The 50,877-nt window shown below is 53.2% G+C and overlaps 3 protein-coding genes across 3 annotated transcripts; 2 read left to right on the top strand and 1 right to left on the bottom strand.

Annotated features, from left to right (window-relative positions):
* Positions 1-972: 972 nt before the first annotated feature.
* Positions 973-26,563, top strand: PRPF6 (pre-mRNA processing factor 6). Its single transcript, XM_063349950.1, has 21 exons — positions 973-1,152; positions 2,056-2,224; positions 3,025-3,143; positions 3,799-3,877; positions 4,824-5,000; positions 5,853-6,008; positions 6,712-6,806; positions 7,533-7,689; positions 7,899-8,061; positions 10,978-11,096; positions 11,770-11,988; positions 13,618-13,740; positions 14,573-14,694; positions 15,838-15,976; positions 16,986-17,105; positions 18,319-18,495; positions 19,325-19,458; positions 19,928-20,019; positions 22,109-22,223; positions 24,299-24,425; positions 25,224-26,563. Exons 1-21 carry the CDS (start codon positions 1,082-1,084, stop codon positions 25,374-25,376), a joined length of 2,826 nt encoding a protein of 941 aa, XP_063206020.1. The 5' UTR covers positions 973-1,081; the 3' UTR covers positions 25,377-26,563.
* Positions 26,564-28,258: 1,695 nt separating this feature from the next.
* On the top strand, positions 28,259-35,210 carry C12H20orf204 (chromosome 12 C20orf204 homolog). The gene is made up of 5 exons (XM_063350314.1): positions 28,259-28,264; positions 32,133-32,267; positions 32,510-32,572; positions 32,675-32,827; positions 33,750-35,210. Exons 1-5 carry the CDS (start codon positions 28,259-28,261, stop codon positions 33,903-33,905), a joined length of 513 nt encoding a protein of 170 aa, XP_063206384.1. The 3' UTR covers positions 33,906-35,210.
* Positions 35,211-40,134: 4,924 nt separating this feature from the next.
* LOC134522550 (ammonium transporter Rh type A-like) lies at positions 40,135-49,107 on the bottom strand. Its single transcript, XM_063350313.1, has 6 exons — positions 48,904-49,107; positions 48,525-48,767; positions 46,928-47,082; positions 45,364-45,443; positions 40,442-41,615; positions 40,135-40,366 (listed from the first exon to the last, which is right to left on the bottom strand). Exons 1-6 carry the CDS (start codon positions 49,105-49,107, stop codon positions 40,135-40,137), a joined length of 2,088 nt encoding a protein of 695 aa, XP_063206383.1.
* Between the last annotated feature and the right edge of the window lie 1,770 nt (positions 49,108-50,877).

The raw sequence follows: 50,877 nt of genomic DNA, 5'->3' as shown, positions 1-50,877 counted from the left end.
CCTCTGGCTGTACACGAACGGCGCACCATCTGCTCCGTGAATTACAAATGCGAAAGGAGAAGGATCGCGTTTGTAATTAATCAGCAAAAAGATCCCAGTTGTTCAATGCCCGTGCAGGCGTTTCGCCGGTGGCGTTTCAACCGGGTGGTGGCTCCTGGCACACGCGTGTGTGCGGGGTTGCAGGGGTGCAGATGGGGTGGTGGTTCCTTGCACACGCATGTGTGGGAGGTCGCAGGGGTGCAAATGGGGGGGTGGTTCCTTGCACACGCGCATGTGCAGGGTTGCAGGGATGCAAATCTCCCTGCAGGGATGCAGGGATGCAGCTACCCCCGCACACACGTGTGTGTGGGGGGTTGCAGGGGTGCAGATGGGGGGGTGGTTCCTTGCATACACGTGTGCAAGGGGCTGCAGGGGTGCAGGTGGGGGGGTGGTTCCTTGCATGCACGTGTGCAAGGGGCTGCAGGGGTGCAGATGGGATGGTGGTTCCTTGCACACCCGTGTGGGGGGGGGGTTGCAGGGGTGCAGGTGGGGGGTGGTTCCTTGCATACACGTGTGCAAGGGGCTGCAGGGGTGCAGATGGGGTGGTGGCTCCTTGCAGGTGTGTGTGCAGCCGTCACAGGGTCGCAGATGGGGGCTTGTTCCTTGCACACGCGTCTGTGGAGGGGGTCGCAGGGGCGCAGATGGGGAGCGGTTCCTCGCACACGCGAGTGCGGGGGCAGCTGTGGCGGCTGGACGCAGCCGGCTGGGGGAGAGGCGGGTTTCACACCTGGGGGGAGAGACTGACGTTCGTGTGCCGGGCAGCTGCCGCGTATGCGCGCACCCGCGTACAGATGCGCGTACAGATGCGCACACGCGTGCGCACGGGCAGGGCCCGCCAATTCCGCGCATGCGCGCACTCCCGCCTCCCTCCCCACGGGGCCGCCGCGGCGCCAGGGGGCGCTCTGCTCCCCCTCGGGACCGGAAGTGCCGCGCTGCTCTCCTGGGTAGCTCCGCCCAGTGGCGCTGCCAGCTCTCGCCGCCGTCTCCACCGCTCGCCAGGTCCCGGTCCCGGTCCCGGGTCGTCGCCGCTCTTACCGGCATCATGAACAAGAAGAAGAAGCCGTTCCTGGGCATGCCCGCGCCCCTGGGCTACGTGCCGGGGCTGGGCCGCGGGTGAGGCGCCGCCCTCTCTCCCTCGGTCCCCCGCGGGCCCGGCCGAGGCCTTCCCGGGCCCGGCCCCCTCTCGCCGCCCGCCAGGTCCCCCCTCGACACCCGGCCGCCCTCCTTGCCGGGCCCCAAGGCGCCCCCGGGCCCCGTTTCGTGCCTTGCTGGGTGCCTGTGCCCCTTCCATCCCCCTCCCATTGGGGCAGGCCGCGGGCCCCTTGCGGCCTATTCGGCTTTTCAAGTGTTATTGCTACGAGTTGGTTGGCGTCTGTTCTTTAGATGGGCGATTTTGTATTTAAATGCGGGCCTGGTACTGGGGATAAGGTCCTGGGCGCTTTAGATGCTGCTGGCTGGGAGGGGATGGTAACTCTGTGTGCGGGGACCCTGTTAAACGTCACCAGATCTGGGTGCGTTTGTGCTGGGAACAGCTAGAGGTGGGTTTTGGTGGCCCTTTGCTGCACGTGAGTGATGATTGTCTTCCATTGATTTGTTGGTGCCTTTACATTGGGGCGATTCTATTGACTTTGCCCTGGGAAATGCTGACCGGTTGCGTGTGGGGTTTCTGATGAGTCCAAGTCACCCAGATCCCCTCCCTGTAGTGCCCTATAACCTTTTTTTGGCTTTTTTAATGGGCCCCACTGAGACACAGTTTAGAAGGGAGAGCATCACTCAGTACAAGATGGATGGTAGAGCAGCAAGCCGGGTGATGGCGGTGTCTTTGTAGATAAAGTTCTCCCTATAAAAGGGCGGTTTTCCCCCCGGGCTTTATCAATGATAGGGATGGGGACTGGTTGATGCCATTCTTGTAAAAGAGTGATATTGTCATCTGTAAGTAATAATTTGGACAGAGCGCCTGTGTAACAAACCGGGGTTGCAGCGTGCTAAATAGCTGCTACTGGTTTATCAACACAGAGCCACAGGTTTCACCACCCGCTCGGATATTGGCCCTGCGCGTGATGCCAATGACCCCGTGGATGATCGTCATGCTCCGCCAGGGAAGAGAACTGTTGGGGATCAAATGAAAAAGAATCAGACGGCTGATGATGATGACGAAGATTTGAACGACACCAATTATGATGAGGTGATGAGATTTTCATCGTCCTGGAGATGTTTTTCCCCCAAGTGGGAGAGTAATCCTTTAGCTCCGTGCTCTCTTGCTGTGAAACCCCGTATTAGCTGAGGTTTCAAGGCCAGAATTTCCTGTAGTTTGGTAGCAGCACTTCCTTTTTTTCTTCTTTTTTTTTTTTTTAAATTGAGACACCATTATACATAATGGCGCAGTGCTTGCAGTTTTTTGTTGTGGTGTTGGTCCACGTATTGTGGTTTAATTATCTATTCAGAGCCCTGAGAGACTTAGGAAGAGATCCATAAATAAAAGATTAGTTTAAGTACTTTGGGGGATGTATTTTTTCATTCTGCACAAATGAAATCTAAGCTCTTGTGCTTTGACATATATTTGTCTTTATGTGGCCTGTGTAGTCTCTTGTGTTTAAATCCCACTTTCGTTAGTTAAATGTTGTTATTCTTTTTGTTTGCTTTCAGTAGTTTAAAAAAATAAAAGCGGTTAGTGGAAGAAAATGGCCTTTCTATACTGGGATCTCATTTATTGCTTAATAGAAGCAATTTTGAAAGAGAAGCAATCTTGAAGCAGTTTTGCTGTTGAAACAGTGTGGGAGAATAAACACTTGGGGTGGTAGAAGAAAGCTGCTTTTATTTAGGGATGTGTTAGTCTGATGCAATGTTGTTAGAAATAGCCTGCTCATGCATTTTCGTTGCTCTGGGTGACTGTTGGCTATAGCAGGAATATAACAGGAGCTTTAAACTGAGGATACTGCTTTTCTTTTCTTTTTCCCCTCTTTTTCTCTCTCTCCTAATTCTTAGTTCAATGGGTATGCTGGGAGCCTCTTCTCAAGTGGTCCCTATGAAAAAGACGATGAGGAAGCAGATGCTATTTATGCAGCTTTGGATAAGAGGATGGATGAACGCAGAAAAGAAAGAAGGTAGGATAAATTACAATGCTGGTGTGGACTGTTTTCCAGGTAGTTTGTATTTTAGAGTTTTTCTCCACCTCTTCCATTTTCCAGTTTAGATTTTGTCTATGTCTACTGGGTACGTTTTCAGATGCGTGTACAGCTTTTATTTATCTTACTGTCATACCTTTGACCCTGTGGCTCCCAGGTCTTAAGGATGATGGGTATTTTGCACAGCTTGCTCTGTGAGTTGATGTGGTTGAATTGCTTCACTGTAGTTAATTAACACTCACTGTAGTTCATTAAGATGACGTGGGGAGATGCCGAGTGACTGGTTTTGACACATCGCATACTGCACAGCACACAGGAAATTGTTAGAAAAGTCATGTAATGCAGGTGTCTCTAAACTGGTGTTATTTAACTTGTTAAAGTCACTACCTGGTCTACAAGTAAGAGGAAGTTAAAGAATGAAGTTCACTTGGTTGGAGATGTCTATTTTTACATTATAACATTGTCTTATTTGATAAGACATTTCTCTCACAATGTTGATAATATACGCTTGGAAAAAATGCCTTTCTTTAATGCCTTACCTCTGATCAAACACATTTTCCTACAATATCAACACTTTGTTTAAAGACTTGCTGAGTGTTACTTTGAGTATAACCTCACTACTCCTTTTCCTAAGGGAACAACGAGAAAAAGAGGAAATAGAAAAATACCGTATGGAGCGACCCAAAATTCAGCAGCAGTTCTCGGATTTGAAAGTAAGGAAAAAATGTCTGAAACGTGGCTTTTATCTTTATCATATGTGAGAGGTGGATTTGTGTTCTGCATTTCTTTGCCCAGATTTTATGTGTTAGCAGAAAAGTATGTCCTTATCCTCCAGATGAGAATTACTTTCTGTTGGAAAAGTAAGTAAATGAATACGAAGCTGGCAGCTAGTGGTGCAGAACCTCCTCTTGGTTTGAAGCTCTGTCAAGTACCGCAGTGTAATTTTCAGTCAGTTGCAGTTGCGCAGTTACAGACAGTATAACTGGTAGTCCTGTAAATCAGAGTGGTGATGGAATCTGCAGTAAGTGATAAAGTAACGCTGTCTCTACTGACAGCGGTGTTCAGAGTTGCACTCAGTTGATGGAAGTGGGTGTTTATAAGCTAATTTGTAGGGATATGGGAAAACACAGCGATTCTGCCTGTTGAGCCCTTTTCTTGTGGGTACAGAAGGTAGTGAAATTTATGCAAATTTTCATATTAGGCTTTTGTTTTGTGCTTTATTTGTGGCTTCGTGTCAGTTCTTGAGAAGGTGCTCCGCTTCTGTCTTTGAGGGACTGATAACTTGTTGGCATTGAAATAGTAGTTGAGCAGGATCTCCTGACTCTAAATCTTATTTAAATAAAATGTATTGTTTAAGCCATTGTCTAATGATTAGTAATAAACTACTCAATGCTGCAGGCGCTGAGATTAATCTGAATATTTGTGGCACTGAATTTAATAAAAAAAATTGATTTGGGATCTTAGTCTGGACTAAAACCAAATTCTAATTAAATGCATCTAATTCTTCTGTGCATTGGATTAGGAAAAAATCTGACCTTTGACCTTTAAGTGTTTAATTAGTCTTGAATTTTTTCAAGAAAAAAATCTATTAAGGAATTAGAACAGTTTAAAAGAAGAAATTTCTACAGCAAATAATGATGACAACTCCTGTTTGAATAGCGGAAGCTAGCAGAGGTCACAGAAGAAGAGTGGCTGAGTATTCCAGAAGTTGGTGATGCCAGGAACAAGCGTCAGAGGAATCCTCGTTACGAGAAGCTGACTCCTGTACCCGACAGCTTCTTTGCAAAGCATTTACAGTCAGGGGAGAATCACACTTCTGTGGACCCACGCCAAACGGTGAGTACGAAAGCAAACCTGATGAAGGTGTGATCCGTACTTTGTTAGTACGGATAACCCTCATTACAGATGAGGGTTAAACTGTGCATTCACTAGTGGCATTTGGAAAAAAGATACTTGACCAAAAAAGCCTGCCGTATTTTTTGAGTCTGTCAAAGGAATTGCTGGATGTGAAATTCCTGTGCTTCCTGGAGTCTTTCAGTGCATACCCATTGCCAGACAAAACTCAAGTACAGACAGGGAAAGATTGGTTCTCATGTTGAAAATGGAAGAAAGTGTTTCTTTGCCTTTTCTCTGGCTGTGGAATGGTGAGAATGAGTTTTGGTGAGCATAACCAACATCTGTTTCTGTTACAACAACATTTTGCAAAAATGGAACAGAAAATAACATTCAGTTTCACCTAATGGTTTGCTCAACCCTGGAGCAATTGTGTTAAAACTTATTTGCCTTACAGTCAACTGAAAATTAAGTAATTTAGGTTGTTGCTACGTGGCTGCAGGCTACTGTGGTCACGCAGTTACAGGAGAAGCTGACTGGCTATGAACCTGGCACCAGATGTCCGTGGGACTTCTTTGTGGATATTCTTGTTTAGATGCTTATGCTTGAATTTTTCACTTTCTTGTTACTTATTTCACTGGCTTGACTAAACTTGAGTAATTACCTACAGATTTGCAAAACCTGCATGAGAAACATTCTGTGATTCAGGGAAGCCACTGTTTCACAACTACCTGTGGGTTTTTGGCATCTCTGTCCTGTAGCCACTGGAGAGGAGCAGATCAGCCAACAGTCTGAATTATCTTTGAAATATCAGAAGAGATTTTAGGATTGTATTTCTCTTGCTCTTGTTTTTAGCAATTTGGTGGGTTGAATACTCCGTATCCAGGGGGCTTGAATACTCCATACCCAGGAGGAATGACACCAGGCTTAATGACACCTGGGACAGGCGAATTGGATATGAGGAAGATCGGCCAAGCCAGGAACACCTTGATGGATATGAGGCTAAGCCAGGTAAGGATGTTGGAAGGCGGGATCTGTCACAGGTATACGCGGGGTTGGTGTTGTGCCACTGTTTAAGACCTGGTTTTAGAAAAGTCTTTAATTCTCTTGGGTGTTAGAAGAAACAGCTCAGCTATGAAATAATTGTGTACTACTCCCTGAATCTCATGCCCTCTCCACTAATAGAATTTCCTGAGAAGTAACAGTTTGTCCCTGGAAGTCTTGGCCATTATGGGAGAACAGACTGCCCTGTTGTACCTGAGGTGGCCTTCAGGCAAACAGCACTGGTGATTTTACCGAGGGAAGTGTATCTTCTGTCCTGTGCAGGGGTGCAGGACAAATTGCTGAAAAATACTACTCTTAAATTGTTGTTGACTTCTGTACTTTTTCATTGATTTTCCTATCTAAACTGGTTTAAACTGGAAAGATGGGCTTTAGCTAGCAGGGCTGAAAGACCCTCTGGTGACTGAAAGCCGAGCTGCTTGTTTTCTGCATTTTCAGCGGTACTAAGTTGTTAACGTTAAGGCTGTGTATTTTAGAAGAGGAAAAAAGCTAATATGCAAGGCTTTGCATTTTCCTCCTTCCTTGATTTTGGTACCAGATGAATGTCTCGGATTCTTGCACAGCTGCAGTGTCTTTTCCAGTCTGTAATGTGTGCAGGTGGACTGTGGGGCTATGAATGCTCATTTCAACAGCGCTGACTTGACTTTCCCAGGTGTCGGACTCTGTGAGTGGCCAGACTGTAGTGGACCCGAAAGGATATCTGACAGACTTGAATTCGATGATTCCCACGCATGGAGGAGATATCAAGTAAGTTTAAGAAGGATTAACTGATTTATCCTCTTAGTAATGGCTGTGATCCTGCATATAAATGGAAATCTGTCTGAGCGGGTGGCTTTCAGCTGGCATTTAATTTGTAAAAGATGCTAGGTGAGTTTTTGAGGATGAATTCTTTTAACACGAGATCTGGTATAGCCTTCCAGCTGATGTACTTAGCATCTGACCTGGATGCATCAATTGTGGGGATTGTTTCTGTCCTGTCCCTGAGCTAACACGCCAGAGTGACGGCAGTGTGTGGCTGCCTGCCAGCCAGGAAACAACCTGGTTAATTGTAGCTGTGTACTGCTAATTTAGGCTTGATTGACAACCTCTGAAAACCTCTTTAGCCTGAAGGTTGACACTTGTTTTATAAAGAATTGCCGTTTAAGTCAAAGCAACATATGCAAATGTCAATGCTAATACTTTACTTAAATCAACACTTGTGCTTATAAGCTTCCAACTGCAAGTGCCCAGCTTTAATTCCTAAAAATCTTACTTACACACTTAACCAGTGTTCACTGTGATCTTGCTGCGTTAGTGTGTATTTGCGAGCTTGTTTTGATAATATGTAATTTGTGTCGCCAGTATGGAAACATTTGAGGCTACAGTTACTGTGAATCTGAGTGTGGCTGTGAAGAACTGACTGTACTTCTGGTTCAGGAGAATTGTTTGCTTATGTGCTGAAAATTTTCCTGCCTGTCTTTCCTCCTCCTTTAGTGATATCAAGAAAGCCCGTTTGCTCCTGAAATCTGTACGAGAGACCAATCCTCATCATCCGCCAGCCTGGATAGCATCAGCCCGACTGGAGGAGGTCACTGGCAAACTCCAAGTGGCTCGAAACCTCATCATGAAAGGAACGGAGATGTGCCCCAAGGTCAGAATTACTTTGCTTCCCTGCTGATCCTTGCAGGCCAGTAGGAAAAGGTTGTGGTTATGAGCACCATCATCTCTCTATTAAGCTTGTATCAGGCTATTTCTGATACAGCTTCACTGTCTTCAGTGTTAAAAAACATATTTAGCTAGAACTTCTAATTTTAAATTCTTGTTTCGATGTAAAGGAAGATTGTTTCTTTTTCATGACAGAGTGAAGATGTTTGGTTAGAAGCTGCTCGGCTTCAGCCTGGGGATACAGCCAAAGCTGTGGTGGCCCAAGCTGTCCGCCACCTTCCGCAGTCTGTCCGAATTTATATAAGAGCAGCAGAGCTGGAGACAGACATCCGTGCAAAGAAACGCGTCCTTAGGAAAGGTGAGAGCTTCTGCAAGGTCAGGAAACAAAGTCTGAGTCTCCCTCTGTATTGCATTGTAAGTTGTTTAAGATGTTTCCAGAAGCTTAAAGGCTTTTTTTGCATCTTTGGTGGAGATATGGTTATTAATAATGTGTGCCTTAACGATGGAACTCGCTGCTCTTGAGGCAAAGAGTAGAGTTGTTGAAGTATTTGTAAAATATCCTTCAGTGGAAAGCTGCTGTTACTGAGTGATTGCAAAATGACATTTCAGTAATGAAAACCAATTCCAACTTCATCAAAGTGAGATAGGTAGATGAAAGCAATTAAAAAATGATGCTCTAAGGAGAAAGGGTGCTGTAACTGTCACCTTGTGATACATCTTGGAAAACATACTGGACTTTGTGTTTGAGTTCCAACTTGTCTGTAACCTGGTAGAGGCCACAGTGATTCTTGGTGGAGGAGCGTTAGAGGCCTTGGGGTTCTCATATCGTTGAGCCTGGTGGGCCTTGGGGTTTGCTTTACTGTAGCCAGTTCTGTGGTTTTGGCAAACAGCTTTTCTCTGTGGTGCTTAACTGAAACCTTACGTCTTCTGTCGTATTGCACTTGGAGGTTTTCCTCTTCTGTGGAATTACTGTCTTTTCCAAACTGATCTCTTTAACAGCAGTTTGTTGTGTTGTCCTGAACCCAGGTCTTCTTCGCAGGTTCATAGTATTAATTGTTTGATGACTTCAGTTACTGTGCTTGTATCAGTAGAGATTAGATCCTTCATGACTATTGAATTGTATTAGTTATATCTCCTGACTTTCGTCTAACAGGGAAAAGGGTCTGGATTTAATACCCTTACTAAATCGTTGTGAAGCAGCCTGCAGTATTGAGTGGCTTGGCTTCAAAGGAAGTAAATTGCCTCCTACCTCTTACTATTGCATGTAAAATTGCACATTTCTGGTGAAACGATCTCTTGCTACATATGGACGAAAGGCACTTAAAGATTCCTGGCAGTTTGAAGTTGTAAGAGTTCAGATATTAACTATTCAGTAGCTTTTTTGATTTTCATTGGCTAAGCAGTGCGGCATGCTGTGAAGTGTCACTCCTGTGACACTGTGTGTCCTTCTCAAGAACTGTAATAGATGCTGAACAGAAAAACACTTTTACATGAGCAGAAATAGCTTTCTGAGTCCAGCTCAGGTAGGAGAGCATCTTGTGCGAAAGCAATGACTTAGGCATTAAGTGCTGAGTTTTGCTTTAAGCATTGTATTTGTGAAGAGAAAAACATCTTGCTTCAGTTTTTGGAACCACCTACTTAATCTCTAATACAAAGCTGTTAATGATAAATTGTGTTCCAGTCCACTCTCTTTCCAATTTCTTCCTGTTAAGAGCTTCACAGTGCTTCTCTGCTACCTAGGGAACATCAGCAATGTGATGCTTGGAGCTGCTTGTATATACAACCTTAAGTTATGTGACAGTTTAACCTATTATTTCTCCTCAAATAAAAAAGACTGACTGCCAGGTAACATCACTGCAGCGTGAGCTTTCGTAATGTATTTCTCTCGTCTGTTGGCTGTGGACATTCCTACCACCCAGCAGAACCTCTGCAGTTTTTAAAGCCTCTCTCTGACTGGAGAGCGCCAGCAAGCCGGGTGCTTAAAATGCATCTTGAGGTGTAAAAATCAAATGCTGTATCTATGAAAACACGTTCTGTCCTGCTGAGTGATGCTTTCGGCTCTTGCAGGCTGATATTATTCACTTAAATTCTTTAGAAAAATCTCCTGCTGCTGCAGACTCGAGGAGAAACGGCTAATGCCCGAATCCTCAGTGTACGCTACTTTTAAGTGCTCTGTGTATTTCTGTAGGGCTGGGATGCGTTCTGCAGCTGCGGCTCAGCACTGTGCCTCTGCCCTTGCAGGAATGCTAAGGGAACAGCCTTGCCTAGAAGCCTAGCTAGTTTCAAAGTAGATTTAGGTGCCTCTTCCCACCCGTTTCTATGGTCCTGCAATTACGCTTGCTTTATCAAAGATGAATGTGCTCAGTACTGTAACATGTTTGTGTTCAATCACCATAGAAGCAATGAAACTGCTGCTGCAATGCAGCTAATACGAGTAATCTGTGGTGTAAGTTGTAGTGACAAAAGGCTAAAAAAACCCCCCACTTTAGTTTCTCAATGTCCCTTTAAGATACAAGGTTGTGAGAGACAGACTGAGAAAAGGTTTTTTAGATTTTCATGTTTCAGGCAGCACATGTAGGACAGTCTGCAGAGAATGCAGTTTCTACCAGCAGTAGGTGACTCTTGGGCAAGGTTAAGGAAGCCTCAAAGACTCTTAATTAGATGGAGCCCATATTGGATTGCTGAAAGAACACTGTGGGTTTAGTGGCTTAGGGCGTTAGTGTCAGCGATACCTTTAAGCTTTTAGGAATCCTCCTGGTTTATTTTTGCATAGTGGGCCAATAACTTTTTGGGAAGCTAAACTGGGATCCATTAAACTGTCAGGAGATGGCTTCAGGACAACTAAATTGTGAAGGGACAGTTTCACCATCTAAGGAACAAGGTTGTGTTATTAGTGTTGAAGATGCTCCTTTTTTTATGAAGGGAGGCCCAGTGTGATTAGGTGACTCAAGTTTGAGGATCCTACGTATGCTCATTTGCTGAGACCGGAGGCTTTGTTCAGGTAGCTGTTTTACTGAAGAGGATGCAATTACAGCTTGTACAGGGAAAAAGCCCTTGGCTTTCCAAAACCTGTTTCCAATTAAAATTATTAAGTAAGTTTTTTTTATCTTCTGATTTTCAGTTCTCATTAATATAAGTACAGTTCCCTTCCTTCTCTCTTTCAGGAAATTTCACCTGTAATAGGACACAGCCTTTAATATATCATCTTTAAAAAATACAGTTCTCTTTGGCAAACTACTTTGTCGTCATTGACATCATTGTTTTGCCTCTCTAGCCCTTGAGCATGTTCCCAATTCAGTGCGTTTGTGGAAAGCAGCCGTGGAGTTAGAAGAACCTGAGGATGCCAGGATCATGCTGAGTCGGGCTGTGGAGTGCTGTCCGACTAGCGTTGAAGTAAGTTTTTAAAAAGTAAAATAAAGGAACCCCCCCCACACCACTTTAGGTTGGCAGTAGAGCTTTGAAAACAAAAGGCGGGGTGAGTGCAGTGTGAGTTCTCTGCCACATGCTTTTTGCCACAATGAGAAGGGTGTGATGAGTAGTGGACTGTGCTTTTTTTTTTTTTTTTCCTCCAGAGTTAATTGTCTGGTGGTCATTATATGCCTCATTTTCCTGTGTAATTGTTAGGTTAGTTATGCCAGTGTACTGCTGGGCCTGCTGTAGCCAATTAACTGTGTTAACGTTCATGTTTTGTGCCTCGACAATTGTGAAAACAAGCATACGTATGGCCCGGGGAATCTAAAACAAAGTTGCTTGTTTCTGAAATGCTGAATCAGAGTGTTATATTCAGCTGTTTAAGAGGTGATGTGAACAGAAGACATGAGTGCAGCAGCCCAGCAAACAGAGATGATATCTTAAAATGATTAGGACTGAGCTTTAAGGACGGTAGTAGACTCTGTTTCTACTATTTCTTCATCAGCATTCTGCAGCCTGCTCATACAACTTGAGGACAATTGCCAATCAGTAGCAAGCAGCATAAAGCTGCTTATCTCTTTGGGCCGACACCGCCATACGGCGGCGTTGTCATCTCCTTGTTCTAATCTAAAATACATCTTTTGTTGCCCCGCAGCTGTGGCTTGCGCTGGCAAGGCTGGAGACATATGAGAATGCTCGTAAAGTCCTTAACAAAGCCCGTGAGAATATTCCGACGGATCGTCACATCTGGATTACTGCTGCCAAACTGGAGGAAGCCAATGGAAACACCCAGATGGTGGAGAAAATCATTGACAGAGCCATCACATCTCTTAGGGCTAACGGTGTGGAAATCAACAGAGAGCAATGGATACAGGTATTTGCTTGATCTTGGTTAGAGCCCCAGGTGAACTCTTCTGTTTTGACGCGAGATACTGTAGGATAGAGTGATTTTGCACAAGGCCTATCAGTGGAGATCCCCATGAAAAATACAAGGGGTGAGACTAAAAAGCTGAGGAGAGCCAAGGCCGCAATTAGGTGATACTCTGGGGTAGCACTGCCTGTGTTGAGCTGAGGAATGTCTGATTTACTTCTGTCTTGGAAGATAACCAGCTTCAAGTTGAAGCAGCTGCTGCCTTAAGTAAGACAGAGGCTTTATGCCTCCAGTGAAGGATTTATGTATTTTTGCATATGTCTCTTTTGGCTTACAAGGTATCTCTTTGCCAAAGAAGTCTCTGTCAGATAGTGGTGTAAGAAGTCAATACAAATATTGCATATGCAGCAGGCAGGAAATCCTCTCTTCGTCCTTTATTGGCTTGTAGTCCTGAGGCTGTGCAAAGTGTTCACAGCTGACAGGTGGAACTGTGTTGTACAGTGACATTTACAAAACACGGTCTGCACGGGTTCATCTGAGGCTGTCGTGTATTTTTGATGTTCTGTACTAGAAAAGTTACAAAATGTTGTAGGGGTTTCCAGTCTTCTGATCACGTTCAAAAGCTCTGGTACATGCGCTTTTTGAGTTAGTAAGACACTTCAACGACTGTTACCATGTAAATGGCTTGATGTCCAGGTTAAAAATAACCTCTTTCCTCCTGAATATGTACTGTGCTTTGTTTAAGTGTAAATCTTTAAACCAGTTTGCTACTAAAATCACTTAGAGTGGATCAAGGAAGCAAAATGTTCTTGGCACACGTCTTAAAAGTATCGATAATGAACAAAGTATTGAATATTAAACAGATATCCTTGTTTACATCTAAAAGAATTACAGCTTTCTTTACAGCAGTAAAACAACTAAAGGTTAATTTCAACTTCTGTTTAAAAAGCCACCACCACAGCCTCGGCATCATTGTCTTCTCGAGTTCCTTTTCAGTACTACGACTGTTCCATTTCTGTTATCTGATCAGAGGCCTTTTTAACAAGTTTAAGCAAGACACGCTTGGCTTTCCGAAAGCTTTGTATGTCACAAACCTCCACTTTTCCATATATGCTCTGGTGAGAGCGCCTTTGCACCTTTAACTTAACGCCAGTTGAGGGTGTATTCATTTAAATTCAGTTATTGCTTAGCCCTTATTGAGACTTAAGAATCGACCCAAAGCTGAAAGAAGATCAGTAGTTTTGATGTTACAATTCTTCCTTCTCAAATACTTGCAGTTTTTTATGGCCAGGTCCCTGCTTGGTCCAGCCCAGGGCAGGTCAGCGGAGCCGTGAGAGGAGACTTTTCAGGCCGGGAAGGTCACGCGTTGTCACACTTATCCTTTTCAGTGGATGCAGTTGACGGGCTCTGTTTCTTAACCGGTTTCTGATTGATTCTGTGTACAACTATAGCACCGTCCCTGTGGGTGTGGGCTCACCAGTTAGTGTCAGGATATGTTTGAGTAATAAGATATTTTTAACATGGCAGTGACCCACAAAGTCTCTGTGTTTGCACATGAGGAGTTGCTGTTGCAGAATCTTAACTTCCCGTGCTGATTCCTCAAAATGAGCAGGGCATTACTCTTGTTTCCAGGATGCTGAGGAATGTGATAAAGCTGGAAGTGTGGCCACATGCCAGGCAATCATGCGAGCTGTGATTGGGATTGGGATTGAGGAAGAAGATCGGAAACATACCTGGATGGAAGATGCAGACAGTGTATGTCCAGCTGTGATGCTATTTTTCGTTTTGTTTTATTAATTGGGGGAAATTGAGCTGGAGTCCAGGAAATGACATATTTTATCAGTGAAAGTTGATGTGATTCCCACAACATTTGCCTGCATTTGGCCAGTCTTGGGTGGTTATTGTAGAACTTTTTTCACATTTGAATTTTTAATAAGCAAGACGTTGGTGTTGTGATAGGTTGTTTGCTGGGGTTTTTGTTTTGGTTTTTTTTTATGTGTGTGTTATCGACGGACTGAGGGTCTGGTTAAAGGAACTGGGAGTTGAGTTTCAAGGTGTAAACGTTGTAGCTCAACAGTTAATGTAAGACTGGACAAGGGAGTGGGTAAAAGTTTTACCAGGCTTTCTTTGCTTTAGGGGAGTAGTTTGAACATGCATTAAAAACTAAATTATAATTCAGCGTGAGAAATGTCCACTTCACTGGCCTTGAATTGGGCTTACAGCAGTTGGGGGGGGCGGGGGAGGCGGGTGCTGTGGAGCATATAGTTTTGCCTGTTAAAAAAAAAAAAATGAAGCGCAAACATGAGAGCCTTTACAATGCCTTCCTAATGTTTCAAGCTGGCCTGTGTGTGTCAGTCCCAGTGAAAGGCCAGTGATACTTGTGCTCTGATAGAGGGACGCTTGAAAATTTTCCTCCCTCCTTCCTTTTAAAAAGCTGATAGTAACTATTCTGTTATATATAATGCCCCAGTTCGTGTATTACTCTGAGTTACTGATTTCTGTGTTGAGTTATGCGTGTGTCGTTCCTTCTTGCGCTTGATTTCGGTGCAGTCCTAAAGTGACTTAGTTCTGACCTGTTTTTCCTTAGTGTGTTGCTCATAATGCTCTGGAGTGTGCTCGAGCAATTTATGCTTATGCCTTGCAAGTTTTCCCGAGCAAGAAGAGTGTGTGGCTGCGAGCAGCGTACTTTGAAAAGAACCACGGAACGAGGTATGTGTGCTGCATAATCCTTGGGTTGGAGGGATTCGTCCTTGTTACAGGGTGGTCGATTTGGGGAGATAGAAAAGCTACAAGATGAGCTCTGAAGTGTTGCGTTGCACGTGCAGAGTTAGTTCAGCTGGTGGAAACTCGCTGGCATTGCTTGCGGGTCTGACCTTCTTTGTTATTGTTGCGGTCAGAACATCTTTGGGTTTTATGAAGTCATAAAAAGTTCTTTTGCAATAGGGGTCACTTGGTAAAAATAGCTATGGATAAGAATAGGCAAGGTAGGAACAGTCATCCTTAAGAAGGCATTTCTAGAAAAAACTGGGAATACAAATCAGCTAGAAATACAGTGTGTGTTTTTGTTTAGTTTTCATAGGTAAACTACTTCATTGCTGAAGCTGTCCAAGCATCTCTGGCATTTTCTGATTAAACATACTGTGAATGTGTATCACTATTAAGATTGGCGTTATGCTGTCACAGTTCAGGCCTCTTATTTTGAAGTTTATTCATAAAGCTTTACACGCCTGAAACTTTTTGCCCAAAGTTTAGAATAAAGTAAACAGTCTATACAATAGAGCACTTATATACGTGGAATCATCCTTATTAAAGCCAACAAGGCTATAGTGTGGAAGTGACTGCAGATGCTGAGTTCAGCTTCATTCAAGCCTTTTTTTTAATAAGTATGGTTTTTGGTTTTGATATTATTCTTCCATGTTTCCCAGTGGTGGCTGGCTTTTAAACCCCTTGTTCTACCTGAAAAGTATATTTTCTAGAGGAGGAAAAAAGAATATTTCAATAAGATCAAGCCAACTTCATCTAATAATTCTGAAAAACTTCCTGTCTCAGTTTCTACTAAGGTTTGTTAAGAAGAATGGCTTTTTCCAAGACAAACGAGCTGTTTGTGTGCAGGGTCTTTCCGCAGAGGCTATCAAACAAAGGTGTCTGAACAATGAGCCGTTTGTGGAGTGCTGATTTCAGAACCCTTGTGAAAAAAGACCCCACCCTTTTCTTGTTATGAGACAACTTATCAGGGTTTACAACGTTGGACTTTGCCACAATATTTATAACATTGAGTGATAGTGGAAATGGTGCGAGAGCTCGCCTTTGGCAGTATTCTGAGTGATTGTAACTTGCTCTTTCTTGTCTCAGAGAATCCTTGGAGGCTCTTTTGCAGAGAGCTGTTGCTCACTGTCCCAAAGCAGAAGTGCTCTGGCTCATGGGAGCCAAATCGAAGTGGCTGGCAGGAGATGTGCCAGCAGCCAGAAGCATTTTGGCCCTGGCTTTCCAGGTGGGTATATCAGATGTGTGTGAAGGTGTTAAGTATGGCTGGTGAAGAATACAGAGTAGGCTTTTTCTGGCAACACCTGATCCCTGCTGCCTTTCAAAAGGATGGGGGCTTCCGCTAGTCTGTCTTTTGTGGCAAAATGTTCTCCTGTAAAAAAAAAAATAGCAGCAGCTGGAAGCAAGGTGTATTACTGCTCTTTTAGTAGTACTACACCAGGTTCTGAGTTTGCAAACCAGTAATTTTGCTACCATGGCTCCCACCGAGCCCAGTCATGGATCAGAATCCCCTTGTGTTGGGTCATCTGTCTCCTCAGTAAAAAGGGTAGTGGTCTGCCCTAATTAATGAGGTTACTGCGTTACCTCTGGCTTGGAGCAAACCCACTAATCCACAGGAAAATGAAGGGAATTGTCTGCTGGATGCTGATAGAAAGGTGGGCACAGTAGTACAGTTCTAGCACTGGGAATGAGGCTTAAAAGCTAAGTGATAGCAAAATCAAATGACAGGTCCTGAGACGGAAGGTAAAAGATATTTACTTCTTAAATATGTTCTTGGTGCTTTTTGTTACTGTCCTGAAGACTACTTGACATGGTTGCCACTGGAATGACTTTTATTGGAGGCGTGTTCACAGACCTCAGTTGGGAATTCAAGCTTCGGGTTGTTTTTTTTTTTTTTTTGCTCGGGGATAATAAAATGAGGGTCTCATTGTGGCAGACCCTATGATCTTCTCAGTATTTAAACTGGAAGTTCAGAAGATCAAGCATTAATGCTTTTCAACAATTGAGAAGCATCCAACTTCTAAACTGGCATATATCTTTGTGTTGCGCATCTGTTTTGGAGAATTTCTATAAACTTCAAAGGTCAAAGAAGATTGGGAGGAGCTTGAACTGAAAAAAAAAAAATCCTAGTGTGGATTGACAAAGCTCTGATTTCAATTTTAATCTGGATCAAACGAAGGATTAAATCTGCTGTTGATTCACTGTATGCATTTGTCTGTCATTTTATGTTCTTGCAGGCCAACCCCAACAGCGAGGAGATCTGGCTGGCTGCCGTGAAGCTTGAGTCAGAAAACAATGAGTATGAAAGAGCGAGGAGGCTGCTGGCAAAAGCCCGCAGCAGTGCCCCCACTGCAAGGGTAAGGATGTGTGAAGGGTGGAGAGGCTGAGACCTCTCTTGGCCACGGGGGAGTTGAGGCGGAAGGAGGAGTTCCTTCAGTTCTGCGGCCTGAGTGATTGACCCGATGGCTCCCTGCCATTGCCTTTTGTAGGCATGTGGCCGCTTTGCTGCAGCGCTTCTCCAGCGAATTGCGACACAAAATCACGGCATGATGGGAAAAAAAAGGCTAGGATCAAGTGAAGGGCTTCAGTTTTTTTTACACAAATGGCAAAAGTCAGGAAATTCCCAGTTTACAGCTGTTTGTATAATGTTCATGTTGCATAAAAGCATGTCTTGGAAAAAAGAGAGAGAAAATACTTTCACAGAAGACTCACTCATTCTTGCTGTGCTAAAGACAGCTCTGGTGGAGTTTGTTGTTTAAAGTTACACTCTTGTGTTTATCTCTAGAGTTACTTCTGGTATGATAAACTTTGTCGATTTTCCGCTGGTCATACAAAACTATTTTAACTTGTCCAAGTAGAAGAAAAGTGAGTTTGGTTTACCCCCGCCTCCCAGTTTGCGCTTCATCCTAGATCTTTTCATCTGGCCTCTTCCTCTTTTGTCAGTCTCTCCAGCTGTCAGCTGGGGCTGGAGCTCTGGTCTCAGCCGTGGTGCCTCTCTTGTGAAGTCATGGTGGGGGGAGTTTGGGAATGGGGAGGACAGGGATCAGAGGGTAGTGAAACAGCCCTCAGTCTAGAATGCATTTCTCCCAGCTGTAACTTTCATGTGTAGCCAAAAGAAGGGCATTTGGGAGTTGAAAGGTATATGTACCAGTTTGTAATTAGCAGGACAACACTTGCAACTTGTAGCCGTAAATAAGAATAGGTAGTCTTGGTAGCTTGGATCTGAGGAGGTTGGATTGTGCTGATGAAGCAGGCTCAAGTTTGTCGGTTGGTTGTGCTTTTAAAGCTGTGCTCTTTGTACAAACGTTATACAAATGTCAACTCTATGCTAATAGGTGAGATACAGGTTGTTCACACTGTTCTGCTCCTATAATACTCGCATTTACCATTCTCATTGTTGTCTGTTCCCACTGTTGTTCAACCCTGGTATTTATTTATTTATTATTTTACTTCAAACTGTAGCAAATCAGTAACATTCCAATGAGTGTGTGAAAGTGGGAACGCTCTGCATTGGTGGACTGATGGTTTTTCAATGCCTGCCGGCGATAAACAGCTCTGTTTTGTTCTCAGGTCTTCATGAAGTCTGTGAAGTTAGAGTGGGTGCTTGGGAACATTGCTGCAGCCCAGGAGCTTTGTGAGGAAGCCCTGAAGCACTACGAGGACTTCCCCAAACTGTGGATGATGAAGGGACAAATCGAGGAACAAAAGGAGCTTGTAGAGAAGGCACGGGAGGCTTATAATCAAGGGGTAAGATATACCTTATTGCAAGCTTGCTTTGTGCCTCTGGCGTGGTGTCTGTTTTTGAATCAAAATGGAGAGAGCTGTGCCCCAGACTAACCGGAGAGGTGATTTCTGTTCTCTCTGGCATTGGTTAAAACAACAACAAAACAACAAAAAAGAAAAAGCAAGAATTTCTCTTACCAGTATCCACGTGGAAAATTGAGAGAGTTTGCTGCATGCTTGATTCCTCACTGGTAGGAAATAAGTCATTGCACAATGATTCTCTAAGATCTGTAAAGACTAAAAGCAGAACTCTTAAAAGCCTCCTAACGAGCTCTTAGATACACACCGTAAAAGGAGGTGGCCTACAGAGCACTCGTGTCTCTTTTAAATGGGTAGTAGGTGTCCTTGGGTATGAATGCTGCAGAAACTCAGCCATGAAAATAATATGGAGGCAGGTTTCTGCCAGTGTCACTATCTGTCACTATCCTAATGACTTCCCAGGCTTCAAAGGCAGTCTGTTCCCTGCACACTCTGTTGCTGAGGCTTGGGTGTGTATAAGAGCCCCCCGTCTCCAGATGGAGCACAAATTATTAAGGGAGGCGTGTTCTTTCTCTTGCTACTGGGATAGCTCAGTCGTACTTGATGTACCCGACTGTTGTGGATAGAGGAGAAACTTGACTTCTGTCTGTGCTGTAAGACTTAACTAGGAGAAATTTGAGCGGTGTAATCAACTTTCTTGTAAACTCTCCAGGAGGATGTTTGGGTTTCTGTAAGGGTTATAAGATTTTTTTTTAACTTTTTTTTTCAAATCTACATATTACTGCACTTTTTTTAAATATTTTTTTTTAAACAGTTGAAAAAATGCCCCCATTCCATACCCCTGTGGCTTTTGCTGTCCAGGCTGGAGGAGAAAGTTGGGCAGTTGACTAGAGCAAGAGCCATCTTGGAAAAGTCTCGCCTAAAGAATCCAAAGAATCCGGATCTCTGGTGAGTTGTGTAGAGGTGAACTGAATTTGGGCTACAAAGCCAATGCATCTTCTCAGCCATTTGAGCCTGGAAGATATGACCATGCCCAGCCCAGAGTTTCTTCTGGACTAACAACTTTTTCTGAATAACAGAAATGCTTTGGTGATCCTGGCTAGTATGTAGCCACTCTAAGGAGCTGGGGACTCGTTATTTCTTTATTGATAATTGCAGTACACAGATCATGAAACCCCAGGGATCTTTCATTTCTGTTATAGTCCCTTTCTTAGATTGTTTTTGACCTAGGCCGTTATAGAATAAAGATTATGTCTATTTTTAGACAGAGAGGAATGGGAGAATGTCAGTCACCTTCACATATTCAGAGTATGGGTAGATGTTTGCAATTTCCAGTGACCTTCATGTGACTTGCTGTTTGTTTTTGCATAATGAATGTGTCGTCATAAATATCATCACTGAGTCTCTTCCTTACCAGGTTAGAGTCTGTGCGATTGGAGTACAGAGCTGGGCTAAAGAATATTGCAAATACTCTGATGGCCAAGGCATTGCAAGAATGCCCCAATTCAGGTGAGACGGCACTCAATTCTATCTTAAACATGGTTGTTTTGCCCAGTTGATAAAGGCACATCTTTTTCCAAGATGTCCTTTCTGGCCAGGTCTCAAAATAGGACATTTTGGAGATGTGTCAGTCATCCTTCTGCGAATGAAATATTGAAGGTTTCTGTTAATAATCCCAGTTGCTTTGTGCTGTCTTGCACCAGGGAGCTCACAGGTTGGTGTTCGTTCCATTCACTGCAGTATCCGGTATATTATTGGGTCTGTGGTCCACAGTTTGTTCCCAGGTTTCCTGGGAAAGCACTTTGGATGTGGGTGGCTTTTCTCTGAAGCTGGTAGAAGTCTGCCAAGGTTTAAAATTGAAGAAAGATTCTCGAGTGTTTGTAGTTAGGAAGTTCAGTGGAAAAAGAATGGATTTTTCCCTGTCTCATTGGAGTAGACCTGGCTCAGAGGAGACTTCCCATTGTTGGTTTGCCTGCACTGGTTGCACTACTAACTGTGTGCTTAATAGCTTGTGCTGGCAGCAAATTTCAGTTGCAGTCATGATTAGGGGATCGTGTACCATAAACGTTTTGTCCTGGGTTTTGATTATTTTAAGTCATTTAAAAAAAGGCAAATAGGTTGTATAATGTAAGTCAATTGGTTCTAACCAGCAGTGGAAACATTTGCCTCTTGGGATTGGAGGAGAAGGCACATAACGCTTCCCCGTTTTTTGGCAGAATTGCGGGAAGACTTAATTATTTAAACATGTTGACATCTTCGGAGAGAAGATGTCACAAAACTACAAAATGCGGTAGTCTACTGCAAGGCAAGCCTTTTTAGCTCGCCTTCAGGCTAGGTTTTGAAAGGTGTTTAATTGGCGGCAGCTGAAGTTCCAGTGAAATAATTGGGAATTAAGTGACTTTTACGACATGATAAACTCATTGCAAACTGTTCACCATGCGGGTGGGTCAACAAAGCAATACCACCCAAATCCCACTTTGTTTTGTGAATGACCTAATGCTTAATGAGTGTTTGCCACCACAGGCTTTTTACAGAATCTGCCTGTTGCTATGGAAATGGGGAGCAGGAGCTCGGTTTTTGTTTAAATAAAATTGCTTCCGACTCTATCTGAAAACTCTGCAAACCGGAATAAAAGCCTGCAGGAATTCATTTGTTGGACACCTACAGTCATGTAAACCAGAGACTTGTGTCCATCGATTGCTGAATTGATTCCCGGTTGCTTATGGCTGTTGTAAAAAGCTGCACAAAGTAGAATTGAAATATAATGGTGTTTGTGTCCTCGGCAGGCCTGAAAATAGAGGCCTGAAAAATGTGGTTTGACCCTATATATAACGAGCAAGAAGAGGAGAGTTCTTCTACAGTCTGTCACTGCAATCATCAAAGCTTGTGTATGTTCCTGTGGTGCAGTTTATGGGAAGCGAGAACACTTTGATAGAGTCCTGGCAGGCACGAGCTTTCAGGCTTTATTTTGAAGTGATCAGCAGGTATGGTTGGCTGACATGAGAAACTGAAGATTTCATGCTCCTCTGAGCATATTTCCTTTCTTGCTTTTGGCAGTGAAAGGAACTAGGGATTAAACCCAGCTTTCCTGGACCTTCTCTGTCCTTCATCGTGTGTGTGGAGAGCCAGCATCAATAAGACCATGGTGCTCTCTGGCACCCTTGAAACTGCTTCCAAAGGGTGTACTTTACACCTTCTGTGATTTCTTCTGCCAGTGCAGTTTCCCATTCAGACAAATGATATCGTCGGCTTTTGAAATGCTGCGTTGCCCTCCCCTGTTCCACTGCTTGCTATGTCTCCTCTGAAAGGCATGAGCCTACACCGGCGTAGGGAGGGCTGAAGCTGCAGGAGGGTTATGGTACACAGATGTTCAGAACTGAAGGTCCAGCGTGGTGTAAATGATAGCTAAAAATTCAGAGTACTGAAGGGGAAATATCCATGCAGAAAAAGTGATCTGGGATGAGGTTGGGGCATGAATAACCACCGGGGTGGGGGCCGCAGTGCTGCTTGCGTTAAGAGAGCACTGGTCTGCTGACAGGGTGGGGAGGGTTAATCTCGGAAATAACACTAAACAATCTTCCTACTTGACTTGATTAAGGAATCCTGTGGTCAGAGGCAATTTTCCTTGAAGCGCGACCGCAACGAAAGACCAAGAGTGTGGATGCTCTCAAGAAGTGTGAACATGACCCACATGTCCTGTTGGCTGTGGCCAAGTGAGTTCCTGTGCTTGATGTAGTAAAAATACCCGTGTCTGTGTGTGGTGCATCCACGATGAAACATTGTGCTCAAGCATGACCATATGATTCCGGCTGCGGCAGCTCTAATAAGCCTCAAAGCAAGGAACAGCTCTCAAGCTGTCTCCTAGTAACTGTGCAAATCTGCTGCTCTCCCTTGATTCAAAGCAGGGGATGTCAACCTGCCCTCAAGCTGTTCTGGTGGGCCTGGGACTGCGGCACAGACAACAAACAATACACTCACACAGAGTCCTTTGCCAGTGCTGGGTATCAGCACTCTGAAAATTGCTGTCTTTGTGTCCCTTCAAAGGGATTTCAGTGTGCTTTCAAATGAACCAGGCTTAGTTAAGTTTTATAGGATATGGTTGAAGGACTTGTGAAAACAGGGACAATTTTACTGGTTATTTTTCCATCTTTATGTGGCTGACTGTGTATTCTTCGTATTTTTTCTCTACCCTAGATTCTGTCAGATATTTTTTTAATCCTGAGCTAAATTCTGTGCTGTTATAGCCTTCTCCCTTCCTGAATTTCTGCTATGTCGGTTTTCTTCAGTTGTGGCCCTTCCTGGAATGCAGACTACCAGTCATACTGGAGTTTGCTTCTCTGAAATGGGAAGATAGTCTACTAGGAATTGTCTTCATGTCCAGATTAAATTGTGAGGCTTCCAGTGATGAAAAACCGTGATTAGAATTGACTCACGCCGTATCCTTTCAGATCTGATGTGCGAACGGCTCTACAGCAGTCGTGATTGGAACAAACGTACTTTTCCTTTGTGAATATCAGAAGAGGTTAATGCAGGAAGCATGTTGCCCAAACAGTTGCCCAATTCTTTCACAACTCTTTTTTATAAGCCAAAGAAAACTGTAGGATACACTCCAGTGACTGCAATGCTGGGTTCTGCCAGATAATGACAGCTGACTTGTTCAGCTTTAGCAGCAAGTGAGAAAAATGTTAACTTTTGCTTTATGGAAACTGCTTCCAAGCCCCTTCTGGTGCAACCTCCGACAGTTTAGCAGTTAATCCAAATTCAAACAGCTTCCACCTCCCATCACGACTTGCATGTAGGTAGTGTAATACCGTAGCGTCACACATGTGTGAAAAACTTTTGTTAAATATGTTGCTGAAAATGGCCACTACTTGCAGGTGTTAAGCCTCTGCTATCATTGTTCGTGCTCTTTTAAATCACAGTTTATTTAACACGGAACAACCAAGAGTATTATAGGGCTTAAAAACAATCACATAAGCTGTATAATTTTATGGCTGGCTAAGCTCTTTATGAGCGATGGCTGGCTGACTTGATAAAGACCTTACTAGCGCAAATGAACTCTTTAATGCAAAGGAGTGAAACCAAGAGACTTATTGACTCAGCTGGTTAATTACTGGGGAGAAATTTCAGAATTTGCGAGGACCTTTGTGAAATGGCAGCAGTCGGGCTGGGTGCCAGGCTGGGGTTTGAGCGCGGGAGCTTAGATGCTCGCCTTTCTTCGTCAAGGGGAGCTGACAAGATAGGTCTGCTCTGCTGGAGCACGCTTGGTCCATGTGTGACCGCACACAACCGCGGCTTCAGGAATGTGCATGCAATTTGCAGCTTTTAGAAGTTATTTAATTGCTGGGTACTAAACCGGACTTGAAATATTAAGAAATTGGAGGAGAGGAAATAGATGTAGGCATGTGATCCTGTCTCTGTCTGCACCAAATCTGGAACAACAAAATTAAGCAATTGAGTTAGCAAAGATTGAGCTCAGGGAGGCAAAGATGGAGCTCAGGGAGTAATACTTCCCTCCTCGGGAGCGTCTGTCTCTTCCTGGGGCTGACTTAACGTGCTTCACTTGGGAGAGTGACGAGGATGTGGTGGATAATCTCTTCACTCCTCTCATGTCTCTTCCCTTCCTAGGGGAAGGACAGTAAGCAGATGCCTACGAAATCTGCTCTTTCCTTCTTGGGAGAGCAAAAAATTGAAGTATCTCTAGAGCCTTTAAGTTGGAGTGCTTGCTGATTGCCGTGTTCCTCTAAAGAGAGGCTATTTGTTGATTCGCTTTCACTTTTCTCAACAGGCTATTCTGGAGCGAACGTAAAATAACCAAGGCCCGAGAATGGTTCCACCGAACGGTGAAGATAGACTCTGACCTTGGGGATGCCTGGGCTTTCTTTTATAAATTTGAGCTGCAGCACGGCACAGAGGTGAGTGTGTGCCTGGGAACAGGGAGCTGGGGAAGGCAGCAGGAATTCCTGGCCGTTGCTGGTTACCCAGTCCCAGGGATTGCTGCAGCGCTGGGCTGAGCCTGCTGCCGCCGCCTGTGTGGCTCACAGCTGAGGCTACGGCTGTCACGCCTGGTCACGAATGAGCATGAACAGGCCTGTGTGGTGGTTTTTAAAAGGCTCTGTCATTAGCTGAGCTGTCTTTCAGGCTGCTTTGCTGTCCACAGTCACGCTAGTTTGTGCAAAAAATTGATGAAATCAATCTTCCTTCTGTAAAATGCAAGCTTTCTCCTAGGAGATTTTCCTGTAATTGTGATGCTGGGTTTGTGTAACTAGTCCCGTTTCTTCACAAGTGTCAAGTACAGGTTGCACGTGAACGCAGCCAGAGGAACAGTCTGTTCTAATCTCTTACGGCGGTTTTTACTGCCTGATATTACTGAAATGATGGGAGTGTTTATCTTCTGACTTCAGAGAGACCTCTCACTTGATGGATCTCTTGCAGGTGGTAATGCGAAGGAATTTTCTGCTGCAATTTCTCTGGTGTAGCCAAAACTTGCTTGACTGTAATTCGGCTGGATTGTTCAGCAAGGCAGGAGAGTTGCTGTCACTGAATTTTGACACAGGCTTTCATACTGCCTTCAAAAAACCAAAACAAAAAAACCCACCGTCAGCTTTGGAAGAGTGTTTGGATCAGGGAGGGGATTGTTAAATTTTTCTCTCTGTGCGGGAACAAACCAGGGCATTAAGAGACTTACAAACTGTCGTTTCTCTTCCTCGTAGGAACAACAAGAAGAGGTGAGGAAGCGCTGTGAGAATGCTGAACCTCGCCACGGAGAGCTCTGGTGTGATGTCTCCAAGGACATAGAGAACTGGCAGAAAAAGATCGGAGAGATTCTCGTGCTTGTGGCAGCCAAGCTTAAAAATACCTTCTAGAGTATGCTGGCTTCAGCTGCGTTAGTCATCTCTGTAGGACCTGTCTGCTTACCTGCTTTCGGTGCATTCGCCCTTATGGTGACACGGATTTTGGAGGACAGGAGATCGGTGGCAATATGAAAGATCTTTCTTCCAAAACAAAAAGCCGCATCCTTCTCTTCCCTGTGATAGTGCCCTTGGCTCCCACAACGCGGTCATCAGCTTCTGCGGCACATCTCAGCGCTGTTGCTGGTGTCACGCAGGAGAGACGAGGAGCCTTGTGAGGCTCCCTTGGCATTGTGATTTTGATGCCTGAGTCTCCCCCATAAATACAAACTTTGATTAGTGCTTGTACGGATTCTGACATTTAGCAGTTCCTCTGGTTTCTTCCCTAGCATGCATTCCCCTCCTGTCCCTCTTGGTGCAGTTTCTTTAGTGTTTGGCCCATCTGATGCTGGTTTGGTGTCGGCAAGTCTGGTTTGTTGCTGTTTGAATCCCCTGAATGTGGAGTTGTGCTGGGGGAAGGCGGCAGCCGAGGGGAAGGGCTGGGCTTGGCCCCTCTTTTTTCAGTTTTTTGCCACAAGCCTGGCTGAGCTCGGTCTCCTCTGCTGGCAAGCTGCAGCGCGACTCAGGAGTGTTCCTCCAACCTGAAGCAGATGGAGCATTTTGTGAAATTCAAGAGCATATTTTTAGAGACCTTTTCCTCAATTTTTTAAATGTATATAGTATAACTTTATTCTTTAGGTGTCTGATTTCGTTAAGCGCGTTAAGCACAGTGGTATTTTAAAGTAAGAAGGCAAAATCCAGCAATCCCTGAAGGCCTATTTGAAGAAACAACCTTTGTTCAGAGCCGTTGAGAGAATGTGCACTTTTACAGTGACAGCTGCCTTCAGTTGGGATGTTTGGGATGACTCTCTTCAAGTGCAGATGGAAAAAAGGAAGTTCTTGAGAGGAAAAGCTTTGTGTTTGGGACCCTTTGTAAGCTGTCTTCAATTTTCTACACTTGTAACCTGTATTAGTTTGACCCCTAAAAACCTGACTTTCTTGTGATCGTTGAATGAAAAGCTGTAATGTCTTACTTGTTAGGATATAGCAAAAGCACCCAGGCCTCTGTTTGTGTGTTTTATAATGTATTTAGTTGGCGGAGAAAACCCCTTATCACTTTGTTTGGATGATATGTATAAAATACAGCTTGGTTGGTTTTTTTTTTTTTGTTCCCTGACCTTCTCTTTGAATGTGGTCTTGCCCTTTGACTGGGAAGAGTGGGTCTGATAGCAGAAACCTTTGAATTTATCAGGCTCCCGCCACGCTGGGAATGTTTCTGCCAGCGGTGGTTACACCGCGTCGTGCCACTTGCCAGAAAGGATGAGAAGCCTGTTTTTAAGCACTGAAGTTGAAACGGTTGGTCTTGAAGCAAGAAAAGCCTGTTTTTCTTTGGGTTTATAACGGAAACTCTTGTGTTTTCTCTTGAATAGCTGGTGAAAGCGTATGAAGCTGCGTTTTCATTAAGGAGGGTGTAGATCACGGATGTCCCGTGGAATTGTAGTTGCCCAAAGGTGAGTGAGAGGTGTTGGGAGTTGAGAGACTCTTGCTCAGGGATTTCGTGCCGTCGCTGGCATCCGTCCCGGGTGTGGGCTTATGCAAAGGGAAGGGGGGGAATTTGGGGAAGAGAACGGAGTCATCAATCTGTTGTGAAAAGAGGAGGGCGGACATGTGGGAAGGGAACATGGCTAGACCAGGATTTCAAGACTGAGCCAGCAACTGAAGGAGAAAAAAAAACTGCTAAAAAGTAGTTTTCAACACGTGGTGTCCTTCCTCAGCCCCTTGTGCTTCTCACGCAGCGTTTATTCTTCCTCCGTGGTGTGACCTGTCTGAGTGGTGGGACAGGGGGACTGTATCCTGCTTCTCTGGGAAGGGAATATGGCATTTCGGTTGCTGTGGCACTTCCTAGCGTTGTGATGCGCTCGGGAAGGCTGAGTGCTGGTGGTACATAAATCCCTCTGCCTTGCGGTGCTCTCGTTTGGTGGCGGGGGATGTTGGGATGGGGAGGGATGTTGGAACTGTGGTGTCATGTCTTGCCGGAGAGATTCCCAACTTGTGTTTGGAGCATCTCCCTTGAGCCAGATACTGTGTGTGCGCCCACGGATCGGGGTGTGAATTTGCCGCGTCCCGTAAGGATTTGTTGGGAAAGCCCTGGGATTGAGAAAACGCACGGGAAGGACTTGCTGGAGGAGAGTTGCCCTTTGTGGGTGGTGAGGGAAGAGATTGTTTCCCAGCGCTGTGCACCGAGATGTTCTGGAAGCCCTGGGGAAGGGGACCTGGGCTGGATGCTGCATCCTCGCAGCACCCAGCTCCTTTTGCCACCTGCTCTGTGTATTTGCAGTTTCCCTTTCCCCTGGCCCAGGGTGGGGGTTACATTCCTTGGGTTTGGGATTTTTTTATTTTTTTTTTTTGAGGTAAAAGGGATCATTAATCTTAGAGCCTTTTAATGTTTGTAGATGTCTTTCTGTTTTTGAAATGGATTGTGGCACCTACGAATTTTAACTATATATAGAGCTCAATAAACAAGTTATATGGGTCCTGTCTTCAGCGGTATGTTGTTGTGTATGCTGTGGTTCCCACTTTGCGTGGTGGAACATTCTTGCCAAGCTGAGAAAGAGCTGGATTATTCACCCATTTCTTTTATCTCTTGCTAGAACACACGCGCTCTGCTCTTCAGTAGAGCCTTGTTGCTGTCAATTCTCTAATTCTCTTTTTTCTTTTTTTTTTTTTTTTTCTTTCCATTGCCTCTTGTACAAAAGCAATTGAAACTGAGTCAGGGCAGTTTTCTGGGATGCTGATGGGCCTGTTCAAATCCTGGAGGGGAAACAGGAGGGGGCTTCAGCTGAAAGCACGTGCCCACCATGCGTGTAGGTATTTTAGGGGTCTCATGTCTGTTGTATGTGGCACTTGTGAGTGCTGACCCGGCTTAGCGGCAGCTGCTGGCTGTGAATCCGGAATGATAACGATCAACACAAACGCTAACAGAAATCGAAACTTGCGGTGGTCTGTGTCCCCGGGCTCCGGCGCACCTTTGTACCAACGAAACACAGCCCCAGCCCTGCTGTGGCGCAGGGACGCCTGTCGCTTTGGATCCCCAGTGGGTGAGGCCGCGGGGTGCTGGCTCTGCTGGGCCCTTCGGGGCAGGGGGACCCTCTGCTGCCCTGACCCTCCGGCCCAGATGGGACCTGTCTCCTGGAGCCGCAGACACGACTCGCCGCTCTCCCAGCCCCGGCTGCCGCCATCCCTGCCCGGGCCTCTCCGCTCGCCCGGGGGCAGCAGCCGGTGGCCCGGGGCGGGGGGGGGGGGGGGCCGGCAGGCGATGCCGGGGCCGCGGGGCAGCACTCCCCCGCGGGGGCCGGGGCTGGGCCGGCGGCGGTGTGGCCGGGCCCGTCCCCTCCCACCGTGGAGCCAAGTTCAAACCGCGAGCCCCGGCGGAGCGGGACGCGGCGGAGGGGCCGGGCCGAGCCGGGCTCCCCGGGAGCCGCCGCGGGGTCCGCGCCCTCGGGGGCTCCATGGTGAGTGCGCCGGGGCCGCTGCCCCTTTTCCCTTTCCCTCTCCGAGGGGTGCGGATCTGCGGGAGGGGGCGGCCCGCTCCCCCCATCCCCGGCAGGCTGCCGGAGCGGAGCCCCCCACCCCCCGCACCGCCGGGATGGGGTCGGTTCCGCCGGGGTGGGACTCGCAGCAGCCGGGACGCGGCTTGGGACACCCCTCGGGACGCGGCTGGTTCTCCTGGGATGGGGCTTGGACCGACCGGGAGAGGGGCCGGTCCGGCCGGGAAGGGGCTGGTCCAGCCGGGAAAAGGGACTCGGACTGGTCAGCACGGGGCTGATCCGGCCGGGAAAGCCCTTGGACCAGTCGGAACGGGGCTGGGCAGGGTCAGGATGGGGCTTGGATCCGGCGGGGAGGGTCGCGGCGGGATGGAGCTGGACGCTGGTGGGGAAGGGGCTCCGGTCCGGTGGGAGGGCTGGTCCAGAGGGACCAGACTGCTGTCGCCGGGATTGCGCTTGGAATTGGCTGGGATGGGGCTTGGACCTGGGTGGTTCCCAGGGTGAGAACGGAGGGTCTGTCCCTGCCCGGGGCTGTGGCAGGTGCTGGGGCTCTGGGTGGTGGCAGGGTCCCTTTGGGTACGTGGGTCTTGGGGACAGGGTCCATCTGGCTGGAAGGACCTGGGCACCCCAGTGGGGCTCCCGGGCTGGCGGCCGGCATTGCCTGTCGCTGCCAGGGTGGCTGGGGCCAGCACGAGTGCCACCGGGAGCTGCTCTATCAATAATGGTGATTTCCCTTATCTCCTCGTATTTGCTGGAGGATTAGAGCTGAGGAAGAGATTAGCTTTCCCTGCCAGGCGGAGCACGCTGTGACTGTCCTGCACCCGCTCTCCCCGAGCTGCTCCTTCCCTGCCAGCCCTCCCGTGGGAAGGGATGTGCCGAATGCCAGAGCTGCCCAGGCTACCTGCAGCCTGCTGCTGCGGGAATGGGGGCAAGGGGAGAAGGAATAACCCCAAATCAGCTGCGGAGCTCATCTTCATCCTGAAGGGTGGGAAGCAATGGCGAGAACTGGGGTTTGCCGGCTTCATCTCTCCCCCACATCCCTCTCTTGCCACCGCCTCTTCCCTGCTCTCTGTGGGGGTGGTGGGAAGCACCTACTGCACCCTCCGAGCTCCTCTCCCAGCTGCTTGATGAGCTTTTTTAATTGCAGGCTGAGCTTCCTCCCATGCTAAAGACCGAGAGTCCGGTGCCAGGCTCGGCTGCCTGGAAATGCTGTAAATGGTGTGCTTTCTCCTGGAATTTGGTCCCAGTTGTTTAATAAGCCACTTCAGGGAAGTCATTCCCAGCTGAATGGTAAAATCTAAATCTCATGGCCTTGTCTTCCTGGCGGCGGAGGCTTCCTGAGAGCAACCCTTAGACTTTGGACAGAGTGTCCTCATGGAAGCAGCGCTCTCCTTTGGTGTCCCTGAGCGTTATACCCTCGGTGCTCTGCTGAATCCCCCCGGGGTGAGATCTCTGTGGGTTTGCAGAGAGCAAAGCCAGCAGCCTGGGGAGGCTTTTCCCTGCCCTTCCCGTCCCCTGGATGGGGCCCAGCACATCTCTACTGGAAGGCATGCGGCGATTAAGGAAGCTGAAGGGTCCAGTGGGATTTGTACTGGTTGCACGTGGATTTGCTCATCTCCTCGCTCATGCTTCTGCTCCAAGGTGATGCCTGTGTCCGTGGGTTCCCAGAGCTGCGGCGCGTTGGGTCCTGCCTTGTGTTAAGCCCCCATTGCTCCCGCTGAGCTGCGGGAGCAGGAGGGTGGGAAAGGTTTCCTTGCCCTTTGGGAGCCAGGACCAGTGAGGAACCACAGAGCAGATGCCAGTTTTACAACCAAACCCTCTGGGTTCCCACCGAAGGGCAGGATGGATGGTGCCTGCCTGGGCTTGGACTTCAGCAAGGAAACTTCTTCCTTCTGGCTTCTCTGAGCAGAAAGCCAAGCCCGAGAGGCAGACGCGGCTGGGACGGCAGTGAACCTGCCGAGATGCGAGCTGGGGCTAGGGGCAGGCGGATGCCGGCAGAGCTGCCTGCCCCTTCCTCCTTGCAGGCTTTGGCCGCAGCACAGGGGTTGCATATTTGGAAGGAGCTGAGCTGCTTTCTGCCTGCCCAGACCTGACACCTGGAGAGGGAGAGATGATGGGGGGGGGGGGGGGGGGGGGGGATTTTTGGGGGGTTTTTCCTGCAAATGGGAGATGACAGAAATGCCCCGATGCCAGGATGGGGCTGCAGCACTGTGCCATCTCTCAGCCACGCGGAGACGTGGAGATCTGTCGGGCTCCTTTCCTGGCAGATGCTGTGCGTGTTATCGGGCTTCCCATCCTCGCCCCGCTGCTGTGGGACTGCTCAAATATCCCCGCTCCCGGTCACCTGAGGTTGCGCTGGCTTTTCATCAAAGCCCCGGAACTCATCCCTCGGAGGGTCCGGCCGCCCCCTCCCCGTGCTCCCTGCCAGCTCGGATGTCAGCGCTTGGGTTTCCCCGCTCTGCTGGGGCCAGCTCGGGGCTGCCGGGAAGGCTTGGAGCCAGGAGGGAAGCTCGGAGGCAGCCGGGACACGCTGGCGAGAGCGGGCGCTTGTGCTGCTTCTTATCTGGCTCTTGGGTGAGGGCATCCAACCTGGCGACAAGCAGGGGCTGCGTGGGAGCTGCAAAAAATGCCGTGTCTGTGCCGCAGGATCTGCGGCAGTGCGGAGAGCATCCTTCCGAGGGTGCCCGAAGCCGTTTGTGTCATGGTGTGGGGATTTGCTGGTGGTGAACCAGGCAGCTCCCTGCCTCCAGCTCCTCTCCAAAGAGCAGGGCATGTCCCTTTCTGCTCCCCTTGATTTTTGGTAGTTGAGGTCTGGCCTTGAAATGCCACAAGCTGGGGAGCTACTGGGGACTCTGTTGGGGCAGAGCTTGGGGACAGACCCTGTAGACCCGCAAAGGTCCCTGGCACGTGGCTGCTGGCACTGGAGAGAGCTCAGTGGGTGCCACGGGCAGCGCTGCCTGGACTGGGTTGAAGCTGGAGCAGTTTCTCAAAGGTTCTGCTCCAAGAGGAGGTGGCCCGGCTGGGAGGACGTCCTCTGGAAGAGGACACAGTTGACCCCCTCCTGCACACGCTGCATCTTCAGGGACAGGTCTGATGGGGTTTCATGGTGAGGGGCTGAGGGCAGAGCCCGGAGCATCCCTTCATCCCTACCTTCCCCCGCCGCTGACACGAGCGTTTCCCCGTGCAGATTCTCCCCCGGGCGCTCTCCTGCGCTGTTCTGCTCCTCCTGCTCGTCGCCACACTGAGCAGAGGCAAGAGGTGCAGCATCGCCAAAATCCTCCGGCAGTACCGTGCCGTCATCTTCCATGAGATCCAGAACCTGGTGAGCCAAGGTGGGGGTGTCTGCCTGGGGGCCTGGCTCCCTGCTCCGGGGGATGCTGCCGAGCTGGATGCGGCCCCGCTGTGGGATGTGGGCAGGGAGGGATGAGCTTGGAAGCTTAACATGGGGCTGGCCGCTTTGCTGGCATTACCGGGGAGAGCGCTGTGTTGAAACGGGGGATTCCTGCCCCGTGTAGGAGACACTGATGCTTTGGGATGCCTGAAATAAATGCTTTGTTTCTCCAGAAAAACCTGACTGGGTCGGCGGACAGGAGTGGAAGGGTCGGGACGGCTTGTCGCTCGGACAAGGTGAGCACAAGGGACCTGGGGCTGGGGCATCATGCGGGCTGAGCCCCTGGCAGAGCTGCCGAGCCCCCTCCCCACCTGGGACGCGCTTCTCTCCTCCCCCAGGACCAGAAGATCCTGCTCTCCATCTACAACATCAGCATGTCCCTGCGGGAGGTGGCGGCCGGCACCCTGCGCGGCCCCGAGGAGCTGGCGGTCTGGAAGGTGGCCAGGAACACCGACTTCGTGCTCAGGGAGAACTGCAGGAAAATCAGCAAGGTGGGAGCCCTGCCCCTTCCCAGTCACCCCAGTGACTCCCAGTTCCCCATCCTGCCCTGTTGTGCGCTCTCCTGGCTGCCCATGAGGAGTCTCCAGGCTCTGCCTGCAGCATCCTGGGGCGGGGGTGAAGGTCTGTGCTGGGTTTGTGGCTGGGGGATGCTGACAGCGCGTCCCTGTGAGCTTTAAACTGCTTGGGGAGGGAAGTCTGTCTGTGGCAGCGTGGGACAAGCTGCTGGGTTTTTCCCAACAGCTCCCAAGCGTGTTTCTCTGCCCATACTACGATGCCATGGCTGATGGGAACAGCCTCATCCCAGTGGGATGCTCGCCCGGTGGGTGGGCGCACCCAGTCCTGCTCTTGCGCCCGGGTGCTTGTAGGCAGGAACTGGGATTTCTCCCCAAAGGGCTGGTCTGGGCTCCCTGGACATCCCTGGGGCTCTGCTGGGGATTCCCGGGAGGTTTCCCTATGGCAGCCACCAGCAACTCATTAAACAGCGGGGAAACCCCAGGGCAGCGAAGTGACAGCTGTGGCTCGGTGCTGTCGTCCTCCCCGCCATCGCCGGGGAGATCAGCGGGGACTAACCCTGCCTGGGCTTTGCTGGTGTGGGGCGGAGGTGCCTCTCCTCTGGAAAAATGCCTGCAGACCCGACCTGGCCCTCTGCCCTGGCCGTGGGGGTGCTGTGGGGTGCGTGCTACCAGCTTATGGGGGGGACGGCCAGCTCTGGGGACCTGTGAGCACGTCCTTGCTGTGGCCACCAGCGGTTTGGCCACTCCATCCTGCAGCTTTGCCCACGCAAACCCCAGGTGCGTGGGGTGTGATGTGCCAGGCGCGTCCTCGGTGCTGGGGTGGTGGCTTTTTTTCCCCAGACTAACGCCTGCGTGGTGTTGGGGGGGTGTTTCTGCTCCCTCGGCACGCTGACCGCAGAGCCCGCCGCACATCCCGGCGCAGCCCCGGCGAGGGGGACCCGGCCGCAGGAGGAAGCTGCTGCGGGAGATCGGGAGGAAGGCGGAGAGGCTGGCGACCTGCTGGGAGAAGCTCTACGCCCTCCACTCACCTCGCCGTGTCCCCCGGGACTCGTAGGGATGCCCTCACTGCGCGCCGGAGGGATGTGCTGCTCCGGTACCGTGGCTGCCGGCATCTTGTTTGGAAACCCGGGGCAAATTCAACCCTGAAAGCAGCAGAGGTGCTACCGGCGGGTGCCCGAGTTGAATTCGTCCCGCTGTTTCAAGCGGTACCTGGGGACAGGCCCCATCGCAGGTGGTGGGGGCTGGCGGGTTGGTTTGTCGTGGGATGGCTGCGCAGGAAGCTGGAACACCAGAGAAGAAGGGGAAGAGCTGAAAAAAGGAGGCAAGGTGTTGGATTTCTGTGATGCTCCTGGCCCTGCATCACCTGCTGCTTTCTTGAGGACAACGGTTGCTTTTCGGGGCACAAAGAGGATGCGTGGGGCCACGGCTCGGAGGACTCTGCTGGAAGCGGGACCGTTGTGCATCCGCAAGGCTCTGAGCGTGGACGGGCACACGTGTCCCTAGTGCACTGCTGGGACCCGTGGTGGACAGGGAAGCCGGGGTGCATCACTGGGTGCTGGGGGAAGCCTGGGGAGCACCAGTGCCTGCTGATAAACAGCAAAACCCCAGGTAGCTGCGGGGGCTCGAGGCCAAGGCTTGAGCCAGAGGGACCCGTGTGCCCGGCCCTGCAGCTGCCCCAGCACCCTGCTGTGAGTCAAGCCCTGAGGGACATGAGGTTTGGTGAGCTGAGGAGCATCCTCCCTCCTCCCTGCACTCTGCCAGCGCCCTGGCCGGGCTCCCCGCTCCCTTTTTGGGTGGCAAACAGCCTCTGGGAAGCCAGAAATAAAATCTCTCCTTCCCTGGAAGCCCTTTGGGTGCTTTATCTGGTGACCCAGGGGCTCTTGTGCTGTGGATGCGGCTGGCACATTGCAGGGTCCGGGCACGGCGCAGGGGCCATGCAAACCCGGGAAGGAGCGGGCACCATGGCATCCTCTCTCTGCCCCCCCTGCCTTCATCCCTGGCCCCCGGGTTCCCCATGCTGCACGCATGGGCGGTGGAGGATGGGGGCTCTGCTGCCGGAGCTGCTTTTCTGGGAAGCCATTCCCGCTCCCCGAGCCGCGGCAGGGCTGGAGCAGCGGCCGGGGGAGGGAGGGCTGGCGTTGCGCCCCTGCCTCAGTTTCCCCAGCCCCTCTCCAGCCGGACGGACGGGGCCAGCCCGGCTTGTGTGGCTGCGGGGACGTCCGCGGAGGACGCGAGGTGGCAGCAGTGGGCTGTGCGACCTCAGCGGAGCCGGGCGGCTGCCCACGGCCGGGTGTCCCCGCGGGCTGGGCCACACGGCTCCCGCCTGGACCACGGCCACCCCGGCATCCCTGACCCCCCCCCCCGCCTCCCCACCGGCTCCTCGGCCACCCTCTTCGGTCCCGGGGGGGCTGCAGCCGCGGGGAGGTGATGGGTGCTATGGGCCGGAGGGACACCCCCCACTCGCCCCCCGCCTTGGAGGGGATGGGGGGCACCTTTCCCCGGGGGTTTCACCGGGGGTTCAAGCAGCCGGCTGGGGCGGGGGGATGCAGGGAGGGGAGGGCAAGGGATGCTCGGGGGTCCTTGCCCCGCTCCGCCTCTGGGACCTGGGCTGGGAGAGGTGCTGCATTGCCAGGAGTGGGTAGGAGATCCCCCCCACGCCCCCCCCCCCCCCCCCAAACCACCGTGCCCCCAGGTTTTAGCAGAGTGCAGGATAAGCCCTTTGGTTTGATGGGGACCCTGTTTTGCAGGGGGGAGGGGGGCGGGCGGAGGCGGGGGGTGCTGCTCTTGTGGGGTCCCACCAGGGCCCGTTGACGCTGGTTTCGATTCGAGTTTTCTTTCTTATTCCCCCCCAACTCATCCCAACCGCCTCCCCCAAATATAACAACACCCCCCCATTATCCTGCCAGCATCCCAAAAATAGCCCGTGCATGGGACTGGGGGGTCCTGCCGGGGCGTTGCGGTTGTCCCGGCCGTGCCGTGCCGCGGTTCCCGCGGCACGGCACGGCCGGGACAACCGCAACGCCCCGGTGGGACCCGGTGGCTTGTGCACCGACAAGAGCGGGACGGTGGCTTGGGACAGGGTGACTCATTGTCTTTTTCTGCATCAAGGCTGGAGCAAAGTCCCACCCCCCCCCCCAGCTTCTCCACCGACCCGTCAGCACCTTCCCAGATAAAAACAGAGCAATAACCGACCCCGTTCATTACCCTTCCCGTGCTGGCAGCAACAGGGGAAGGCAGCCGAGCCGGGAAATCACCGGCAGGGAATAGGGATGTTGGGCCCAGTGCTGCCCATTCGGCATTTGAGCGGCGGTGGGAGGTGTGTACTGGTGTTTGGGGGGGTTTACGGGCATCGGCACGCTTGCCGCGAGCTCGCCGCAAGCTCACCGCGAGCACCGGCTGCGGGGAGGGGGGAGAGGGAGCCTGGTGCGACGGCAAGAATGAGTGCATGGAAAGGAAGGAAAGAGTGAAGGAAGAGGCAAAAGGGAGGGAGGGGAAAAGCGAGGTCGAAGCGACGGTGGAATCACGGCAAAAACAGCCGGAAAAAGGAAACAGGCCCTGAAAAGTCAAATAAAAATAGCAGCGAGGCGAACCCAAGTGTGCAGCACATGGGAGTGAGCGCATTTCCTTCGAGGGCAGCACTGCACGCTCCCGGCTGCTCTGGGGGGGCTGCTCTGATGTGGTTCCAGCAGCCTCTGCCGCTGTGACCCCCTCCCCGTGCCATGCCAGCCGCTTGGCAACCGTTCGGTGCCCGGCCAGCACCCACCTCACCCGTGGCCCGGGTGGGCTTGTGCAAGCCCACGGGCGAGGTGGATGCGGGGATGCCGTGTGTGCGCTTGGGCACGCTACGGGGCAGGACGTGTCACGCGTGTAAAGGCTGCACACGCGTGTGTTAGTGCACGAGGGGATGCGTGAGGTGGGGGGGGACGACTCGCTCGCCGTGCCCTCCCGCACCGTGCCATCTGCTGCCGGCTGATGGCCTCGCCAGATGCATCCGAGCGCCGTGCAAACAGCGCAATCACGGCTTCCTCCCCTCGCCGCTTGTTTTGCAATCACGGCAGGGACCCGCCGGGAGCCGGGGGCGGGGGGTGGGTCGGTGGCGAGCACTGCTGGGGCTGCAGGGATGGAAATGGGGACAAGGATGGGGACGGGGATGGGGATTGGTGGTCCTTACCAGGGCCAGCGTCCTGCATCCCCACCCAGCTGGAGGGACTCAGAGGCAGCGGCAGACCCCAGAGTGACTGGGGACCGTGCCCAGGGACTGCGCTGGGGGACTGTGCCAAGGTGCCAGGCCCAGGGACTGTGCCAGGGGCTGGTGGCTGCTGCATTTCCCCAGAGCCGATGCCGGAGGCACGTTTCACCCCTTTCCACCATCACTATCCCACTGAAACGCAGCCCCTTGACTGGAGCAGAGCTGCCACCGTCCTGGGGTGCCAGCAGCCCCCCCCGGCTGGTGTCTGGGGGGGCTCTCACCCACACGAGCCCCCTGCTTTGGTCCTCATCCCCCTCACAAGCCGGGCTGGGGGCCCGTCCCCTCCAGCCCCAGCGCTGGGGGCACTGGCACACGCAGGCTGTGTCTGACGAAGCAGAGCAGCGTTTTTGTTCTCTCCCATCTCCCTGCAGCATCGTAAAGCTGTTGAAAGCCCAGATTTACGGTGTGATAAACGCTAGGGGCTCTGCTGAATATTTTACTGCTCCATCCTTTGGAGAGAGCGGCTGGTTTGGAGGAGCGGGGAGAGCCGGGCGCGGGGCGGCACACCCAGCGGCATCGCTGCCCGGCTCCAGCTGGAGGACGGCGGGTCCCGGGGGATGGGGACGGCCGGGAACGGGGCTGCACGGAGCTGTGCTGCGGCCCAGGTGGGTCCTGGCACCCCCCCGGCCATGGGATGCTGGGTGTCCGAGCCCCTCCGGGCAGCGGGAAAGTGCTGACTCCCCCCTTCTTAACTCCCCCGTTTCCTGGGCCCGTTGCTGGTTTTGGAAGCATCTGCAGACCAGATTGTGCCATGGCGTGCTGGGGTGCCCGTGCCAGGACATGCCAGCCGAGAGGCGGGGTGCGCCCAGGCCCAGCTCTGGGGGCTCTCCCTCCCCGCGTCCCTGTTGCCCGCTCCCCCGCCGGGTGCCGCAGGCGGCTCAGGGAGGGGCCGTATCCTTGTCCTCGCCGGGAAGGGCTGGGAGATGCTGGAAAGGCGCTCTGCCCCACTCCACTGCCGCCTCCGCCGGCAAAAGGCGTGCAGCCTCGGGGCTGCGCGTGTTATGTGCGCGTGCATGCGTGTGAAGGCATGTATATGTCCGTGCGCGCATGTACGTGTGTGGGTGTGTGTGTATGGGGGGGGGGTGTGTGGTTGTGTGTGTGTGTGCATCCGCGTGTGTGTTGGGGGGTGCGTGGATGCGTGCACGCTGTTTTGCGTGTGCGCACGTGGATACGTGTGTGTGCATGCGGATATATGTGTGCATGTGCGTGTGTGTGGGTGTGTGCAGGTGTGCGCATGGATGCGTGCACACCATTTTGTGTGCGTGCAGGGGTGTGTGCATGTGACTATGGGTGTGTGCACGCATGTCCACGCGTCTGCATGCGTGTGTGCATGTGATTCCTCCCCACGGCTGCTTCCCGGGGTGGGGATGGCTGCAGCCGCTGGCGCTGTTGGCCCCATGCACCCTTCTCCCCGCCGCCGGAGCTGGAGCCGGGTGTTGGAGCCGGCAGGCCTCTGCATGGGGGGAAGCCGGTGGGACCGGGATGCCGGGCTCGGCGGGAGTGCAGGCTGGATGCTGCCGATGCCGGCCCCCATGCTATGGCAGCTCCCCGGGTGGGCGCAGGCTCCGGCGGCTCTCGACGCCCAGCGGGAGCCAGGCAGCGGGTGCGCCGTGGCTCCAACCCCAGCAAGGGCACGGCCATGCCGAGAAGCTGGGGGGCCACCGGGGCTCGGCTGGGGAGCAAGGGGGACCGCGGTGCCCCCCGCCACCGTGGCCCCTGGCCCCGCTGCTCGGCCTGCGGCATCCTGCGCCGGGGCCCATTGTTCGGCCGCGCCGGGCTGTGGGGCAGGATTCCTTTGTCAGAGCTCGGCAATATTTTATTCTAACAATTAACCAAACACGCCCGGGCTCCCGAGCCTGTTTGTGATTATTGGAGGGCGAATTCCCCAGCTTCGCTCCCTCTTGGTGCCGGCTCTGCCTGGGGCCATGCCGGGCGGTTAGGGATCCAGCGTGGGGTTGGGGACCCCAAACCGCGCTGAGAGCCCCCAGCTCCTGCGGCTGGTGCTGGGGGGGAGGTTTGGTTGCCTCCACCCCCTCGGGAGCCCACGAGCATCGAGCATCGTCGACATTGTCTCCGCAGCAGCGGGATCCGTGGCGGTGCAGGGGCAGCGGTGACTCATGGAGGGGGGGTGGTGGTGGGATGTGAATCACAGCCCTCGCTCCCCGGGCAGGATGCGGCCCCGCGCTCGCAGCTTGCCACATGCCAGCGATGGACCGCAGGCTTTGTCCTCCGCGGGGTGGAAGCGGCTCGCTGCCCAGGGCGGGATGGAACTGGGGCCGCTGCTCTTCCTCGGGGCCCCCCAGCACCCTGGGATGCTGGCAACAGCTTTCCCAGCCCCAGCTTCAGGGTGGGATGAGGGTGTTGCGGGGTGGAGGTCCTTCCTGCATCCCAGCTCTCTCCAAGGGTCCTCTCCATGCTCGGGCTGCGTCCTCGTCGCCACTTGCATGGTAAAAAAAGCTGGCACCTCCCTTTGCAATGTGTCCCGGGGAGTGGCTTGCCCAGTGCAGGTTATCAAATCCCTCTAAAATCCCTTGCTCGGAGCCAGCTCAGCTCATCTCACCTCACCCCGCCGCTGCGTTTCCATCCTCCGGGCAGGGGATGCCGAGTCCCGAGCTGTGGCTGGAGCCGCAGCCCCGGCAGGGTGCTGCCTGTTCCGGGCAGGGGAGCTCCGAGCGGGAGCCGGAGCCGAGGGTCAGGGTGATGCCAACCGCAGCCGGTGCTGGAGCCCCGTGATGGGGACATTCGGGTTAGCCGGGGGTTATTAGCCATCCCGGGGGAGACACCCTCAGGTTGTTTCTCATCACTGCCAGGGTTGGAGGATCCTGGGAGCAGCCAGGGCAGAGGAGGGGGTCTGCAGCATCGGGGTGGGAGGATGGAGGAAGGACCCACGCCAGGGAGCTGCCCCGGCCCTGCCAGCATCCTCGGCGGCTGGAGCCAGACACGGGGCAGGTCTCCTGCCAGGTGACGGGGGCAGAAAGGGCCAAGCCCCGACCTGGTCCCCCATCCCTCGCCACGTCTGCACACACACCATTGCCTAAACCCGCTCCCTCAGAGCCAGGGCTCCTTCCTCGACGGTGTCACCCGTCCTGGAGTTCTCAGCCTGATCCTGGATCTTAAAATACAGCGAGTCGTCAAAGCAGAGCCGCTCGGGCGGCCGGGCCAGGCAGGGCAGCCGGAGCGCGGCACCGGTGAGTAGCCCGGTGAGCAGCGAGGCCCCGATGGCCACTGCCAGCCCCACCACTTGGCACAGCGCCTGCCGGCCCGCCCTGTGGTCCCCCCACTCTCCCCATAATGCCTCGCTGGCATTGCCCCCGGTGGGGGACACCTGGGAGAAGTGGGACCCAGAGGTGTCCTCGGGTGCCACCAGGATGGCCACAGCACTGGCTGCGGCGCCGAGGATGCCGGGTAAGCCGTGGAGGTTGTGGATGCCACACTGGTCCCAGAGCGCGAGCTTCCTTGCCAGGAGCGGGGTGAGGAACCTGAAGCCAAGGACACACGCCACGGCCGAGAGGCTACCCAGGGCGAGGGCGGCCACCGGTGGCACGGCCATGTCAGCCACCGCGCCGATGGCCACCCCGCCGGCCAGGCTGCCGTTCTGCAGGTGGCCAGGGCTGAGCTTGCCGTCACTCTCCAGCAGGCTGGAGGCCACCACGGTGGTCACGGCGCTGGCACTCATGGCCAGGAGGGTGTTCAGGATGGCACGATGCTGGGCATCTCCTGGTTGGCAGAGAACGGCCACGAAGCTGGGCCAGAAAACCCAGAGGATGAGCGTCCCCACGAGGGACAGGAGGTCGGAGCGGGGTGTTGGGGTCTCCTTGGGGTGCACTGGCTGCTGCACTGCCCCAAACAGAGCCTTGGACATGCCGAGGCCGAAATAGCAGGAGAAGACGTGGATTGTGATGGTGCCCCCCACGTCCAGGACGCCCAGTTGGGTGGTGATGGCCCACTCGCTGGCAAGGTAGATGGGGACTTCACAGGCGGCCACGACAAGGAGCTGGCAGGGGCTGGTCCTTCCCAGGACGGCCCCCACGGAGATGAGCACCGTCACAGCAGCGAACTCAGCGGTGAGGAGGTTGTGGAGGTCCAGGTGGACCTGGCCGTGGTGGAAGTGATGGAGCAAGCCCTGCAGCACCAGCGCCCATTGCGTGGAGAAGTTGAGCAGGAGGAAGTTGTGGGTGAGGGCGCTGAACCCGTATTGGGGCAGGAAGGTCAGCAGGAGCCCCAGCCCCACCACCAGCATCACCTGGATGTCCTGGAAGAGGGGGAAGATGCCGTAGAGCTGGTTGGCCACCAAGTTGACATCCTCCGCCTGTGCTGAGGGCTTGTCGTAGGTGACAAAAAGGGCGAAGAAGAGGAGCAGGGCACCCTGGAAGAGCCCCAGGAAGAGGGGCAGGAGGCGGCGGGTAGAGGGTGACACGGCCATCCCGAGGTGGACAGAAGGGGACGGTGACCGGTGGGGTGGTGGGGCACGGGGCGGCAGCCCAGGAGCACCCGCCGGGTGAGCTCCGCTCGTTCCTGCATTGGCGTTTTATGGCCAGGGTTAATTTTTAACTGAAGATATAAGTTTATTTGCCGGAAGAGGGTTTTTTTCCCCCTCCCTTCTTTAAACACAACGCCCATAAATCCCCCACGTGCTCTTGTTTGGCCGCCACAAAAAGTGGACATGGTGGGGGGAGGGGGGTTATGATTTTGAAGGGAAACAAGAAAAACCATGGGGCAGAGGGGGGAGAAGGACCATCTGTGAGGAGCCGGCCAGGGATGAGGGTACCACAGTACACATCCCATTTAACCATCCCCATCCAGGGAGCGAGGACCACGCCACTGAAGCCCCAGGAACGATGCTGGGAGCTCAGACCCCCCCCCCAGCTCCCGGTCTGGCTCTGCCGCATCCCACCCGGGGACGGCTCCGGCACCGCCACCACCCCACGCTGCGGGATGATGCACGTTTCGCTCGGCAACCGCCCGGATTTTGCGAAACGCCATAAAGCTCCGAAATCGGGGCCGAAAAGATCATTTTCTCACAGGTTTGCGTTGGCTTGAATGGCTGGAAATTCATTAACAATTAGCGCGCGAGAAAAACAAAGCCCAGAGCAGCCAAGCAGCTACCCCGAAGTTTCTGGGTTGCTGCTTAGTGTGACATTTTGCCAGTGAATGTCTGGAAAAAAAAAAAAAAAATTAAAAAAAAAATATATGAGAACCACAAGAACAAAAGGCAGAAGGGTTGGTAAATATTTGTTCCAGAGAGAAGATATTTTTGTGCTGTCCCTGATCTCAACACCCCTGCCGCGGGCGCTGGCTCCGCGCCGCTCTTCGTCATTGTTACTGGAGGATGAGGCAGGCGAGGGCGCAAAATGGGAAACAATTGTTGAATAATCTGCGCGAGGCTCCTCTGCCAAACCCTCCCCGGCCATTTTTCAACCCAAAGATGCTGGAAATGGGGGCAACGTATAGGAGGAGGAGGTGCTTTGAAGGCAGCGCCTGCGGGGCTTGAGGAGGGGTTGCGTTGTGCCCAAGCCATGGCCAACGGCAGCGGAGGGGTGGTGGGAGCTGCGGGGGTTTGTGGGATGGCACCCGGGACGATTTGTCTGCCCGTAATGTGTCCCTGCCGCACGGACGGTGCTGCTAACGGCAGCGGGTGCTCCCACGGGGGTCTCTTGCCCAAGGAAATGCGGGGCTGGGGTCCCCACGGTGCCATACGTCTCTCTCCGATGTCCCTGGTGTGGCCGGGGATGGGATGGGACGAGCGGGCAGGATGCTCCCATTGCTCCTGCCCATGCCCACATTGGGACACAGCCCGACCCACCGCCCACGGATGCTGCCGGCCCCCACCTCCACCAGCACAGGGACGAGGGGACGCAGGCGAAGCCTCCCCCACCCCTTGCTGGTATAATAAAGGCAAAGAAAGACGATTTCGGCCCCCTGACCCTTCACCTGTGACCACACCAACCTGCCAAAGGGACTTTCCAGGGGACAGCCTGGCACAGTAAAAGCTCTTCGGTTCATGGCCGGTGAGACAAAACCCCAGGGTGATGCTCGGAGCTCTTGAAATGGAGGAGCCGGGCTGCCCTTAAGGAGCTGGGGGAAACGTTTTGGCCCCGGCTGAGCAAGGGAGCTGCGTGTCAGCGAGGGCAGGGCTCACCCCGGCGTGCCGACACCGGAGCGCTCACCGGTCCTCTCCTGCTGCCCTGTGGCGGCTCAGCCCTCCCCTTCCCGCTTCAGTTTGGGGCCTTTTTTTAAGGTGAGGTTAAATAAAACGCTAAAAGAAAAAGCTTTTGAACAGGTCTTTTAGAAAGCAGAGTGCTTCAAAGATTTCAAGGTTACGGCACAGTAATCCTCCTGCGAGGAGTTTGCCGGAGGAGATGTGTTCTCCTGGAGCATCCCGGTGCTGCCACATCTGCTGGAGAGGACAAGCATCATGCTGGGAGGTTTGGGATGAAAAAATCCTCCTGGATCCGGCCGTCACCTCTGGCAAGGGGCAGAGGTGTGGGGACACGGGGAGGTTGGGGTGCCCTGGCCGGCCTCGGCTTGCCGGGTCCATAGATGCTGTGCAAGGGCATACAAGGAAGCGGCAGCGTGGGGTCGGGCTGCCGGGATCAGGGACAGGGGTGTTTCGGGAGGTGACACTGTTGTCCCAAAGCACACGGCTCCTTATCTCAGTTGGCGGGCAACAGGGAGTTGCAGGCTCAGCGGGATGTCCTTGGACACGTGCCCTTTTTCCACCTGGAAATCTTGCCCTGGCAGCACTCGGGGATTTGGGATGCTTATCCAGGCTCACAGAGGGGCAGAAGCCATTGGAGGGACCCAATGTGGGCCTGAGTCGTGCCGGCACATGGATACACACAGAGACCGGGGCCAACCATGACCACGCTCCTCTGCCGAGCCATTGGGTACCACCATCCCCTTCCCTTGGGAAAAAGGCCAGCCCGTTCGGCCTCCTCGCTCCCCAAACCAGAGGAGATGCACAGAGCGGCGATGCCCACGCGGCCCCCAGGCCAAAGACCCCTTCTGTGGAGAAGGGGGGGGAAACCCCGCTGGGGCACAGATTAAAAAATAACCTTTATGGGGCCCATAAAAGAAGGTCGAAGTTTCAAGAGGTCGCTGGGAAGGTGAAAGTCCCCCTCCCTCCATCCCCGGAGCACCCCCGAGGGCGGCGAATGATTAACCCCGGGGTGCGGGGTGCGCCGACGGGATGCCACGGTCCTGGTGGGGGGGACCCGGCACCGGGGGTGAAGGTCCGGTCCCTCCGGTAACATTTTCCAGGCACGGAGAGCTTGCTTTCGCCACCGAAGGAGCGGGGATGGAGGAAGCATCTGGCGAGGGCCGGGGCGGCGGGGAGGGGACCATTGAATTCCACCCCCCACGTCCCCCTTTCACTGTGTGGGCAGTTGTTTTATGGCAGGAGGACCGGGGAACCATTTTAGCATGATCCACGCTGAGACTGCGAGAGGAGTTCCCCGCTGAGGGCTGGATACAAAGAAAAGCTGAATTAACCGAGGGTCATATAAGGCAACAGGATCTGACAGATCCGAGCCAATATATGCTGGCAGCAGCCAGTCCATGGCACTGTGAGAAAACACTCCTGCAAATTTAACAAATCCCTATGGTCTAGAAAGTCATGTACAAGAAATTACTAATGAAGGGATCTAGTCATATCTGGATTTCCAGACGTTGGTCATGCTCCCACCGCATTTTGCAGGCCATATAAGTACATGGATCTGAATCCCGGGCGCTGGAGACCGGGAGGATTGTTCCGATCGTCTTGTCTGACCTCCTGCGTCAGACGAGGGCTCCCGGCGAGGAAGGGATGCTCAGCCCAGCCGGGCGGCGGCGGCCGGATCCTGCGGCTGCGCCGGGCTGGGGTTGGCCGGAGAAGGTTTGGGAATGCCGTGGTGGCACCGGGGTGCCCTCATCCCGTGGCGATGTGCCGGCAGCCGGGGATGGGTGCTGGGGACCCGCTGCCGGGCAGGAGGGAGCAGGAGCTCCGGCTTCATCCCGGCAGGACAGCGAGCGGACACCCGGCCGAGGCACCACGCGGTGGGGAGGGACAAACGATGGCACCCCCGGCCTCGGCATCACTCTTCTCCTGAGCCTGCAGCAGCCCGAAATCCCCTAAAGATCCTGCCGGTGAGCCGGGCTGCCCACGGAGCTTCGCCTGGCTCCTTCTCCATCCCCTCTGTAGGTCCTACACAAACACCCGCGCGGTGTCTGAGCGCGCCGGGAGCGAGCACCACCAGCGTTTTAAAAGCTCCCGTCCAGCTCCGACCCCAGGAGTCGCGGTGCCGGCTGTCAGGCGGCGGGCGGGGGGCCAGCCCCCCCCGCTCCCCAGCCCCTCGCAACCGGGTCCTGCCGGGGTAGGGGCAGGGGGGGGACACACAAAGCCGAACAGACGTCACACCGGCATCACGCGGTCCGAGTGGCCTTCTCCATCTTGTTAGCACATTGTGTAACACAACATGTGGAGGCGCTGGGACCGCACACGCATGCACTCCCCGACAGCCCAACCGGGGGGAAAAGAAGGAGGAGGGGGGGGGAAGAAAAAAAAAAAAAGAAAAAGAAAAAAAAAAAAGGAAGCAATTTAAGCTTTGAATCTTTCTCTTTAAAATGTTCTCATGGCTTCATTAGAATTTGCAGCCACAGAGGCTTTGAAGAGCATGGTATAAGGAGTGAAACATCTGGAAAAATTAGGATTAATGAAAACATAATTCCCAAGACTAAAGGAAAGATTAATCCTGCATTACCACTTGTGTGTTCCACAGCTTTTCCCCAGCTCGTAACACTGAACTTATTAAATCGCCCTGAGCTGAGTTTTCCTTTTTCTCTCTCCCTCCCCTATTGAGCCCAATGGAAGCGACCGATGCCAAATGTAACGATAACCAACTGTGCCGAGCAGCGCGGGCGCAAGCGTGCTGCCCGCCCCGCGCCCGGCTGGGCACCCACGGCCTGCCGGACCCACGGGTAGGGGTCCCGTGGGGTGGGGGTCCCGTGGGTGCCGGGGGGGGGTCCGCGCTGGGACGGTGGGTGCTGAGCCCCGGCGGGGCTGCACCTGTGCTCCTGAATGGGATGGGGCCCGACCGGCTCGTGAGATGGGGGGATGCCGGTGAATTATGGGATAAATAAGGAATAAACCGCCCCGCTCTGCTTTTGAATGCCCGGCTGGGTTGAGACTAAAGTGGCCCCGAGGTGCTGGCGGCTCTGGGTGGCATTTCTGCAAGCACGAGGCTTGTCCCGGTGCCGTGCCGTGCCGTGCCGTGCTGTGTTGAGTGCCAGGCCATGCTGTGCCACGCCACGCCGTGCTACGTGCCGTGCCTGCGCTGGCACCACCCTCTGCTCCAGAAGCGGCTGAGTTTCATTGCCACGGGGCCAGGCTTTGAGCAGGGCACTGGGACACGCCAGCCCCGTGCCAGCTCGCTCCACCGGGCTGTGGGCTGCAGTGCCAGGGAGTACCGGGGACTCTCACCCGCTGTGCCCACCCCTGCTTGACCCCCCTGGGCAGGGCCAGCCCAGGGTCTTGGGCTGCTCCAGAGCAGAGCTCGGCCGGCTGGGGAAGATGCTCCTGGGTGACAGACCCTTTGGCTGTGTAAAATACCCCGATCTTATTTATTTGGGGTGGTGACACCACCAGAAAGTAGCATGCGAGTGCCAGCGTTAGGTTTGGGGGGGGCGGGGGTGTGAGTCACATCAAATATTTGTCCCCGCGGACACTAATTTGCAAAAATGGATGGAGTCGGGGTCGGAGCGCGCCTCTCCCCCGATCGAGGGGCTGCGCAGCCCTCTATAGCGCGGTGCTTCTTGAGAAGAATGAAAGAAAGCAGATTTCACTTCATTACGTCTTCACCCGTCCCACGCTGGGCGCGGGGAGGCCAGGCAGCGCCAGCCCCGTGCCGAGGCCGGCTGTGCCGAACAGCCCATCGCAGCTCCACCGGCAGCCGGAGCCGGCAAGCAGCTGCTCCGGCTGGTTGCCGGCCCCGTGCCGCTGTAGCCCCTGCGGGGACCGGGATGCTCCAGAAGGCTGGAGGAGCCACGTGGGATGGGGAACGGGGAGCAGCACCCGCTCTGCGAGTCCCTGCTGGGGTTTGGGTGGGCTCTTGCCTGCTGGGTGCTCCCCAGGAGCTTAGGGCTGGGGGGGGAAACAGATGTCTGCACCCCCTCCTCGCCGTGGCGGGCTTTGGCCCCATGCACGGGGGGGAAAAGAGCTCATTTCTGCCGTGCACAAGGGAAATAAAGACTCTTTTGCCCCATGCACAAGGGGACAAGATCCATTTGCCCCACACACGGTGGGAAAAGGGCTCATTTGCCCCACATGTGGAGGAAAAGGGCTCGTTCACCCCAGGCATGGGGGGGGGGGAAAGGGCTTGTTTGCCCCGTGTACAGGGGGAAAAAGGCTCATTTACCCCATGCATGGAAGAAAAGGGCTCATTTGCCCCATGCACAGGGAAAAAGGACTCTTTTGCCCCATGCACAAGGGGAAAAGATTAATTTGCCCCACGCATGGGGGGAAAAGGGCTTGTTTGCCCCATGCACAGGGGAAAAGGGCTCATTTGCCCCATACATGGTGGGGAAAGGGGTTTGTTTGCCCCATACAGGGAGGAAAAGAGCTCATTTGCCCCATGCGCGGAGGAAAAAGGCTCAGTTACCCCATGCATGGGAGGGGGGAGAAGGGCTCTTTTGCCCCATGCATGAAGGAAAAGGGCTTGTTTGCCCCATGCACAGGGCAAAGGAGGGGCCAGTGTGCCCTCGCCACCCCTCCCGCCCCTCCCCGAGAAGGGCAGGTTCCCAGGGGACCCGACGGGACCCCGCTCCCTCCTTCCCACGCTGCCGCCCCGCGTGGGGCTCCCGCTTGTTTTCCAGAGAGGAAACCGGCAACCTTGCCATTTTATTTTTTTTTTTATTATTCCTTTTTTTTTTTCCCCCTGTGCATGTGTGTGGGGCGGCGGGGGCCAGGCAGGGGGGCAGTGGTGCCGGGTGCCGGCGGGCGCCAGGTGCCGGCGGGGCGACGCGGGAGGTGCCCGTCGGCCGCGGGGGGACAATGCCGGCGACGGCCCGCGGCGCTCGCGGCCGTATTGTGTGAGCGAGGAGGAGATGGATGAAGGTCACATCCTGCCACTCTTCCGATGCCCGGCACCAGGAAAAAGCTGCGCTTTGTAAATATAAAAATAAACAACAAACTCTTCCCCCCATTTACCACCTTCCCCCCACCCCCGAAGAAAACAACAGCAGCCCCGGCGGTATCGCAGCCACCTGCTCGGGGAAGTGATTTTTCATATAGGCAGGAAACGGGGGGTCTAATTAAATCTGGGGTCAAGAACATAAAGGGAGAACGAAGTTTATTTAGGAGCCCTCGAGCGGGGCCGCGGGGAGATGATCAGTGGGGCTACGGGTGCATGTGGCTCCATGGGACGGTGTTTCGGTGGGGCTGGGGGACACCTGGGTGCATTTTGGCCCCAGGGTGGGTTCCAGGGCATCGCTTTCCTCCGTCAGGTCACCCCCGAGCCCCTGCTCCTGGCGTTGCTGGGGCCAGCGGTCGCAGCTTGGTCCTCGCCGGGGCAGGGGTGCACTGGGGGAGTCCCCGCCGTCCCTGTTCACCGCGGGTGGAGAAAGGAGCCCGGGGAGCGTCACGCTCAGACCTACAAGAGTGTCCCCAGCCTTCAGCGAGATCATATGAGGTTCCTGTTTCACAAGACGGAGGATGGCATTTCCATTGTGCTCACCCGGGGATGTGTTGCAACGGGGCAGCCGCTTCCATCCTTTGTCCTCCTCCCCGCAGAGGAGGAGTCTCAGCCTCTGCCAGGGTGACCCGTCACACCCTGCCCCCCCCCAGGCCACCAAATTTGGCTCCACTGGCCATGGCAGCCTTCCCCAGCGGGTCCCGGCCACGGGCATCACCCAGACTGCCAGTGCTCTCCGGCTCCATGGGTGCCTCCTTGCTCCCATCACACTGGGTGCCTTTGGCGGAGGTGGGGGGGGTCCCCACCGGGTGTGGGGACACTCGGCGATGGCAGTGCCCCATCTCGAGTCGCTCCCGGTGCTGCTCCCCGGCTGCTCCCGCTGCCCACTGCAGGGCTCCTGCCTAATTTTTACAACCAATTAACAAACGAGGGGCCGACCCCAGCAAAGACCCACTGTGGCTCTCTGGGCGCTGGCGGCGTTCCTGGCTCCCCTGGGAAGATGCCACCATCCCAGCCCCGCTTCCCTGCCTGCAGCAGGCAGCTGCCCGCTTTTAGGAAGCGCTGCAGAAACCTTTGCCTTTGGGTCGGGCGCTCCCAGCCCGGACCCGCTTTCTATTCCCCAGCCAGGCCCAACATGCTGAATATAAAGTAAGGCAGCATTGTTACAAAAAATAATTAAAACCCAACAAAACGGCGAGCAGCAGCTGGAAGGGCTGAATTGGAGCAAGCCGGGCTGGCCGTAACCCTTCGCGGGCAGGCAGCACGGGGCGCAGGGCGGGCAGGGGACCAGCATCCTGCATCCCAGCTCTGCCCCGGTGCCTGCGGGCGCGGAAGGGGAGGTGACGGGCTCGTGGCATCCCAGAGCAGACTGCGGGCAGGACGGGGAACAATTCCCCATAGGCAAGGGGGCACTCGTGCCCTGGAGACTTACAAACCAATGGGATTTTTACCCAGGCTTTAGGGATGCTGCGGGCGCTCCGGTCCCCAAATCCATGATGAAGGATGGGACGTGAAACCTGGGGACCACTCAGCCCAGGGGCTGCCCACCCCCATCCTCACCCCACAGCAAGGCGTCAGGTCCCTCCTGCCACCACCAAAGGCATGCAGGTGTCACCCACCACGCCAGGCAGACGTCCCCACCCTGCCACCAGCATCCCACCGCCAAGCAGGGTACCAGGGGCGGTGGCACAGGGACGAGGACGCGTCCCCGGCCGTGGGCCTCGCTCCAGCTGGGCGCTGTTTTGTAAGGACTCCTGGGCCTCTGCGGCGCAGAGATAAGCCCAAGAATTTGCCGTCGGTTCCAAATATCCCGTCCGCTTCCTCCCGCCGTCCTCGCCGCCGCTCCAGCCCGCTTGTCTCATTTCCGCAGCAGCGTGCTGGGGGGAGCTTCCTGTTTTCCCCCCCGGCCCCGGGGCGGCGGCGGGGGGCTGCGGGGAGGAAGGGCAGGACAATGGGCGCAGGCAGGGACGGGCAGCTGCCCACCTCCCCAGCTGGGGGTCTGCGCTGGTGGGGGGCTGTTTCTCAGGGAGGGGGCAGGCGGGTGGCAGCGGGGCTGGCAGGTGGCAGCGGTGGGGATGTGGGTCTTGGGCTGAGCTGAGATTGCGGATGGGGTTTCTTTCCTTTCCTTTTATTATGTCTTTTTTTTTTTTTCTTCTTTAAGGGTTTTGCTGTATATCAACCCGAGCTCCCTCCAGAGCATCCTCTCTGCGCCGTGGGGGGGTGACACCGGGTGAAGGCACCCTCCCTCCTCCACCTGGGCATCACCCTGGCATGAGAACGGGGATGGAGCTGGGTACCACCCCTGAGCCCAGCCACAGTGGAGCAGAGCCCTGGGCTGGGGGACCCTGCCCCTCCCGGAGAGATAAACCCCCCTCCTCAAGGGACTTTTTAGGGTCTCCCCGGGCAAAACCACCCACTATACCCCCCCTCCGCAAGCCACAGTGTGGGAGAGCAGCATCCCCACAGGACTGCAACCTCCCAGGGGCTGTGCCTCAGGGTGGGGGGCCGGGATGCTGTTCCCCATCCCAAACCGCAGCCGCGGGAAAAGAGGGATCCGCTTTTGGGCTTTGCTTGCTCTGAGCCCGGCATCCTCCCACCGCAGGTGGGACCGG

The sequence above is a fragment of the Chroicocephalus ridibundus genome, chromosome 12 (assembly GCF_963924245.1).
Source record: "Chroicocephalus ridibundus chromosome 12, bChrRid1.1, whole genome shotgun sequence".
Lineage (NCBI taxonomy): Eukaryota > Metazoa > Chordata > Aves > Charadriiformes > Laridae > Chroicocephalus > Chroicocephalus ridibundus.
This window is presented reverse-complemented; position numbering and strand designations above follow the sequence as displayed.

What these genes read in the sequence shown, in the direction of transcription:
- PRPF6 (XM_063349950.1), top strand. Translation starts at nt 1,082, where the DNA reads ATGAACAAGAAGAAGAAGCCGTTCCTGGGCATGCCCGCGCCCCTGGGC. An exon ending in ACGACACCAATTATGATGAG is followed by an intron (nt 2,225 to 3,024) that starts GTGATGAGATTT and finishes CCTAATTCTTAG; the next exon opens with TTCAATGGGTATGCTGGGAG. An exon ending in GAACGGAGATGTGCCCCAAG is followed by an intron (nt 7,690 to 7,898) that starts GTCAGAATTACT and finishes TTTTCATGACAG; the next exon opens with AGTGAAGATGTTTGGTTAGA.
- C12H20orf204 (XM_063350314.1), top strand. An exon ending in CGGCTTGTCGCTCGGACAAG is followed by an intron (nt 32,573 to 32,674) that starts GTGAGCACAAGG and finishes CTCCTCCCCCAG; the next exon opens with GACCAGAAGATCCTGCTCTC. An exon ending in ACTGCAGGAAAATCAGCAAG is followed by an intron (nt 32,828 to 33,749) that starts GTGGGAGCCCTG and finishes CGCTGACCGCAG; the next exon opens with AGCCCGCCGCACATCCCGGC.
- LOC134522550 (XM_063350313.1), bottom strand. Translation starts at nt 49,107, where the DNA reads ATGGGGCACTGCCATCGCCGAGTGTCCCCACACCCGGTGGGGACCCCC. An exon ending in GTGGCCTGGGGGGGGGCAGG is followed by an intron (nt 48,768 to 48,903) that starts GTGTGACGGGTC and finishes CTTGTGAAACAG; the next exon opens with GAACCTCATATGATCTCGCT. An exon ending in GCACCCGAGGACACCTCTGG is followed by an intron (nt 40,367 to 40,441) that starts GTCCCACTTCTC and finishes GGGGGACCACAG; the next exon opens with GGCGGGCCGGCAGGCGCTGT.